Source organism: Vigna angularis, chromosome 2, assembly GCF_016808095.1.
Source record: "Vigna angularis cultivar LongXiaoDou No.4 chromosome 2, ASM1680809v1, whole genome shotgun sequence".
Lineage (NCBI taxonomy): Eukaryota > Viridiplantae > Streptophyta > Magnoliopsida > Fabales > Fabaceae > Vigna > Vigna angularis.
The window spans coordinates 22,887,965-22,944,075 of record NC_068971.1 but is presented as its reverse complement, the minus strand read 5'-3'; the positions used below and the strand labels follow the sequence as shown (position 1 = coordinate 22,944,075).

The window sequence follows — 56,111 nt, the reverse complement described above, 5'->3', positions numbered from 1 at the left end:
TATATATATAAAAAAACTAAATACTTTTAATTTTGTTGAGTAGCTTGGTTTACAGTTCAACGCAAGCGTTAGGCCCATTGGGTGAAAAGCCCAACCCACACTCTCCGGCAACAAAAAACCCTAATCCAGTAATCCCTCTGCGCCTCCCTCTTATACTCAAAACCTTAGCAGAGACACACAGCAGAATAGACCAAAGAACCAACCTTCAGTGTTGTGTGGGAGAGAGAAAGAGAGAGAGAAAAAAATGGTTTCAGGGTCAGGGATCTGCGCGAAGAGGGTGGTGGTGGACGCTCGCCACCACATGCTTGGAAGGTTGGCCTCGATCGTGGCCAAGGAACTTCTCAATGGGCAGAAGGTGGTGGTGGTCAGGTGCGAGGAGATTTGCATCTCCGGCGGGCTCGTGAGGCAGAAGATGAAGTACATGCGCTTTCTACGCAAGCGCATGAACACCAAACCCTCTCACGGCCCCATTCACTTCCGGGCTCCCGCTAAGATCTTCTGGCGCACCGTTCGCGGGTTAGTGTTAATGCCCTTTTGTCCCCTTTGAAAAAATTCATTAGCCGACACTTCTTTAATGTTTGCAATTGGTATGATTGTGTATAATCTAAAGTTCGAATTCTGAAAGTAAGTTTTTTTTTCAACGAAATTATTAAGGTCTTCGTTAATTGACGTGGATTGATGTTTGCAAATGAAAATTTATGTTTTCAGAATGAATGTAGTGTTTGAATTTTAATTTTGTTTAATGGGGTTAAGTGGTCCATGTATTCAACCTTTATTAGATGGATAATGTTTGGTGTTTATGGGATTAATGTGTAATTTTTGCAATGATAGATATGTTTCAATGAAGGATAGTGGGATAGGGTTTTGATGTTTTGGGATTACTGTGTAATTTTTGCAATATTAGGGTTTGCGATGAAGGATATTGATGTTGTCAATTCGTGGGAAGTTTTTTCTGAAATGGGTGTTTGTTTGCAGGATGATTCCTCATAAGACTAAGCGTGGGGAAGCTGCTCTTGATCGATTGAAGGTTTATGAGGGTATTCCTCCTCCATACGACAAGACTAAGAGGATGGTTGTCCCTGATGCTCTCAAGTGAGTTTTATTTAGTTTTTTAGAGATTTTCTGTCTTGATGTTATTGTTGTTGTTATTGTGAATGCTGAGCTGGGGAATGGATTTGCTTAGGGTGTTGAGGCTTCAGAAGGGGCACAAATACTGTCTTCTAGGCAAATTGTCATCTGAGGTTGGATGGAACTATTATGATACCATCAGGGTGAGTTCTTACCTTCTGTTATTTTTGTACTTGTAATTTCCTTATTTCCTTGTGAATTGTCAAGAGAAATCACTGGGTGAATTATTTACGACAATTTTGGTCTCAGTGTAGCATCAAGGGAACTAGACTGAGGCTCTGCCACTTTTGGAAATTTTCTCTTATTCTGTGGTTTCTAATTGCTATGTTGCTAACAGGAACTGGAAAAGAAGAGGAAGGAGAGGGCACAGTTGTCTTATGAGAGGAAGAAGCAGCTTGCCAAATTGAGGGTGAAAGCTGAAAAGGTTGCAGAGGAGAAGCTCGGTTCCCAAATTGAAATCCTTGCTCCCGTTAAGTACTGAGTAGGTGTATGCTAGTTAGTGTTTTGAAGTTTTGGTTTGAGGTGTATACCCAATTGAACTCCATTTCAATTTTGCTGGTCATCTTGGACTCTAGATATGACAATCTTGGAAGTTGTTTTACTTTGTTTGCTTTAGAATTTTTATGTCATCCGATTAAGTTCTATTACATAATTGTTTTTTTTGTGTTGTCTCTATGGTGTGATATATTGTGGCATTTTAATCTTACCTCCTGCATGAAGATGGACTAAATAAAATATTTTACCTTCAGTTTTATGCTCAACAAGATACATCGTTTTCTAGTATTTGTAATTGTGTAATTTGATAGAGATCAAGTGGGAATCTGAAATGATGTAATATGATATCAAAGGGGGACACAGACACCACCAACTTGGTGTCATTCGACATGTAAACAGGTTCGATCTCAAAGGTATTATATCCAAAGAAAAGCTACAAATGAACATGTGATATAAAAAATGTATGAAATTTCTATAAACAATATTTTTAACATAACATGTAATAGTATCTGCAAATGTTGTCTTCGTTAACTTGTTAATGCCTATTGCTGGGTTGTAAAAAAAATTGTGAAATTCGTGTAATTTTAAGTCATTATAAAGTCATTAAGTTATGTTCTTTTTGAACAATAAGGCAAAATATAAGTGGCATAGATCATAGAGTAACACTATCATGCTATGTTACGCTTTAACAGAGTGATAGTTCCCTTAACTTATTTTTTTGATGATATGCCTTTGTGTTGAAGTAGTGTTTCTTTTAACACAATGTTGCACTATGATTTTGCAAATAGATTTACATTAGATAGTTAAATGCTTAATAAAATATATCAATATAAGAAATCATTCAATAAAATCCTCCTACAACCAATCAAATGAAAAAGGGACGGTGTTTTTTTCAGTAAAACTAATATAATTTCTCTTAATTATCATGTATTTAAGGATTAAATTTAATTTTCTAAAAAAGTATTAAAATAACCAGTTAATAAAAATTGAGTAAAGTTATGTGCTTTTTCTCGACACTTGGTCCGTCTCCAAATAAAAAATATATGACCATTAATGATCCCGTAGTTAATTTACCCGTGTGCAACTTTCCTATAAATTAAATTCTTATATAAATTGATCAGATTACAAAAATTAATCTTACACATTTAACTGTTACTATTAATGAGGAATATTTATTTAAATGTAAGAGGGAAGCAAAAGAACGATCAAGTAATTGAAAAAACAGCTAGAATCGTTTTTGTAGAGGATAATTCATGATATTTTTAGGTTCTAATTCCAAATTTCATATACATCATTATACATCAAATAAAAATAAGTCAATTGAAAATACCTATTCAATGAAAATGTGATAATGTAATTAATTCTTGGCCTTAGAAAGAGAAGGTGTGAAGAATAGTTATAAGTGATACAGAAATGTGACAAGATACCGCATTGCCAAGCAAAAACGCCGAAATGACATCCAAATAATTGTCGTTTGAGTATTGTATTAGGAATGAATAGATAGGAGAGTATGGATGATAAACTGCATTCTGTATTAGAACAAAAAACTTTGATAATAAACAAACTTTGTTCCTTCATCCATTGCTTTCTGTATGTGAGAGGGAAGAGCTATTGGAGGCATGTGACTCAGAATTCTTGTTGAAGATGAAACCTTTACTCCCAATGTTTTTGAAAAATGTCATAAAACTCTTAACACCGTCATCTAGACCACTCTGCAGCATCTGAGGGGAAAACAGTTCTGGGTTTTCTGAACCTTTTTTGACCGAGATTACTGCAAAATTTATCTACAAAACGAAATTTTGTAAGTCACAAGTTTGATGGATTACTAATATTTCAACACATTAACACTTTTGATTGATATCATAATAGTAATTACGCGAGGCTATACAAATTACAAAAAGGAAAATTAGATACACTAAGGCATTTTCACCAACTGTTTTCTGATCACATTGCCTTTGCTCCCTGCATCTGTTTAAATATTAAAAATAAAAATTTGTTGAAAAGTTAACGGTTCTTACTCCTGAGAAATACAAACAAACTATTTAATAAGTTGTCACTACTCATTTACCTCAATAATGAGGTTAATCTACACTGGAAACAAAATTTGATTTAACAAATACTAACATTTCCGTTGATCATATATGCCAAACAATTTCAAACTTACAATCGTTACACGATGATTTATCCTCTCAACTTCTAAAACCTATTCAACTATTCATCATAAACTACAAAATAGTAATGAATTTAAAACATCCTAATCCACGTCTTTCATAGTTTCTATGGGTAGGCTCTCCTCTTTTATATAAGGAAAAACGTTGATCACAAAGTTGTGGCATTCAAAACATATACATATGCGTTGTGGGTATTACAAAAGACACTTAGTTCGACGTTTCTTAGTTTCCACACTTTCAAAAGGTTTATATACAATGACTCTCCATATACCTTCAAAGTGGGTAGCAAAGGAGGTGAGTCTTGCCTGCATGAAATTGTGGGCCTCATTTGGGCTTTCTGTGCATGTTTCAATTCATTCCTAACTTATTCAGATTTCCTATTTTTTTGCCTAGTGAATGTTGGACCCTTGGCTTGCCGGAATTTTGGCTTCCACGTTACATGAACGTTGGCTTGCAGGTTCCGTGGCTTCCATGTTGCCTCCCCTTTCTCCACAACATTCATCCTTTTCTTTTGTAACCTAATGGGGATTGTGTGATTCTACTCTTTGGTGAATGCTTGCTAGTTTTGTAATTCTCGATATCACTCAAGAAGTTCTTATTGTATCCTGAGACTGATACAACATACAGTGCTCAGCCATATCTTAGGAAACCATTCATTATATTTGTGATCTCAGCCAACTTTTATTACAAATTATACATCAATTTGTAGATCACAGATCAAGGGTTACTGTATTTGTAGTAAAAGCTAGCTTAAAACATTAACAAAGTGGTTTCCTAAGGCGTGAATGAACATTGCTCTTAAAGACTTATCTGCAATATATTATTACACAAGCTTCCTAGGGTACAACAGGAACCTCATGGGTGGTATGCTAAGGATACAAAAACTAACAAGCACAAGACAGTAGAATCCAAGATAGAAGAGAAGAAAATGAGTGAAAGTGTGATTTCAAAGGAGAGGTGAGGAAAATATTTACAGGGGAAGAAAACATGACCTACACAGTCACACATTCCCACAATCCCACCACGTTAGGAAAGGGATGGATGAAGATTGCCGAATAGGAGGGGCCAACATTCACAAAGAACGTGCAATGGCCAATGTAGCCATTCAAGGTTCAATGGTGAGACGTGTAAGGCAAGGGCCAAAAAATAAGGAATCTAGATACGGTTTTAAAGATTAATATTAACCAAAGACAAAAAGAAAACAAATATATAAATCGAATGGTAAAAAGGACCTGGACCTCCTAATCACACACGATCAAGGGGGGAACCAACCACAAATTGAACTGAAACGATCACAAAAATTCCAAATGAGACCCACAACTTCAAGCACGCAAGCCCCACCCACAACCCTTGCTAACCACTTTGTAGGTATATGAAGAGTCTCGGTATATAAACACTTTGAAAGAGAGGAAACTAGGAAATATGGGATTTGGCACCTTTTGGAATAATCAAAATACAATAGTATTCCCATCAACTAATAGTCACTCTTGTAGTATGGTAACATCATAGTGCATTAGATATGATGCTTAAACAAATAGAAGTAAAGTAATTTAGTCGTTTATACATATGGCTAGTATTTTATCACGAGTCATGTCTCATGTTCAATGAATTTAACAGCCTATTTGATGGTCATGATCCTTGAATCTTGATCCTACATGCACATAATCAGTTACATTTTCAAAGTCATGCTTGCAGTGTCATTGAAAAAATCCACCAATTAAGAACATCAAAGACAATAACCGATAAAACTTACAATGAAGGAATAAAGACAAATATTGGAGCAAGGTATAAGAAGAATAAATCAACAATAGGCCAGCTAAACCGATACGATAATAAAATCAAGAAAACAAAAATTTATTAAAAGAAGTAAATAATGGGCACAAAACAAAGTGATGACAATAATAAAATCGTAGTCATACTGATTGTGAGGCCTTCTGCACCAAGGCTTTGGCAAGTGGCAGTATGCAAAACCTTCAGACAGATAAAGAAAGAAAAATAATTAGCTAGTAATCAAATATACAAAAGGTGTTTTCTTGCTTAGCTTATGTATAGAATTTCCTTTACTTTATGCACTCCATAAATTATAAAACTAAGCAGCAGATCGCACACACAGTGCTTATAAAGTACATCATTAAATTTTTGTGCATTCAGGAGCCACAACAAAAGGTTTAATAGAAAAGGGAAGTATCTTACATTCCTCTGCCTCCATCAAGTGCTTCCTCTGCTGGGTCTTTCCACTCATCGATTCTGTTTAGACAAACCAATATTTGAAAAATATAGTAGAGGACAACATTAATACATATGAAAGAGACAGAAAAGGACAGATTGGGGAGAGACATTACACCCATCCATAGCGGCGGTCAAACAGAAGCTGCTTAGAAGATTGTCTGGAATTTGAGACATTGACTCTTGAGCTTGTGGATTCCATCTTCCACACTTATTTGCTAGACAGAGAGAATAAGGAAGTATGTTTGAGTTGATAACTGGAAAAGAAGCTATAACAACAACGAATGTAGACAGTCAGAGATTCGTTTACGATCCAACATAGGAAATATTTTGTATAGATAATTTTAGTTTTATTTTGATCCAATCCCGAAACATATATCAACTTAGCTAAACTTTACTAGGGTTTATATACAATTTCATCGGAATATGATTATTGTTGCCACAAACAGCCACATTTGTCCCTAATTTCTCACAATTTCAAAGATTGTGATGAAACCTTCACCAGTGGGGTTGCTATATAACTATTAGACCAATCTAAGAATCACTGAGCATTCAAATTTGAAAACTTTTTAACACAAACGACTGTAGTGTACAAATTTTATACCCTCAAACAGAAGATAAACAAGGAGAATACGTAATCAGTGGCATTTCCAACCGTGAAACTAACCCAGAAGGTACCACAAGTAGAGGAAAACGAAAATTAGACAAGGAAATGAGTTACCTTAGGCTAAAAACTGAATCTTGGAAATGGTTATGGCTCAAAATAAGGATTATGTGGGTGGTGTGAAGAAAGAAATGAGTTTGTTCGAAGCTGCAGCAGAATAAAGAAAAGATAAAAAACTGCATGTGTTTTTTCCTTTTCTTTTTCTTTTGTTTTTCAAGAAAATAGATGTTTGGCAATCCTAAATCAGAATTAAACATAGATCTTACAGCGAATAAGTTTTTTACAAATTACTTTGTTATTTAATATTTTTCAAACAAAAATATATAATGTTGAACTAATATAAATGTAGTATTTTAAATTTACATATATAATTAAAATTTGAAACTAACAATAACCTTTTTTAAAAAATCTTATTAATTCGAGATTTAATGTTTAATGTTTGAGCTTAATATGAATAAATTATTATAATAATCAAATAATATATGAATAATATTAAAAATATAATATAATAATATTACAATGTTAAAATGTAAATTTTTAAATATATATTAGTAAGTTTTTAACTTTTAAAGAAAGTATGAAACGTATAAGAAATTATGTTATCATATTTAAATTAAATTTTAATAAAATTTATCAACATTTATTATTGATAATAAATATATATGGACAAAAAAAAAGATAAATATTTTAGTATTTTTAAGAAAAATATTTTAAAAAATTGATCATTAGATATTTTTAATTGAATTGACTTGTACCGATGTTGGATTATTTGAGCAGTTTTTTCTCAAGTTGGCTTATGATTTCTTTGAATCCATGATTATTTGATTTGCGAATGGTCAGATTTGATTTGAAATAGAAAGATCAAAATAAAATTTTGAATTTATGATATATATATATATATATATATATATATATATATATATATATAAAGGAACAAGCCAGTATATAAGAATTATTAGGGTAAACATATGTATACGTACATACTTAATATCTACAAATATATTAATAAGTGATGATATTATAATTTGAATAAATTAATATACGAAATAAATTTATATTTATCATAAACAAAGTATAATATTTATTTGGGTTAAATATGTTTTTCGTCTCTTAAGTATCACACGATTTTGGTTTTAGTCCCTACTCGAAACTTTGATGGTTTTTAGTCTTCATAGTTTTAAAACTCTTACTATTAGTCCTTAAAATTGGACGGCGTTAACTTTTAGTAGATGTGGTAAACGACAAGGTCACGTTTTATGTCAGCTTCCCTCTTCACTCTCTACTACGTTGGTTTTCTTTTTATTCATGAGATTAAGTGATTGCCACGTGTTGTTGATTGAAATCAGATTAACAATTAGGGTTCTTAATTGGGCAAAGTTTTTTTTTTTTTCAATTGGGGAAAAGTAGTTTTACTTGAAGCATTGTACTCCAAGCATTGTACTCGAAACCTTCCACTCGAAGCATTCTATCAAGGTGGTCTTTGCGGTGGTCATTGCGGTGCTCGTGAAAGAAACGGTGGGTGTGAAAGACAAGCGTAAAGGTAAGCTATTGTTTTTCTTTTTCGGTTATGGTTGTTCCAATTTGGGCGTAAAGTGTTGATGTCTGAATGTAGGTCTAGAAATGGTTTTCGACATTTGTTTGCATCACATGGGGAAGTTTATTACTAATAAGGGGCTACAGTATGTTGGAGGAGAGATACACGTGATCAAAGGACTTGATCTGGATCGTTGGTCGTATTTTGAAGCAGTTGGAATAGTTAAAGAATTTAAGTATGATGCAAACTTCAAACTATAGTGGAAGGGGTTGAAACAAAGGCTGATGAATAATTTGAGATTATTGAGTGATGACAGGCTGTACTTGGCTAACTATGCAGAGGAGAATAAGGAAGGGGTAGAAATCTAAGTTTAACATGTTCCTAGTGAGGTAGTGGAAGTTCACTTTCTTAGTTGTGGTGAAGTGGCAGATGAAGGAAACATAAACATGGAGGAAGTGGTTTCCAATTGGTTGCTAGCTATTCCAACTAAGTGTTGGTGTAAACATGCATTCAGTAGTTATCCTAGATGCGATGTCTTGATAAATCATTTGTCTGAGTCATTTAATAGTACAATTTTACTAGCTAGAGACAAACCTATCATAACTATGATGGAATGGATTAGAACTTACATTATGAGTAGGTTTGCAACACTTAGAGAAAAAACAAAGACATATACAGGAGTTGTGATGCCTAAACCACAAAAAAGGCTTGATAGGGAAGTAGAGAAGAGTGGAAATTGTATTCCAACTTGGGCAGGGGCTACAAAATTTGAAGTCACTCACGGGTTTATAATGGACAAGTTTGTAGTTGACCTAAGTAACCATTCATGTAGTTGTTACTTTTGGGATTTGGTAGGAATACCTTGCAGGCACGTTGTGGCTGCCATAAATTACAAAGTAGAAAACCCTGAAGACTATGTACATCCTTATTACAAGAAAGAGGCTTATGAAACTTGTTATGACCCTGAAATTTTTCCAATCAATGGACATCAACTGTGGTCTACTTCTGAATCTGGTGCACTACTCCCTCCAATTTATAAAACACCCCCTGGGAGGCCTAAAAAACTAAGAAGAAGGGAGGCTAATTAATATGTGAGTCATACAAAATTGTCAAAGAAGAATCTTGTTATGAAGTGTAGCAGCTGCAATAAATTTGGTCATAATGTAAGAACATGTAAAAGGGGAAAGAAAAAGGTACAAAATCACTCTTTTACAACTTCACTTATTTACACATTCATAATTATTTACACTATGATAATTGCAATGTCGCTTACTTCCATTTACAAAACACAAGGGGCACTTCAAGTGCAGGAGGATCTGGCAACACAAGGGCAACTTCCACTGCAGGAGGTTCTCAAGCACAACCAGCTCCATCAACGTCACAAGGTGGAGGAACATCAAGAAGGGGGACTTCTCAACTAGGACGACCTCAAACAACATCACAACCTGGAACAAGTGGCAGTGGAGCAGGACCTGCATCAAGTCATCAAGGTGGAAGAAGAACATCCTCATGACTACTAGCTGCACAACATCTAGGGTCCCAAGCTAATACCAATTGAAGATTTATTGTAGTCAAACGTTTATTTTAATGTATTTTGTAAGTCACAGTCACCCACTTAGGGAACAATAATAGTGGGTACAGTGGTTGCTTTTAACATCTACCATCATATGTAATTGTAAGGGACCACTTAACTTACTTTAGTACTGCTATTACAATATTTTTTGTCAGTGGTAAGGGACCACTTAACTTACTTATCTTATTTAATAGCATGGGACCACTTGATATTATATCCTGCTTCTTGTTGTATTCCAACTTTGCATTATGCCAAGTTAACTTTATTTATTCCAACTTTGGTGTCATGTATATGAGTTTTTATTGCCTATTGTCAAGTAGGATTCCAACGTCATAGGGTGCTTGAAATATAAGCAGGGGGTCATGTATCAGCAAGGGGTCACAACGTCAAAGGGTGCTTGAAATACATGTGTTTAAATCTCTGAATCACTATGAAAATCAGCAGGAAGTGGCTGCTTAGTCAAGCAGGATACTCTGCTTAGTCAATTTTAGCAGGCAAATTAGAGACCATAATTTGGAGAATTTAGTCAACCAGAATTTGGAGACAAACTCAAGTACCTCATTTTATTCAATCATAATTCTTAATTACAATTCATCTCCAACAAAAACATAATACATAAGAAAATTGTTAACGCCCATGACAAAACAAACAACAACAACATCATTTTCCCAACTTTCTTCTCTTGTTCTAATTTCCTTTTCAGCTTGTCGTTCTTCTTCCTTAGATCCAGTACAAGTTTTTCATTTTCCAAACACATTTCAAGTTCTTCACGTTTTCTTTCAAAGCTTCCTTCAATTTCAGAAACTCCTTCATCATGCCATTCAAAGTAATTACAACTTGAATTACTCTGCAATCAAAATAACACACGATTAATACAAAATTCAGCACATGAAAGAAAATATTTAATCACTTACTGCCCAATTTCTACATCTATAAAACAATCTTCCTTTGTTCTTCACAGTAGTTGCCTTCAAAAGCAACAATGTTTCACCACAACCACACAATTTAGATGGTAACGTGAAGATGATCCACAGCTTTGCGACTTTCCCGAACCAATTGACCTTCGCGTCCAATAATTTCCTCCATTGTCACCTTCCATTTCACTACAACAAAGAAATCCATTCATCAGCTTTCGTGTCCACCCAAACCCTATATCCCCAATCCTTATATTCACACGAAGAAGAACAAAACAAAACGTATCAACTTACTTCCTCAAGAAGATGAACTCCAACCTTCAGATGTACCTCCTCAATTTTCTTTGCCCCCAACTGCATTGACGAAAAAGAACCCAACTTCTTAAAATCTCATTTATAAGAGATGACGAAGTGCGCTTCAACCAAATGCACACTTAACATACTTAATCTCATTTCAAAACTTAAACAACCAACATGGCAGAGAGTGAAGAGGGAAGCTGGCATAAAACGTGACCTCGCCGTTTACCACATCTACTAAAAGTTAACGCCGTCCAAATTTAAAGACTAATAGTAAGAATTTCAAAACTTTGAGGACTAAAAATCATCAAAGTTTAGAGTAAGGACTAAAACCAAAATCGTGTGATACTTAAGGGACGAAAAACATATTTGACCCTATTTATTGGTATACACTAGTTTTTAATAGAAAATTATTAAACTATACACTTATAATTATTCATCAATTAATTTTTTAATGAAAGATGAAATAACTATTTATATTTTAAATGAGTTGATTTTTTTTTGTAATGTATAAAAATATTTATTTTTATTTTTATAATAAAGAAACTAATGTTTGGGTAAATGATAATTGTGGAAAAGTGAGATAAAAAAATACTTAAATTTAAAAAGATAACAATTAAAAATAAAATTGATAAGAGAATTATTTTAAATTATAAAATTTAGTTATTAAAAATTTAAATTAAAAAATATATATACACAAAAAGGATAAATTACTTTTATTTAATTATATAGTTATATAAGTTATTATTAAATAAGAAATATGAGGCTGGAAAAAAATATAAGATGTTATCTTCTTCTAATCAATTCAAAATAATACATTTTAGGTATGGTAAGGAAAACAATGGGAAAAAAAAAAGAATACAAACATCTTAGAAGAGGAAAATCAAAGTATTTTATAAACCATAAATAAAATTTACATGTTTTTTTTTTTCATTCTTCTTTGTATGAAAATAAAGTCTTTTAATCTCATTATAAACATGTAAAGTAACTAAACTATTAGACTTGATGGCTTTTTCTAGCATTATTATCCCATTTTAGAGATTTACTAACTTTGTCTTAATCTCTATAAAGGTTTGAACAAAATCTGATGACGTGTGTTTAACGTCATATATAGAAAAATTTAACTGAGTTGTAAAAAGTCACCCAAATATATATATATATATATATATATATATATATATATAATATTGTTATTTATTTTAAAGCATAGTTTAAGTTAAATAGTATATCATTATTTTCATTAGATAGCATATTTGAAATCTAAACACTTATTTCATCTTGGTATATAGTTATAATTAAAAGTAGATAACGTGATATTGTTATATTTAAATTGTAGGTATTTTATCATCCATAATTAAGACATAGATGAAGTTAAATTAACTTTTTGGTTGTTAAAAATATACTTTTTTAACAAAATGTATATAGGAAGTGTGTTTAATATTCTTATAAAATTACATATAAAAACAGTTTTGAAATACACATTAAAACACTAAAGGTGATTTGAATAATGTTTTCTAAAAAACATTTTTAAGAGCTATATGATGAAGATGAATTTTCCAAGGATTACTAAATAAAAATATTCTTTAGACAATGTCATAGAAAACTTATCAAAAGCTTTTAAAAGAAGAAAAACAACAAAACATAATTTTTATACTAGTTCACTTAATCTTGAGTTACTTCCAATTCTCCTTAAGAACTCTTAAAGGATTCCACAAATCTTTTCAAGATTACACGAGTTTAACTCACTCCTGTTTATAAGTATTATTATCACGCTTGGTTGTCAAGTATTCTCCGTCACTCCTAGCATCTCTGGATAATTGTCTAGTTAAGTATTCTTCACCACTCCTAGTATCCCTAGACAATTGTCTAGTTGAGTATTCTTCACCACTTCTTCTCTTCGGTTGATCTTCTTTATATATGTTATCTTGTAAGATGACTGTTGGACACTGAATTGATTTCAAGAGAGCAGGTAGCCTTTAGGTGGAAAGTCAGACTTTAGTCTTTTCTGTAGAGGTATAATGCTTTATCAGAGTTTATATTGAAGAACAACTGGTACGAGTTGTTAGAGCAGAAGTCTTCAAAGAAAAATTCCCAAAATGTTCTTCTTTTCTCTCATCATCTTTATCCAACGTGTGTAGATGTTATGATCAATTCTTTGTGTATTCCTATTCTGTACAGATAACAAGAACGAAATATACAAGCAAAATAACACTTTATAGTACAACATTAAATGGGTTAAATGTTTTGAACATTTATAAATGTTAATTTATATTGCTTATTCAAAATATTTTGTCACACGTCTTGTCAACAATTACTACATTGTTCAAGTATAATATTCAAGAATTGTTAGACGATGTATAACACATTGACATCAGACAATGTAAAGCGTTATACACTTATGAATGAAAAGTTGTTTTAGATGTAGAACATCAAACTCTAGTGTTTTTATGATTCTCGAGAATATTACGATTTCAATCAGAGAGCATGAGAACACATCTTATTGTTTTGCACATATCCCTTAGGGGTATCTTTGTAAAAAGCTTTTCTTTTAACACTTCATGAATAGAAATCCTTAATCATATTGTCACAACAGGTTCAAGTAGGCTTTTCTTATTGATCAGATGCTTCTTGTAAATAACATGTTAGACGATATAGAATTAAGGGAAATGAGGAGGGGGAGGGGGATTGGATTTAAACCATTTTCAAAAATCTTTTTCAAATCTTTAAAGAGTTCTTGAATCTTGAAATCAATAACCAAGGATTAAATGAATCAACTAAGTAAAGAAAGAAGAAAGACAGATAAAAAAACACAAAGATTTTCTAACAAGCCTACATATAGTCTTCTCCCAACAACCTGAGTTGAGAGACAATCCACTATATCAATTTTGACTTGAGAATACAACGAAACCCTCGTTTGTTATCCTTACTACCCTCAAATCAGATTACAACACAAATAGGAGAGGAAACACTCACTCTCACCCAATACAAGAGATGAAAACCATCAATCTCTAACTTGGCCTAACTCGCGCAGGTGCTACACAATGTAGAATCAAAGATAAACTAATTAGAACACACTCCTGTAGTGCAGATGTATAAGTCCTAGTGAAGTACAATTAATCTTGAATGAATTCTTGATTGCTTGATCACCAATTAAGCTTGAAATCCTCCAAGAAAGTCTATTAGAAAAGTGATACCTTGTATCTCAAACCAAGAGGGGGAAGGGCTGTGAATTCGATTTTGCTTTAAAAATTGTTCTTTTCAAAAGCTTTACAAAATCTTTGGTTTTCTTGAAATCAATAGAGCAAGTATGATGAATCAATAATAAAAGAGAAAGAATAGAGAAAGATTAACTCAAGCAATTTATACTGTTTCGACCAAGCCCAATCCAGTCTTCCTTCAACAACCTGAGTTGAAGGGATTCCACTATAATGATAAAGTTACAAGAATATAGAGATATCCCCTCTCAATATAATTCTCACCTTACTCAAAATCACTATAGTAACAAGATGTGAATACCCTCACAATCTTACCAAAAACAGAAAACACTCACAACTCTCTTTACACCTTGAGAGCAATCCCAACTCTCAATAAGAACAATCACAGCCCCAGGCACAACAGCACAAGAACACAATACTCAGATTGCAAATGTTGAAACTGATAGTCCAAGTACACTCTAGTAGTGCAGAATGAATCAATATTGTTCAACCTAGTTTCTTGATAGAATCTTGATTTATAAACCCAAATTTGATCCTTGATTCTTCAAGACTGTTCTTGGATGCTTCTGTAATCAATTCTCAATCAAAATGCTAGTTATGAAATTGGTAGCTCAAAAGATTAGTTTGAAACAGAGTGCAAGAGAATTATTTATAGGATTTTTGAATCCTGACGCAATTTAATCGATTACGAAATTAATCTAATCTTTTATGCTTTTCCTTCTGTTTAAACAATTTTTCCTCTGTTTAGATTTAACAGATTATACAACACATACAATCGATTAAACAATTCATACAAGCTAACAATAAATTCATATGACTGTTAAAAACAATTAAGGCTTTAAATGAAATTGATTTTGACAAGAGAAACATATTTAACCGATTATGAAACTTATGTAAACGGTTATGTTCAACACTTAAGCAAATTTTTAAATCAATTTTCATTCCAAACAGATCAATTAACTTATCAAACATATATTAGCATAGCCTCTTGTTTTAATCGATTATACAACTTATGTTATCGATTACTACACAACTGTTTGCCCTTGTTAAGCATACAATGATATATGGAGAAATCTAACAGATTATATACATTGCTTAACCAATTATTTCTACCAGAAATGAAACATTCAATATGTTTAACACATGAATCATGTACCAATAATGATTTCATACATCAAGCACAAACACAATAAAGATAAAGCAATTATTATGCCATTTGTTGTGCAAGAAACCATAAAATCATTCTTTTGTTCATTATCAAAAACATAGATATATAGGGTAGGTATAGCTCCCCCTATCAACAATCTCCCCCTTTCTTGATGATGCACAACAAGAACCATGTTTTCTAGTTACTCTTCTCCTTTGGGCATTAGCAAAAAATGACAAAACAAGTAACATGGAATAAATATGTGCTCAAGAACATCAAAAATACTTACAGACCATGTAAAATATGATGCTTCCCCTATTATAAAGAGATGCAACACTATACCAGAATATGCATCAGAGCTCAATTCATCAATTTGAGACAATATACCAAATGTATATGACAGATACATATAAGAGCATTTATATTGAATTCAAGTGAATATAATATATGATATAATGTGCAATTCTCAATACTCAAGATAATGTATGCAATTGTGATAAAGCACAAAGTATTATTATAGTAATGACATTAAGATATTAGCTATTATGCAGAAGAATATATATAAAATGTGTTAGCTCATCTGCAATAGAGTTATCATTTCATAATGATGCATATATGAAGGATTGCAAAACGAATTTGGCAATATGCAACATAAGATATATGTTTTATGCCAAACATGTATATAAGACTAGTTAAAAGTTGTTTAGCAACTCAAAACAATAGTTATAAGCGTGTAAAACTATATTCGATGACCTAATCAATTACATTAATAATGTAACAGATTAAGAAAGTTGTAGTTTGAATTTTTTAACAGATTATAAAACTGTTTAATTTGTTAAAATTTGCAGTAATGATCAAATTCATAATTTTTTATCTTTCAACTTGTTATGATTACATTGTAACCTGCAACCACAACTTTCTTAACAATGTAACATGTTAGTATCACAATAAACATGATAAAATCAGCAGTTGTGTATCAATGCATGATCAATGAATGATAATGAACAATTAATCAATTTCAGAATGATATTTCAAATTTCATCCATTCATGTCAAGATGGATATTACATTGTGAGCTATTTTCTTGACTACCCTATATCAAAGTGAAAAACCTTGGTAATCCACCTCCTAGTGAGTTTTAAAAGCTTAGGTGGTGTTGAGTGTCACCTCCTAGTTTTGAGCGGAGTTATTATAAAGAGCATTTGGAACATCCACCATCGAGTGCTCCCTACCGTCGTTGAGCGCCACAATTACAGAGAGCGTTTAGGGCAATCCTGAAGGCTGGCGTTGAACAACAAAGCCCTAGTGTGGGAGGTACCTATGCTGATGTGTCAAAATGAGCTTATTTATTGAAGTTCTATCGAAGGAACCGGATCTTTGGTGGCTTGGAGGCACAACTATGCTATTTAGAGCTCAATGAGGCTTCTTGGGGCTTATGGGAACATCCTCTTCTTCCTCCTTATGTCTCCTTTTCCTTTCATCTTCCATTTTGTAGCCATTGAACTCTCGTGTATCTTGTAAATGTTTTAATTATATATATGTCTCTTCCATTAAATGCTAATTTCTTGTTTCTTTGCTTAATGCTTGCGTGAAATGGGATATGGATAGCTTGATTTGTGGTTGCTTAGGTTTTCGAAAGAATCTAGTGAAATATAAATTGAAACAAGATATCTAATGGAACTTGTATCTAGGAATGAAACTTGAGCTATTAGCTATCTTAAACCGTAGATCTTAATGCGAGTTAGCTTATTAAGTGTCCAAGGGGTTGGTTCTCAGTGAAAAAACCTAGGTTTTTTCACCTAAGGGATTTCTCTGCAGTCTTCTTCCACTGTCGGCTAATAGTATCCAACTTGCAATGTCATTGCTTTAAGTGTTTGTCACCCGGTATGAAGACCGCAAACACCATTGTTCAACACACATAGTGCACCTCTTCCTCCGATAAACACTTAAACAAGGGGTGGAAAACCCTCTTTCATATAGGTCATCTCCTATGAAGACAAACCAAGCGATCCTTTTTGCATTAGCCGACTTGACAACTTCACCTTCATCTTATTTCTTTATTAGGGCTCTAATCTTCTCCTTCGGATCCTTCCACTGGGCCACTAAGGGGGTCATGCACTTAATGCTTGGCTTGATCTAAAGTGTTTATGGATCAATTCCTACTCTAGAACATCAAATTCATCAAGTTAGGGACTCAAATCACAATCTACCACTTTGAACATGTTTTAGACCATTTTGATGACTCAAACAAGTTACATTTGACTTACATAAACTGTCCCAACAGACCCAATGAGCTCTCAACTCCAATTTCTCATTTCCACTACCTCACTTCCTCTAAATTAACTATGAAATCAAAATAACTCACTTCAATTTACCAAGGTACAGCCCTATATCAGATTTATCACCATTCAAACATACAATTACAGATTTCCAATACTATAAACATCCAATAACAGAGCAATAATCACATCATACAGTTCAAAATCTCAGTTCATCATTCCATACTCAAAACAATCAAATTACATCATATTTATTTACCCTAAAACATGATTTCAGCTCAAACAATTTCACAATTATATTCTCAACAAGATACACAATTAAATATAATTTAAAGACGTTTCTAACTTCCCTTACCTAAGATATTTACTGTCCAGCTCACAGGATTATACCGATAGTGCCTTGCACCGCAAGGAAACTCTAGAAACACCTAAAGATCACCAATTGGTGATAGAAACAAATCTTAGAGATACAATTGAAACTAGAGATTTGGAGAAGGAAACTCCAAACACATGCAGGAGCAGAAATTCTGTGAAACCACATAATTATAGAAAACCGAGAAAAGGGGAACAAATCTTACCGGTTCAAAACGAGAAACTGATCGGTAGAGATTGTTGCCCTTGACACAAGGATTGTCTAGGCACTCCCTGATCGTTGAGCAAATAACTCTATAGTGAGAAAAGGTAGAGAGAAGTCAGAGAACTCAAGGAGAATAGAGTTCTAGAGAGATAGAGATGATTTTGATAATGAACCGAGCTTTAAAAATTTCTTTTTATATTATAAGATTATTTTAAAATAAAATGTTTGTCTCATTATTTTAATACACCTATCTACTCTAATACTCCATTTTCTAGGTCCTTACAATATATATATATATATATATATATATATATATATATATAATCTTTGATAAATAAATTATTTGTTATTTTTTTTTATAAAAAGTTGTTGAAATTTAATCTTACAATAAAGTTAGTTTTTTATAAGTAAAACAAACACGCACACATCTCATATTACCTAACTAAAGTGGAGGCGGTGTTGAAGTGAGAGTGTCCTACGTTGGTAACCAAAGTGAGAAGTTTTATTGGTTTGGAAAGTTATTATCGGAGGTTTGTCGAGGATAGAACATCAAAGGCCGGGTAGAATGTTGTAGCAGTTGGATATTTTCGAATGGAAGTGGGACAACATCTCGACGGACTTCATTACTCACTTACCGAGATCATCGAGGGGTCACGATTCCATTTGGGTGATAATTGATCGATTGACGAAGAGTGTTCACTTTTTGTCAATCAATTAGAAGATGTCAATGGAGAAGTTAACAGAGTTGTACATTAGAGAAATTGTAAGATTTCATGGTGTACCTGATAGTATTGTGTTGGAACAGGATCCAAGGTTTACCTTGAGGTTTTGGCAGAAGTTGCAGGAGGCGTTAGGTTCGAGGTTGAGAATGAGTTCAACGTATCACCCTCAAACAGACTGAGAGGACTATACAGTCTATTAGAAAAGAAATGTCTTGTTTCTCAACACCAAGAGGGAGAGTGAATTGGTAATTACTAAAAACGAATGTTTTTTAAATATTTTCACAAACTTTGAATGATCTTTATAACATAATAATTAATTCACATCCGGAAACAATCAATCTTAAATAACTCACCACAATTATAAATAAAGTCTTATCCTGAAACAACTCACTCTTAATTAATCTCTTTTTACTATTATTATTTGTGCAAGAATCTTGAAAACCCAACACGTCGGCCTCTGCTCTAAACTTTTCAATTAATAATCCAATAAAACACCTTTAATTAATAACGCAAGAAGACATCCACTTCCTTGAAGACCGAAATGCCAACATTTCATTTTAATCTTCTTGAATCCTAGAATTGAATCTTGGAATTCCACCCCCTTACCTAATACAACACCATTTCTTAAAGTTTAAATCATTTTATCTTACACCGTGGGACCCATCTAAAATTAAATAATCCCTTTTCTATTACTCCTCTCAATAAACAAGTAAAGCATTCTATAATAAACCTACGTCCCTGCACCCCTCTCTTATTCTCCTTCTTTCTTCTTAAATTTATTTTTCATTAACCCGCGGGTCCCACTAAAAGCTACTAACCATTCTAAATTCATAATTCCCGTCTTTATATGAAACCCCTCTTAGCAAAATTCATAATTCCCTTCTTTATAAAAAAAAACCAAAAACATATACTCACGCACATACACATATCATCCATTTATATTTTATTTTCTTTCTTTCTAGTTTTCTATCAATTAACGTATAAACCCGTGAATAAGGAAAAATACCTTTTTCTTTCTTTATTAAAATTTACGAAGCGCACTGGAAGTAGAAAAAAAACCATGCATGAACATTTCTACTTTCTAACCTTCACCTTCCCTCTTCAACTTCTGTAATCAAGGAAAATTTGCAACCTCTCTCTCCCATCTACTCTTTTACCACTACAACAAAACACTCACCCATATGTAATCCTCACTCTTCTGTCATTTCCATTAAGCACACTCATGCACACAACAACATTACCCTTCTACACAATCACGCATTTACGTAACCATAACCCGAGATCCTCATATATTCAGTGAGACACACCTTTCTCAACCACAAAAAAAAAATGCAAGAGAAACAAGAAGAGAATAATAATGCAATCCAAACACATATATATTCTAGTCACTCCCCTTACTTGTATCCAAAGATTGCCCGCGTTCTTGAATGCAACGTTTTCTGGTGCTTACGCACGCCCCTCCACAGTTGCTGGTGTAGTTCCTCCTAGTGACTCTGTAAGCTTTTCTTCCTTCCTCACATTCTCTCTCGGTCTGTTAGAGGATGAATACAACTAGGCTTTTTGTTTTCTCCCCTACTCCTTCTCTTCTAACCTAACTTTTATAACCCTCTAGAAATATCTCCTAACTTAGACCCACCTTTCCTTATTCCTTCTAGTTGAATCCGTTATAATATGTTAAAAAGAAACCACTTTCCTTTGCAACGTGCCAAAAAAAGCAGTTTTATATTTTCTCTCTCTTACTTCCCATAACACCATAACGACCTATCATTTTTTTTAAGGACCGCGTTATTCTAACAACGCTATATTGACACAATTTTGACAACGTCACGTGTCGAATTGTGATAGGTTGAAAATGAAAAATTTTATTTTTTAAAAACCGTGTTACTGGAAGGACGTGACTTATTATTAAGTGGGATTCCGAAAATACCCCTATCCGTTTTGGTTGGAACGAACGTTTAGGTGCGTCTTCTTCGTTTTCTTTCTCTGAAACCGTGTGTTGTTCGTGGTGTTGCCGGTGGCTCCCTACATTTCGTAAAGGTTGTATTTTTGGTTGATGTTATAGCGCGCAATGGAACGTTCCGGTGACCATTGTCCGACGACGAAGGTAAGTGCTTTGTCGTTCCCTTTCGTTACATGGTTATTTTGGTTTGGGTTTAGATTTCGGGTTGGTTTACTTTTGTTTTGGTTTTTGGGTTTAGTAGTTGTGCTTATTTTACTTTGGTTGATGCAGTTGACCGTTCGTCACTCTTTTTCGACAAAGTATATATGTACTTTGAACGAACGCTTGACAGAGGAGCATCGGTCATTGATTGCGAAGACTCCGTTTTCGTGGTTTTTAGATTTGAATGTAAATCTTAAACTAGGTAGAAATATATTGAGTGAGTTATTGGGTAAGTGGGACGACTCGAGTAGTGGTTTTTTTGTTGGAAATAAACTTGTGAATATAAATGAAAATGATTTTTATTTAGGGTTGGGATTGAGTACAGATGGTGTAAATATTAACTTGAAGGAGGAAATGGGAAACATTGAATGTGTGAAATACCTAGGGAAAGGAACAAAGGATTTGAATTCGATATACAAATTTCTAATGCGAAAACACAAGAAAAAAATCCCTTGTTCTCATTTTTGTAGCCTTTACTTATTGGTAGGAATATGTGAGATTTTATTTCCAAAACGTAGTGGAAAAGTGTTTCCCGTAATGTTTAATATTGTTGACAACTTAAGTGGTTTGGGTAGTTATTGTTGGGGTAGTCTAGTTTATCATTTTTTGTTACGTAGTTTGTGCAAAGCTTCAGATGGCTTGAAGAAAGGCAAAGGTACAACAAACGTTTACGTGGATGGTTGTGTTTACATGTTGCAGGTAATTATTCGTTGTTGATGTAATATGTATATAGTTTGTTTATTCTTTTGTGATTTAGAACAATCTAAGATGATTTACTTTTGTTAGGTATGGTTTTTTGAGCATTTTGTTCCACCCGAAGGTCCAATTGATAAATTTCCAAGAATATTGCATTGGATGAATAGAAGTGTTGGAGACAAATTCGTAAAACGTTGTATGGAAACAGGTTTAGTATGTCGTTTGTTATCTCAAGTTTTGTTATGTTTTTATATATTGAGTTAAGTTGTGTAGTGTGAAATATATGGTTAAATTTCAGGTTGTTGATGATGATGATGTTGATGTGGCTGCTTCAACCAAGGATAAGAAGGTATACAGACCAACACCAACAAGGAAGGATGGCCTAGCAAGACCAAATAAGATACAAAAAAGAAATCGAAGAGAAAGTTTTATGCGTGCCTTACAGGAACACGAATATCTAATTGAAGAACTTAAAAGGAGGGTTGTAGGTTTGGAGGCACAATTGGCTGAAGAGAAGGCAAAACGACAAAATAAAGATCAGGGTGGAGAAAGTGTGCCTCGTACAGAATCATCCATGAACACTGGATTTGTATCCCCAACTGACATTGACACAAATCAACAACCTTTGAAGACGTATGTTAGGGTTGGGTCGCGCAGGCGTTACAAGGGAAGAGCACTTAGGACTCCATACACCGGAACCGTAGTGCTTAGAATAAAAAATGAGTGATATTTGTATTCAGTTTATTAATGTAAACAAAGTGTAAGGATTGATATGTGTATTTGATGATTGTAAATACATTAAGAAAACAAAGTGTATTGTATGGATATAGTTCACTGAAACAAAAATTGATATTTTGGTTTGGTCACATATTTGTACTTTCAATACCATATATTGTTGTTTCAGTGATCTTACAGTGTAGTAGGTGATGTTAGGTGACCCCAAGCAGTGGGGAAGAACCCATTCTGAGTGGGGAAACAAGTTGGGGAAGGGTTGAGTGATGCTGCTCAAAATACATTGCTGTAATTGTTTACACCCCCCTTGTAAACGATTACGCGAGAGAAATTCCTGTTTTGTACAGAAAGTTCAACTGAGGTAGTCAGTGAGGATAACGTGGGTGACCAGTGAGCAAACCAATATTTTTCAGTGACTTCTGCACATGTGTCTATGAAGGTGGAGGTGTTTGAGTGTTGGTAGATGGTGGGGGGTGATGGTAGGTGACCCCAAGCAGTGTGGAAGAACCCAATCTGAGTGGGGGGAGCAATGTGTGCAAGGGCTGAGTGATGCTGCTCAAAATACACTGCTGTAATCGTTTACACCCCCTTTGTAAACGATTACCCGAGAGAAATTCCTGTTTTGTACAGAAACTTCAACTGAGGTACTCAGTGAGGATAACGTGGGTGACCAGTGAGCAAACCAGTATTTTTCAGTGACATCTGCACATGTGTCTGTGAAGGTGGAGGTGTTTGAGTGTTGGTAGATGGTGGAGGGTGATGTTAGGTGACCCCAAGATGTGGGGAAGAACCCAATCTGAGTGGGGGGAGCAATGTGTGCAAGGGCTGAGTGATGCTGCTCAAAATACACTGCTGTAATCGTTTACACCCCCTTGTAAACGATTACCCGAGAGAAATTCATGTTTTGTAAAGAAACTTCAACTGAGGTACTCAGTGAGGATAACGTGGGTGACCAGTGAGCAAACCAGTATTTTTTAGTGACCATTTCAGGCAGAAGTGCACCTGTATTTGGATGGGGAGGTATTATTTGGTAAGTGCTGTTGATGTTTTACTGACAATTTGTATATTTTATGATAAATTAAACATTACAAATTAAATGACGAAGATTGACAATAAGGAACTTCATTAAATTAAAGACTTCAAATTATGAAAATAGGTACTGTGATACATAGTTTTTTTCGAATGCAGAAAATATAGCCTAAACATCCAATTCTAAGTGTTAGGATTGTTTTGAGAAGCACTTTTGAACTGTTGCAGTTGTTCTTCAATGTTCCCAACGCGCGATTGCAATGCATCAAACCTTGTAGTGATGACGATGTCCATGTTTTGAAATCTGTTTTCAAAGGCATCGAATCGAGTTTCAAACGCATCAAATCTTGTACCAACGAAGGTCTGAAGTTGTTCTATGCGGTTGATGACATTATTTAGTGTTGTAGATGAACTGCCTTGTTCATCATCTGAGCCCTGTTGATGTTGACCTTGGTGTACGGGGGGATGGGGGGCGTTGGCTTTGGGAACCCATTCTCCATCATCATTTTGCACATAACCAAATGATGCTACAACTTCACTACCCATTTTTTGCTTGAACTTAACTTCTGAAATGGGATCAGTGTTAGTAGGCACTTCAAAGTGTTCCATGAAGATGGTTATCAAATGTGGATATGGCAACTTTGCGTTCTCCCTTAACGCTCTTTTCATCTTATATCTAATAAGATGTCCCCAATTAATTTGAATGGAATTTAAAAATGCCCATAGGAGCATAATATCCTCTTCGGATGCCTGACCAATATTGGTTGTACGAGGAATTAAAACTCGAGTCAGAACATAATGAAGTATCCTTGGTTGAACCTTCATGTGGCCAGCTAGTATTCTGGATTGTATGACTGCATCATCTCTACACACTAGTTGCCTTGCAGTAACAGAATCGTATTGTTCTTTCCACTCATCTACAAGTCTTCCTTCATAACAAACACCATCAGGGGGGAGATCAGTCAGTTGTTGAAAAAGATTAGGGCTAACCCTAATTTTGACACCTTTAACCTCGCTTCGAATAACCCCAGTATCTGATATTAACATGTTGCTGTAGAACACTCTCACTTATTCTGGGTGGTAATGTCTTCTTGAAGACAAATTTAGTTAGCCCAGCTTCGGCCAAGATGTCATAGAACTGAAAGTTTTTTCCTTCAAAGTAACCATCCTCTAGATACTTACTTTCCAAGATTTCACGATTGACGAAATGGGAGTCATATTTGTGCTTTTGCTCATCTGACGAGAAGAGGTCATTGGTAGGAGTTGAAGGTAATGACGATGGTGACGGGGTAGGACTGCAGCGGCGTCGACGTCCACCAAAGGAAGAAGATGCCTTTTGTTTCTTGGTTGCACGATCACCCATTGAATTGTGTTTAGGGTTTTGCAGTCACAGTATTGAGGATTTGTAACAGTATTGGAGGAAGGACGTGCTAGGGCGGTTATAATCACGATTTCAATTCACACACGTTCTGTATGTAGTGATGTAAATGGGTACTTATACTTATGTGTTATCACCAGGGTTATGTAATCGATTACGACTGCGTAGTAATCGATTACAGTACTGTATCTTGCTGTCTTTATATGTTTCCAAACATTGAACACTTGGATTTCATTCACCAGCATTATGAATTACAAAAACTTAATAAATTCACAAATAAACATTGAACAAGTTGTATTTATCAACTAATGTTATCGAAATTGTTATGTACAGCTAACAACAATGACATAAATCCTAAATGACCCATTTCGGTATCTTGTGATAGTTGGATAGAGTCCGCGTGAAATTGAACATGGTCATCACGTTCAGAAACATTACATGCCCTTGTCTCCTGCAAAAACAAAATTATTAATTAGAACTATATTCATACAACTTAAAGTATTTTATCAATATTTTGAACGTAATTAATGACTCACCATATGAAGGGTGGGTGGTGTTGAAGTCTTCCTGCCTGAAGCGGACTTTCTTCTTTGGGTTCTTTTCTCAACGGTGGACTTCAACCTGTTTGTGCGTGGACGTCCTTTTCGCTTAACAGTTGCAGGACTGTGAACAACCACATCAGATGTTCCAACTGGAGTATGTGGAATTGACGTGCATGCACCAGTATCGTATCTTAGTTGGCCTGCATGACTGATGATGTTATTTGTCATCGATGAACTGAAACCAAATTTTTGACCAAGACAATGAATTTCTTTTTCCAATTCAGAAGTAGCAACCTCAGACTCACACGCAACTTCTGCAATTTCATAAAAACGTTTGCACAACATCTTGTATCTTTGCATGCGTGGGTCATTACTAGAAGTACTATACGATGTTGTTATTAGTGTGTGTCTTCTTCGGATATTTTTGCTCCAACGCCGCAAAATGTATTCTGAGGGAACACTGTATACATCTTCTTGACCAAATACCAATAGGGAATGACGACATATAATTCCTCTAAACTGAAACAGTTGGCAAGAGCAAGTGGTTGACTGTGTGAGGGGATCAAATTGAACTTTGTAAAATTTATCAGGTAAAGGATTACCTTCCCACATTCGTTCCTCTTTTATAGTGTAAGTGTTCCACAAGTCGTCCTTTAAGGTGTCTTTGATGAAACAATTCATCCTTGAACGGAACTCTGTTTGGACCTCCTCAAACTTTGCATGTGTGTATTGAACTTGAAATTGTCTCTCAATCGGTGACTGAGAGCCACATGCAATAGTGGTGTTCATGGACGAGAAGTCCGCTTCTATTTCCTTTTGGGCCTTTACTCTAACAGCATTGTCGTATTGAACCACAAATTGTTGAAGAGTGGTTGTGGAATTAATAAATCCATCAAAAAAAGCATTTATTCCCTCACTTATCTGAGTGGTAGACATGCCTGCCCAAAATTTATTTTTCAAATAACACGGAACCCATTTATGTCTCTCTTGGTACAAATTACATAGCCATTCATTTTCCTGGATTCCATGTTTTGTAAGTAGTTCCTCCCAACCCTTTTTAAATTCTGTTGGACAACCACAATCATATATAAGCGCATGTAGTTCGCTTTTGATAGCGGCATTATTTCTATAGTCGTGGAATTTTTCAGGAAACTTCTTCAGGATGTGCCATAAACACCACCTATGCCTCGTATTAGGAAACACTTGTTCAATAGCGTTGGCCATTGCCCTGCATTGATCAGTTATAATGCCTTCAGGACTCTTATTACGCATGCATCTAAGCCAACATTGGAACAACCATACAAATGAGTCAGTGTCTTCCGAAGACAACAATCCACAACCAAGTAAAATGGAGTGTCCATGATGGTTAACTCCCACAAAAGGTGCAAATGGCATGTCGTACTTATTTGTTAAGTAAGTTGTGTCAAACGAAACAACATCACCAAATTCTTCACATGCAGCACGACTTCTTGCATCAGCCCAAAACACACTACATATTTTATTCCCTTCATCGAGTGTAATGTCATAGAAGAACTCGTTATTTGTATCTTTCATTGAAGAAAAGTATCGTAGGAGTGTCTGACCATCACCATCCTTACATAAAGATCTTCTGTGTTGGACAATGTAGTTTCTCGCGTCCCGCTCGACGAAGTCCATGTTTTCATAGCCCCCGGCATCGTTGACAATGCTAAGGAAACTCTTATTTAACCTAACTCCAGCATCATGGTTCACCTCCAACGTGTGTTTTTCTTGCATGCTTAACTTTCTATTCGCTGCAAAAAGGTTGGAGTTATTCGGGCAAAGATCATGGTTGTGGTCCAGAACAACGGTTCTTATAAAACACTTGTCGTCCTTCTTTGCAATGGTTATCTCAGCAGGACATTGGTTAGTTTGACTTGGAAGTGTTTTGACCACAGGTTTGACGGAAGACACATATTTCCCTTCCCTTGAACAAACTAATCTCAAGTAGTACACGTTGTTGTCTTTATCTTTTTTAGAAGTTCTAGTCCGCACGACAAACCCACATCTAATGGCGTAGTTTGTGTAAAAGGTTCTAGCTTCAATCATTGATTCAAAACACATTTGCACTGTTGGGTCCATATCCAATAAACTTTCATTACGGTCATCAACATTGTCAGTACAGTCATTGGCTTCATCCACATTCATTGTGTGCTTGGACATTACACCCAGCTTTAAAGATGAAGCACATCGTTTTCAGTCATAAAACTTACGAAATTTACCACTGTCTAGTGAAAAATAAAATGTACATAAACCCATTTGGAAAAACTTAAGTAATATGTACCGTGTTGGAATGGTGGTGCCCTTTAATGAAGGTCAAATGTTCCTAACCAACATCCTCTTCAACATTTACGTCCACCATAAATGAACTTCTGTGGTTCTCACCAAACTTCCCAAGCTGCCTCTATCCGTTGTCTTTAATGAAGAAGAAAGTAAGTTTTGTGGAGGTGGTTGGTTAATGTAGGGAAAAGTTAACTTTGGACGTTGATGTACGTCTTTGGTACGCGAAAGTTGATGGTTGGGCAGCTGAAGCACTAATTTGGTAACCCACGCAAACCATGCATTCAATGTTTGTCAGCATAAAGTTTCTCTCTCTCTTAACCCACAATCAATGCTTTTCACTTTTAAAGATTTCCTATCAAATCAGACATATCTCCACATTTAATGCTACTTCATTTCATCAAGTTACTTTGAAGTAACATCTCATCATACATCTTGCCTTCTTAACGTGGTCTTTCTATTTGGACTGAAAATTTCAGCTTAATCATGGATGCATGGCAAGACCTTGTTTATGATGATGATGTCCTTGAATCGTTTTTGAAAAAATGCGATGCGTCGGCATTGCTTATACCTGGTCCTGCAGGTAACATCCAAGTAGCTTTCTTGAATAGAACGGGAACAGAACAACCCAAATCCACACAAGAATTTGCTGCTGATGTTGCTCAGGCTACTTATGAACGAGATTTCAACTCCAATGCTTGGAAATGGGCACAGATGTTTATTGAACATCACGGTATGGTACAGTCAATGAAATACACGGTTCAAACATAATTATTACTTTCACCAGTTCTAATCTGTTTTCATTCATTTTTTGTTATTGGAGGTTTGGTCACGGATGGCAAATTCGAAAACGTCAACTCCCTCCAAGACGCAAAATCACTAGAGGTCCTTCCATTTGTTGCTTGCATATTGAAAGAGTGCAAGCCAAATGGGTTGGGAGATATGCAGTTGACTGTTAAGGTATTATTGCCTTTCCTGTATTGTACAACAGTACATGTTATGGTAGATTCATAACTTATTATATGTTTGAAGGACCCAACTGCCACGATGAAGGCTTCGTTGCACAAGAAAGTTCTTGAAGATCCTCAATTTGCAGACAATATCGGAGTTGGTTCTGTTATGCTACTGAATCTTGTAACCCTTCCATTTTGTACTTAAATTGCATAATTATCTTGTTTGTCTTTCAATGTTCCTATCACTAATTTGGTGTGTACATTTAGGTCCACCCTTTCGCTACATGTCCGCAAAACTACTACCTCAATATTACGTATCGCTCTATAGTGAAGGTTTTTCCAGCTAATGTTTGTCCTCCAACAATTGACCTCGTTAAGGACACCCCAAAACCTGTCATTCGACTCCCTATGTGGGCAGAGAAGAAACTCAATGTGGATGACATCCTCCGCAAATTTGTACCTCCAACTGACCAACCATCAACGTCCAAACAACCAGACAACTAGTAGTGGGATTTGGATAACTGTCATATTAATATTTGAAGACGATTATAACTATGTAATGGATAACTGTAATATTCAAAACCTGCAATGTATTATTGTTGTGAATCATGTGTACGTTAACAACTATTAATCTTGTTTTATGATGTGGTTGATTGTGTTATACAAATGTTTTGAAGTTAATTCTGTTATAAAATGCTTGGGGGTCACCCATGTTATCCTGACTGACTACCTGAGTTGACCTTTGTGTACAAATATGGATTTTCTCTCGCGTAATCGTTTACAAGTGGGGTGTAAACGGTTACACCAGTGTATTTTGAGCAGCATCAATCAGCCCTTCCCCAACTTGTTTCCCCACTCAGAATGGGTTCTTCCCCACTGCTTGGTGTCACCTAACATCACCCACCATCATCTCCCAACACTCATAGACCTCCACCTTCACACACACATGTGCAGATGTCACTGAAAAATACTGGTTTGCTCACTGGTCACCCACGTTATCCTCACTGAGTACCTCAGTTGAACTTTCAGTACAAATATGGATTTTCTCTCGCGTAATCGTTTACAAGGGGGGTGTAAACGATTACACCAGTGTATTTTGAGCAGCATCACTCAGCCCTTGCACACATTGCTCCCCCTACTCAGATTGGGTTCTTCCACACTGCTTGGGGTCACCTAACATCACCCCTCACCATCTACCAACACTCATAGACCTCCACCTTCACAGACACATGTGCAGATGTCACTGAAAAATACTGCTTTGGTCACTAGTCACCCACGTTATCCTGACTGGCTACCTCAGTTGAAGTTTCTGTACAAAACAGGAATTTCTCTCGGGTAATCGTTTACAAGGGGGGTGTAAACGATTACAGCAGTGTATTTTGAGCAGCATCACTCAGCCCTTGCACACATTGCTCCTCCCACTCAGATTGGGTTCTTCCACACTGCTTGGGGTCACCATACATCACCCCCCACCATCTACCAACACTCAAACACCTCCACATTCACAGACACATGTGTAGATGTCACTGAAAAATACTGGTTTGCTCACTGGTCACCCACGTTATCCTCACTGACTACCTCAGTTGAACTTTCTGTACAAATATGGATTTTCTCTCGCGTAATCGTTTACAAGGGTGAGGTAAACGATTATAGCAGTGTATTTTGAGCAGCATCACTCAGCCCTTGCATACATTGCTCCCCCAACTCAGATTGGGTTATACCACACTGCTTGGGGTCACCATACATCACCCCCCACCATCTACCAACACTCAAACACCTGCACCTTCACAGACACATGCGCAGATGTCACTGAAAAATACTGCTTTGGTCAATGGTCACCCACGTTATCCTCACTGGCTACCTCAATTGAAGTTTCTGTACAAATATGGAATTTCTCTCGCGTAATCGTTTACAAGGGGGGTGTAAACGATTACAGTAGTGTATTTTGAGCAGCATCACTCAGCCCTTGCACACATTGCTCCCCCCACTCAGATTGGGTTCTTCCACACTGCTTGGGGTCACCTAACATCACCCCCGACCATCTACCAACACTCAAACACCTCCACCTTCACAGACACATGTGCAGATGTCACTGAAAAATACTGCTTTGGTCACTGGTCACCCACGTTATCCTGACTGGCTACCTCAGTTGAAGTTTATGTACAAAACAGGAATTTCTCTCGGGTAATCGTTTACAAGGGGGGTGTAAACGATTACAGCAGTGTATTTTGAGCAGCATCACTCAACCCTTGCACACATTGCTCCCCCCACTCAGATTGGGTTCTTCCACACTGCTTGGGGTCACCTAACATCACCCCCGACCATCTACCAACACTCAAGCACCTCCACCTTCACAGACACATGTGCAGATGTCACTGAAAAATACTACTTTGGTCACTGGTCACCCACGTTATCCTGACTGACTACCTCAGGTGAACTTTCTGTACAAAACAGGATTTTCTCTCGCGTAATCGTTTACAAGGGGGGTGTAAACGATTACATCATCCTCTTTTGTGTACAAAACACACAGTATTGTCCCGTAACTCTTTACTAACCCACTGTAAACGATTATAATTTCCTTTTTGCACCACCCGAACTCAGAACTTCGTCAACTCCCTTGCAATAACCACACTTAATTTCACTTATTAAACCTTCGCTTACTATTCGAATACTTATTACAAAGGTGCCTGATTTTTTCAATAAAACATTTATTCATTAAAACAAACACAACGTCAAAAAAATTGAATTCAAATTCCAACCAATAATCTTATTACATAAACAATGTCTACATTATCAACTTCCATTATGTACATATATAAACATGTTGTGTTACAAGAACAAATTTTTCATGGGTAACCAATCCTAAAAAATGTCATATAGCTCTATGGCTTCCATTCGTCTTATGTTCTCGTTGTCCAGGATCCAGTCACATACATACTTCTTTCTGATCCCAAGCAGGTCCTCCTGAAACCAACAATTTCCCCATTACAAACCAACACATGTGATAATCTTAACAAACACAATTGCTACTTACGGTTGTATATTGAGGCATGCTTTTTCCGTTGTATTTGTCATCTCCATCCCAAATTTCCATTGCTTTCAACATTATCACTCCACAATCATGCCTTAAATAATATAGCCACCACATTAAATTAATGATAAACATTTATTGAACACAACACAATATAGTACAGCAGTACAATTCAAAAAACTTACAGGTTTGGTTGGGATGAGATATTTGCTTGTTTAACAGTCAAAGGAGCAATACTACCTTCCGGTCTATTCATCAATAGGCAAAAAAACCGTGCCATATTTTCAGCCTAGAAGTAAACAATTACAAAAAAAGCTTCAACAATACAGTGTAATCTAACAATCACAGGGTCATCAACAATAAAAAGTGTAGAATCTTACAACAGCTGTGTCTATCCTTTTCCGGTCTCTGATCCCCTTACCCAATGAGTCAATCACAAATATCTCTAATGAACTCAATTTCACTGAATAACACCACCAGTGATCATCGTGGACAAATGGCATAAACAACTACAAACAGTCAAAAAAATATCAATAACACATTTCCGACCCAAAACTACATAAATATTGCACATTAAAGGTTACTCACAAAGTCAGCTGTGCCAAAGTCTCCAAGTCCAAAATGATCGCAACGCAGATAACTGATAGTTATGAAGCGTGAATACATGACGATTTTGGGGACGTTTCCTATAATCTGTAAGAATATTGTGCTGTGGACAATTTCAAAATCATCAATCCAAAATCAATCAAAAAAACTTTATTCATCTTAATCAAAAATACAATATCAAATTTTATTTACCGAGTATAATGGACTAAAATGAATCCTCTTAACAACACCGCACAACCTTTTCTCAAAGTACATAAACATGGTACAAGCAAATAACACCACCTACACAATAAAAAAATTCCACTTTACTAACATAAACTACAACATCAAACACAAAGAAATGTAAGAATACTAACCATGTTATCAACGTATTTCATCGGGGCCAAAGTGTAAAATGAAGTCGTGCTCAAGGTTTGCCCAATTATCTCGCTTACAACCCTAAACATATAAATATTAGTCAATCACATTGAAAACAGATTGGCCAACCATAGCTACAGTTCACACCAAATACTTGTATATAGTGATCTCTCTGATGCTTACTGCTCTATACAATTGGTCTACATCAACAGTGGTCCTTGGATCCCCAGCAAAATTGCGCAATGGGGGGATAACCAATGGGACGACCTCAGGTTGGACTTCATCACCATCATCGTCGATTTCAATAAAAACAATTTTTTCATCACTTCTTGAAACTATCTCATCTTCATATGAGGTTTTATCCTCCCCTCTTGCTTCCGTATCTGCACCTAGAGGGTCATCAACTGAATTACCATCACCACCAACTTCAGGCTCTTGGTCACCCCCAACTTCAGGTGCTTCATCAACTCCGCCACCAACTTCTTCATCACTACCACATGCATCTTTTACGGTAAAGATTGGAGTTTCACAAATCTCAATTAACTCCCTAGTAAGAACTCCAATCTTGGCATTCAATGCTCTGAGTCCTTCATTGTTTTTCCTCAATCTCTCCTCGGCACCTACTTCCCATGTGCCGTCATCAGAGCTTTCGTCATCATCTTCCTCAAGCTTGGGTCCTTTAGTGCTGGATCCTTCACTCATCCCTCCCTCATCCATGTGGAAAGCTGCACGGATTTCCGGCCGATGACGATCCTCCTTACTTACATACCACTCCAGATTTAACTACACCATTATCACACAACATATTTTCACAAATAAGACAATCAATTTTTACATAAATAATCACAAAAGTCAAAGCACTTACATCTCCGGTCTTAAATATATGTTCAATTTTTTCAGTGCTTGCTTTATATGGGAACCATCGCATTATGCGCGGGAAAAACCTGTGTGAAGCATGACCATGCAAAGAAAGTCTTTCAACCGCCCAAGCCTACAATATCATAATATTATTTCATCAAACCTAATTGACAATGTTCTTCACTACATCAAAATAATCAACTATAAATCATGTTACCTGTAACACTGCCACATTGCCACTAAGAGTGAGTGAATGCGCGATATCTCTTGTCATAATTTTCTTCTTACATTTATTTAAATTTTGTACAATATGATTATGTACACCGGTGCACCAATCGTATAGACACAAACTGTCTAAGTCATCTAACACTACAAAAGGCATGTTACAAACACGCCTTGATTTCCTAGGAAAATAAAAAACAACCAAACAAACTAATATATATAACCTACATACTACATCAACATCAATGTCATTATCATGCACAATTACATTAAACATGTCCGTCAAATCCTTCAAACTGATACTTTTTTATTTGAACATTTCACCAACCATTCCAACAACTACTTCATCAAACGGAATCTCTAAACCACCTCTTTCTAAACATAGGCTCATTAACACATCAATAACTGAAAAGGGCACCAATTGTTGACTCACTCTAAAACTATTATCATGTCCGGCCCACCTACAAACCATAACCTTCACTAATTTCAAATTCACCTCCACAGGGTTATTAATATTCAAACACCACATAAATGGAGTCATCCTAATGCGCTCCACATGACACTTTTGTAGTAAACGATTCATTTCAATAATGATCGATGAGTCCATCGAGATAAGAAGCCGCCACTACAAAAAAATGATTATAACTTGATTAAAAACTACAATTCATACGATAATAAATAATCTATAATAAATTAATTGTAATTTTTCTTACACTTCGGTTTTTCCCTTCCATTGAAACTTCCCTAACAAAATAACAATCCACACTCGTTATATCATTAAGGTTAATGAAACAGCAAAAACGATATGTAAAACAGAATGTGAGGGCTCGGCCAGTTTAACTTACCACAGCAACGACAATGGTCCACGGCCGGCACACAAAAGTAACCACACACAGCAGTAACCACACACAAAACTGCACCCGCCTTCCAACCACAAAGCGAGAGAATAAGAAAGGGTCAAGATGGAGGACGGAGCCGAGTACGAAGACATAGAAAACAACGAACTTTTAAGATGGAGGAGAGAGCGAGGACAGAGACACAGACGAGAACGAACGTTTAAGATGGAGGAGAGAGGAGAAGAAGGAATGGTGCGAACGTTATGCCAAAATTAAACCGCCAAACGCATTTCTCAAAATTTACAAATCTTCTTCCAAAAATACCCCTCCGCCTCATACCCTCTTCCTCATTTTCTTTCACTTTAGTCAGCCAATAGGAAGACGACACCTGGCGTTGTTAGATTGTTGTCAAAATTCCGTTGTCAAGATAACATTTTCCTTTTTTTAACCATAACATATATTACTGTATAAGGTTTTCTGAAAATTTAATAATAAAACTAAATTCAAATAGATCCCTATTGATCTCTACCACAATTTCATCAACCACTAACACACCGAGTTAAATCACGTAATAGTATAAATCACACTAATAAATAAAATACTAAAAATCAATAAATATTTTATTTATTACGGGTCTTACACATACAACCGGTTCTTCTTTGCTTTTACCTGGGTTGTTAGACGACCATGCTTATCCTTTAAATACATTACCTGATTTTTCATAAAAATTGAATTACCTTTTTCAATTATCTGACTCATGCTTAAAATATTGCTCTTCAGCTCCGGAACATAGTAAACATCCCTAATCTCTCCAACCCGTCCATTCTTCTGCATATGTCGGATTGTTCCACGCCCTTTCACGGCCACCTTGGAGTCATCTCCAAAAGACATAAATTTGGCCTCCACCTTGGTGAGTTTATAAAAGAAGTTCTTGTTTCCACACATATGATTGCTTGCCCAAGTATCTAGATACCATACCGAGTTGGTAGAAATCTCATCAGCCTTCATCTCTTCTTCATCTTCTTCTTCCCTATTTTTATCTGGTTCAAGAACACTAGATGTTTTCTCTTCCTTTCAAGAGTCGCCTTCTTCAGCTTCTCAAGCTCAACCCCTGTTTATTCATAATTTCATTAGCTTCATCTAGAAGCCTCCCTATCCGTTGAATCTCTTCATTTTTTTGTTTGAGTTCTTTCTCCAAGTTTTCCTTCTCCACAATTGTTGCATCCTTTACTAAGATCACTTCACCCATTGTTGGGATTGGGCTCTCTATGTCCATTGCATCCGAGCTCTTTGCCATCAACAAGATTCAGAAACAAGATTTGTCTCCCCCTTTGTCTCGGTCTTGCAATACTTTGCAATATGACCAACCTTGCCACAGTTGTAGCACTTGCTTGATTTACACTCGTTTGCATAGTGGCCATACTTGCCACACTTAAAACACTCAACTCCTAACAGATCTCCTCAGCCTTTTCCTTGTCCTCGGTCACACCAATTCTGTTGACCGGTTTGCTCTTCATTATCATTCCGAAAATTACCTCGGCCACGTCCACCTCGTCCCCGTTCTCCTCGCCATCTACCGCCAGGACCTCAGCTCTGAGTAATCCGAGATTTATTCGACTCAAACTGTACCTATAGTGCTTGATCATCGGGTTTCCTCTTTTTCTTTTTCTTCCTCAATTTGTGGGCTTTTAATGACCCAGCTAACTCCTCCACAGTGAGAGTTGACAAATCCTTTGTATGTTCAATAGTGACCACGATACTTTCAAAATCATCCGTCAAATTTCTCAAGATCTTTTCCGCAACCCGGTTAGGAGGAACCTCTTCTCCGTTTATTTCGAGTTGGTTGGACATCTTTTGCACTCGAGTTATAAACTCGACAACTCCCTCATTTTCATCAATCTCCATATGTTCAAACTCTCTTCTGAGAGCTTTTACTCGAACCTGCTTCACGCGGGTATCTCCTTTGTATGCCACCTTCAGAATTTCCCATGCTTCTTTTGCTAACTTTGCATTAGCTATTTTCTCGAATCCAGATTCATCCATTGCATTATACAGAAAGTACAAATTCGATCTGTCTTTCACTTGTGTCTTTTTCAATGCAGCAATCTGGTTCACTATCTGATGCTCATCATCTGCGGGTTCATTGTACCCGTCCTCCATTATGTCCCATACATCTTGGGATCCAAGAAGAACCTTCATTTGCAAAGACCAATTATCGTAATTGGTATTTTCTGACAATTGTGGCACACTCATCCCATTGACTACCTTTGTCATTTCTCTCACAAAAAAAAATTCAAGCACTCACTTTTTCTCTCACGGTGTTTGACTCTCTCCTCTCTCTCTCTTTCTCTCTCGGTACTCAAAGCATAAAGCTCTGATACCACTGATAGGAAAATCTCACAATATACGCACTTTGTTATTTTCCTGAAATTGAGTCTTGCTATTCATTGATAATTGAAAGGCTTTAAATAGCCGTAACACTTACAATATTACGGGGAATAAAAATAAAATATCAACTATCTTAAAAGTAAAATATGTTTAATCTATCATAAAATAATATTGTACCTAGATAAACCGAAAATCATAACTACGTATCCCTATTTTATCTCTATCAAATCAAACTAAATATTACTATACCCAAAGACTTATAAAATAAGATTTAAACAAAATTATTAATAAAACCCTAAAATTTAACTTTATCCCAACAACCTCCACCTCGCTGAACGCACCAGGGAGCCCTTCCTCACCATTATCACCTCCTCACGCTAACATCAACGAACCATGAAGCCTTCACCACCCACCAAATCGTCGTTCCACTAGGATTGAACTCCAATGAAGCCTCCCTACCCACCACGTCGTGATTGAACGAGAATGTAGACAACCCAAAACCACATCGGCAGTCGCGACAAGGATGACTGCAAAGCACTCCTCCAACGGTTTCGAGCTCAGGATTGATGCAAAGGACAAGGGTTTCATGGGGAAAGGGTTTCGTGCAAAGGAGGAAGGGCATTTTCGTGGACAACTTAGAGACGAGAGAAAGATTTTCTTTGGTGCAAAATGAATTTGAGATTGAAAATATCTTAATTTTGGTCTTAATTCATCGAAGACATTATCGACGACCACGAGTTATCGGTAATTTATTTTACCAATGTATTACCAACGAACCCAAGGTTGTCGATAATATTCCACCGATAATACACCTCTTTGTAGTGGAAAAAAGTTTATACTGAAACTTAGGAAAGACATGAGTAAGAAATGAAGATGTTAGTTATCCAAATAGGTTCATGTGAATTCCCAAACATTTCGTTGCGAAATTGTCACTGTAGTGTCCTCCTTTTTATGTGATTACAACAAGCTTGGAAAAACCTAGCAATTGCATGTAGACTTTTGAAACTCTACGTGGAAAAAATAATTAACTTGAAGAACATGTGTGGTGATGAAGTTTGTGCAGAGTTTGGCATCTTTGGTTCTGTTGAAGTGTGGAGGAGCAAACAACACTATGATATGCTTGTAGGGTGTTTGTCGGATGGTCCTTACCCTTTGCTTCTTTCCAAATACTCTTTTCATAACCTATTCCTTTGCTTGTAGAACGAGGCAAGTCTTCCAAGTATGCTTTTTGCTGATAAACAAAATTAATTTGCCAATTTAATTGGGATGTTAGAGTTTCATATGGCAAAAATTAAAAAATAAAAATAAAACAAAACTTTTGAGAGGGGAAAGGAGTGTAATATACGTTTTTAATTATTATTTTAAGCAAAATATTTTAACCATATTAAAATCCTTGCTTAATATAAAATCATAAATTAACTCTTGTTCCAAAAATACGCTTCGATTCCATCACCAACATGCCCATTTGAAGATAATAAATTTACTTAAATATACAAACAAGATTAATTTGTACTTTTAATTCTGATTTAATTTTTTATTCACGATTTTTTTTCCATTTTGTAAAGATTTAGTTTCTGGATTTTATAAAGTTTATAGTTTTGATCAAGTTTTTTTATTTATTTCGAATATGTTTACTGTATTCTATATTACTGCATTTTGAATGCATAGATAACACTTTTTTTTTAAATACCACCAAGTTTAGTTACTTTAAATGTAAAAATAAAATTGATAAATCTATGTAAAATTGAATATTTGATAAAACAAATTCAAACTTTTAAAATAGTTAAAAAAAAGATGACGAAAAATTAAATAAAACTAAAACTAAAATTTAACATATTAAAAAATATGAAAGAGTTGAATTTAGATAATAAATTCCTCACCTGTCTTTGAAGCAACCTCTGGAAGATCATTATGCAGGAACAAATCGGAATCCTCCAATGATGTTTGAATCGACAAAATTCTTAAGGCACATTTAGGACTCTTTCAGCTAAAGTTTTCAGATTGGGGCAATCAATTACAGTTGCGTTTCTTAAACATGAAAATTGCAGAGTGACATTCCCCGATAAAAAGCTTTGTAGTCGAGGTAAGGAATACAACCTTAATGTTGTGAGTTTTCCAAATATGATCTTGTCACAACCATCTTCATCTTCTATATTTGCTATTTCTTTTATTGATTCACAATTTTTTATAATTAGGGTTTCAAGTTGCACCAAACATTTTGCAGTTGAAAATGTGAACAAATATTCCATTCGATCACAGTCCTTCACATACAACTCTTTCAGATTGAAGAAAGACATTGCATGACACCCTAATTTTTGCAACAGAGGACAATTGACAACCCTTAATATTTGAAGCTTTTCAGAGTATGGACTTACCCATGGGTGCTCAAACCCTATTGACTCAAGCTCATTTAGTTCAAACAGGGTTAATCCATTCAATGAAGCAGGAATTCCATCATGAACTTGCAATTTCTGAGAGGGAAATATCTCCTTGACACCAAAGCATCTCTGCACTCGAAGATGTTCTAAATTGAGTACCTTGTTCATGAATTCAAAAGGCAAAGTATCTTTCTCATTTTTATCATCCTCAAAGCATAGTCGGAGAAGATTTAATTTGGTAAGGTTGACTTCTGGTACATGTTCATTGCTCAACAACATCATGTTTTTCTCATTGAGTGTCAAACCCCTAAGTTTGGGAACAACCTAGATTCAAGCCAAACCAATTCAAAAGAAAGCGCACGGTGGAAGTTAGAAGGAACAAACAAACACAAATATTGGGAAATATACAATGAAAAGGAGGAATATAGTTAATGTTGTCACCTTTTCAACCATGAATAGAGGTTGTTGTAGCCAGTTTATTGGAGCCTCAACAGCAGTTTCTTTGTGACTATCATGAATTTTTGATGTGAACAGATTCAACTTGGGACAGTAAGCCACATGCAAGATTTCTAACTGGGGACATTCTAGATGGTGTTTTCCAGGATAAAAACAACTCAGATGTGTTAGGTTATAAAGAGTCAGTGAAGACAAACACGGGAACTCAAACACTAATGTTTCAGTTGTTGCATCTTCATTGCCAACAATTTCTACCAACTTGTCAGATTTCTGCATTTCAAGTGTCTGAAGCTTCCTCGCAAACAATGTTACCAAACTTCCACAACCATCAACGAACAGTTCTTGCAAATTGGGAAAGCTGACACTTCCTTGGAGATTTTTGTTCAATATACATTTCAAATTTGACAAGTCTTTTAAACTGAGTTTTTTCAAGTGAAAGACTGTTTCTTTACTCTTGGCCCTGCTATTATGATCCATACCAAATATTACCTGCACCTCATCAGAGCTATGCACATTCAATTCTTCCAAGCTCTTCAGGTGAGAAAGTACATTAGATGGAATAACAGTATCTCCTTTACTTGCTCCATCAACTTCTAATTTCTTTAAACTGCCAAAAAATTTGCGTGGAAAAACATCTTTCACAGGTCCAAATCCCCTCATCTCAAGATAATCCAATAGAATCATTTGCTTTGAATATTCGAAAAAACCCTTAAACAAAAAGTGAATGTCAGAATTGACAAGCCTCATGCATAATTAATTTACATATATACAATAATTTCGTGCTAAAATTCATTTTACTATTGTTTTTTAATTAAACTGTGAGCTTACTTTTAATCTATATATATTGTAAAATAAAAATTTTGTTTGTATTAGTGAAAAATTATGAATAATATACCCATTTTTTTAATAATAATAATAATTAAAAGAACTTTTTAGAATGCGATCAATTAACAGAAATTGAAGAAAAAAAAGGATAGGAATAATGACACAATAATTTCCTTACCTGCTCGTGGAACAAGCTTTCAACTGTCATGTTGAGATCTGAATGGAAGGTTAAATCAGAATCAGATGAAGATTTAATTCCATAAAACATTGGCGCATTTGTGTTTCCTTGTGAGAAACTTTTCATATTGGGACATTTAAATAGTCTCATTATTTGCAAAGATGAGAATTGCAAAATGTCATTTCCTGAATAAAAGCTTACTAGTCTTGGTAGGGAATATAACCATAGTTTTGTGAGCCGTCCAAATATGATTTCATCATAACCATTTTCATCTTCTTTTTCTATTATCTCTTTCATTGACTCACAATTCTCTATACGTAAAGTCTCAAGCTTCCCCAAACTTTTGGCTGTTGAAAATGTGAATAGATACATCATTCTTTTACAGTTTTTCACAATCAGCTGCTTCAAATTGATGAAAGATGTAACACAATTTACTAATCTTTCTAAACGAGGGCACTTAATAACTGCTAATCCTTGAAGTTTTTCAGTGTAAGGCTTTACCCAAGGGTGATCTAACCCTATAGATTCCAACTCAAGAAGTTTATTTAGGCTTAATTTATTCAATCCAGCTAGTAATATTCCATCATGATCACCATCTAGTTTTTTTGAGGGAAATATCTCCTTCAGACCAAAACATTGCCTCACAACAAGATATTCTAAATTGGGTACCTTTTGAAGGAAATCAAAAGGTAAACTATCTTTCTTATTTCCATAATCTTCAGAAACTAGATCAAGATAATTTAGTTTGTGAAGGAGGTCTCGTGAATGTCCATCTTTCAACAAGGTAATGTTTTTCTCATTGAGTATCACTTCCTTCAGTTTGGGAACAACCTAGCAAGATAAAGTGATTTCAATTAGAAAGAGAAAAATTATGAAAAAAAAGGAAATGAAAACATTAATTACTAATGCTCTGTCACCTCTTCAATCAGGAACATGGGATGTGGTAGACTATGATGAGGTTGTGATGTGAATAGCTTCAACTTACGACAGTATGCCACATGCAACCTTTCTAATATAGGGCATTTGAGAAGGTGTTGTCTGGGATAAAAGCAAATAAGCATTGGCAAATTACAAAGAAACAACTTCGACAAACAAGGAAATTCAAAAATTTCGGTTATTTCATCTTCCATTTCCTCTTTCTTTTCAACAATTTCTACCAACTTGCTACAGTTATGTATTGTAAGTGCCTTAAGCTTACTGAGATTTCTGGCAAGGGTGGATGGGAACAATGTTACCAAGGTTCCACAACTACTTACAAACACTTCTTCCAAATTGGGAAAACTGACTATTCCTTCAGGGTTTTTGTTCCATATCCATTTCATATTTGGTAAGTCTTTTAAAGTAAGCTTTTTTAAACGAAAGACTGTTTCCTTGATCTGACAGTCATCCATGTCAAATATTACTCGTGCTGATTTACAGCTCTCTATATTCAGTTCTTCTAAGTTCTTCAAGTAAGGAAGCACATAAGATGGAAGTACAATCTCTCTTTTACTTGCTGCATCAAATTCCAATTTTCTTAAACTGCCAAAGAAATTATCTTGAAAAACAGGTTTTCCTTGACAAACTTCTTTCATCTCTGGATAATCCTTCAACTTCATGTGCTTTGAATACTCAAAAGACACCTTAGAAGCCAAAACAACTCATCATTACAAGTGTATGTATGTACAAGAAAAATTAATGAAGAAATCAACTTATGACATTTATATTGTACAAAGGCTTTGCTTCAAATTATATTACACAAATGCTACAGCGTGCAATTTATATATGTTTTCTAACTATGACAGTTATATTGTAGAATACTTTGTTGCCAAAGTTTTAAATGAAATGAAAAATATTGATGGTTTAGGAATCATAAATAAATATTATGATTCGTACCTGATGTGTGAAATGTTTCTTCAGAGTTGCATTTAAATCACCTTCCCAATACCATTTGTCTTTTTCTGTGGCTACAACTTGTACTTTTTGTAGATTTGGAGCACTTTGAACTTTGGAGAATTTCGTCATTTTAGGACATTCACTCACTACTAAATTTTCCATTACAGGAAATTTTAAGTCACACTTATCAACATTCATGAAACTTGTGAGATTTTGTAGAGAAACCAATTCTAAGGATCTCAATAGTTTAAACTCAATTTCCTGTATTTCTTCCCCTTCATTTTCTGAAATGATTTCCACAATCATTGGACAATAACTTACTTTCATCGTTTTGAGTTGAACCAAGGTTTTAGCAGTTGAGCATGTCATCAAATTCCTCAACATACAATTTTCCACTTCTAAATATGTTAAGTAACTAAAAGATACTGAGGATGACGCCAAAATTTTCAATTTGGTACAGCATTGAATGATTAAGCGTTCTACCCTTTGAAGAAGCACCTCATGCTCAAAGCCAATCTCCTCCAGAGGCCAAATGTTTTTTAGTTCCAACGCTTGAAGTTGCATAACAACTCCAATTTTTTCACGTGAAATAAGACTTGCAGGGGCCCAAATCCTTTTCAAGTGACAGAACCCCAATGTTAACCTTTTCAAATTGGGAAGTCTATGCAAAAGCCAGAAGAGAACTTCAACGTTCTTCAACCCATGCAACACAACTGATTGTAGATTTTGCATTCTGTGAACATTGATAATGTAATTCTGCAACCACTCTACTTCCCTGAAGCTCATTGCCATAAATTCCAAATTGTATATCACCTAACAAACATATAATACAAATATTATCATTATCAAAGCATATTTGGAACCAAATTTTCGTGAATAAATTATTTTTTACAATACATAAAAGACCTATATATATATATATATATATATATATATATATATATATATATATATATATATATATATATATATATATATATATATATATATTCTCACATCCTTTAGTGAGAGGTTTTTAATTCATCTTTTCTATTACCTTTTCTGTAGCCAAACCAATTGGTTTCACTTGTGAGTTTGAGATATCTGTATTGATTCCTTCAAGCTTACCACATCTTAGTATCAACAATTTCTTCAATGATGGCCATTCCAAAGTATGAGCTCTCCCGTAAAAACTCATAAGTTCAAATAATGATTGTAATGATACATAGTTTAGACGAGGAAACTTAAAGGTGATAACATTTTCATTTGTACCTTTGTCCCAACCAACAATCTCTTTCATCGCCCTACAGTTCCTTACATCAAGAGATTCCAAATTTTCTAGGTCCTTGGTAATCGAAACTGGAAAGAGATAATTTAAATTTGGACTCCCAGCAACTGTTATGCTTTGCAGATTATTATATTTAAGTATTTGACAAGTGTCATCCTTCCATATGCTCACTAAATTTGACAGATTTTGTAGAACTATTTTATGCAATTGTGTTTCATTTATATCACTAGTTTGTGGAATCATTTCAAAATCAAATATGTTTTCCACTAACTTGCAATTTGTAATGGTCAAGCTTTGAAGACTCTGAAATTTTTGCCCCATAAAACTAGGAAAAATCTTTACAAGTTTGTGACACTCTCTTATTATCAAAGAGTCTAAACTGTTGAAGGAATGAAGACCGATATGGGGTTGCCAAATGCTATTGAGTTTCTCCATGCAGGTGATCTCCATTTTCTTTAACTTAGGAAAAACATAATCAATATTCCCCTACAATAAAAATTACTAGTTAGATAAGCAACTAAAAGACCTCAACAATTAATGCAATTAATTCTACAACAAATGATAATATGAATCAAACTAAATACTGAATAAATCCACACACCTCATCATCTTTTGGACGAAATATATCCTCCATCATTTCACATTCACTTACAGAAAGGCTTTGGAGATTCTCCAAACTTACAGCCATGGAGAATGACAATAAATATTTCAAATTACCACAATCTGTCACATTTAACGTCAGCAAATTTTGAAAACAATGCTGAGATTTGTCACTCCATATCTTTTGGATGTTGACCGAGGATAACTCCAACGATTCTAGTTTTGGAATCAAAATCTGTAAGAATAATTAATTTCTAAACAATAAGATTATGAAGAATAACATGCAAATTTAATTAAAGATTGTAAAGGATTCTAGAGGATATACATATTTTTGATAATGCTTTATATTACCTTTTCATTGAAGAGTGAAAGGCAAGAATTGGTGCCATCTTGCTCAACTTCAACAATAATATCTCTGTTCCTGTTTCTCCCTTTTTCTTCCAGTGATCGTGCACTACAAGGAATCTTATCATTGGTATACAAAGAAGTAAATGCTGGTAAGGATTTTAATGTCAAAGTTCGTAACTGAGGAAACTCGATATTGTCATCACTGTCAGTATGGGGTTGTCTTTCAATGGAAACTATGTCTTTCAAATAATCGCAATCACACACTTCAATATTTTCAAGCATGGTAAGGAGTCCAACCATGAAAAATGTGAAAAGGCTTTCCAATTTGTCACATGATTTAATCTTGATGGTTTTTAATCTGCAGAAAGAGGCCTCTAGAAGCTGATTGTTACATAGTTTCTCCAAATTATACAATTTGTAAAGATACAACGACTCCAATTTGGGAAAAGCTAATAAAGGGTGGAGTCGTTCCACTGAGTTAATAATATATTGAAGGCCAATATTGTTTACAATGGATAAATGTTTCAACTTTTGAAATCTTCAACATTTAACTCATAGAAAACATCATGAACATCAATGAGTTCTCCCAACAATAAATATTCAACATTTTTGAACAACATTTTAACCCATGTTTCAGAATGAATGTCAATACCTTCTTTTAGGTTCAATACCAGAAGTTTCACCACTTCATACTTGTCAGGGATTTTGAATTCTCCCTCTATGAGCATGTTGAATTCACCAATGATAATCTTGTAGCTATCCAACTTATCAAAAAACAAGTTTTGTGGAACATGAGCAACATTCTGAATGTGTAAGTCTAGGTTTCGCAACTGATTCAAGTGCCTCAACTCAGAAAGACTAGCATTTTTATTTTGGATCATCTCCTTGGCCTCCCATAGAATCAAGGTGTCTCTCATATAAAATTCTTCCAAAATGTTCATCCTTGATATGACGTTGGAAGGTATGACACTTAATTTTGAGCAATTGCTTAAGTCAAGAAGTTGAAGTTTATCTAGTTGCCCAAACTCAAAGGGCAAACTTTCAATGTTAGACCCCGAAAGAGTAAGAATTCGTAGTTTTTTTAACTCTCCAATAATTGACAAGTTCTGTCCCAGAGTGCACTTTTCCAAACTAAGCATTCTTAGTTTTGATAAGCATATAATTGAAGAAGGTAAACATGGAAAATTAAAACCAGTCAATATCAAGACTCTGAGTTCAATCATGTCTTTGAAAAAGTCATCTGGTATTTTCAAAAACTGATCTTTATTGTCAATATGTAGGACTTCAAGTCTAGGACAATATATACTCCCAGGAAGATCATCATTGATATAACAATAGTGTAAAAAGATAGCAGTGTACTGTTACCAATGAAGAAGCATTGGTAAATTTGAAGATAAATAGTTTTGATGATGCTGAAAGATGTAGATTGTTATAGTTGTTTTAAAAGCAATTTGTAGATCATAAATGTATTAGGAAAAGCTTTAAACATGTAATACTTAGAAAAATTCGTATTCTTAGAACTGCTACGCATTTAATCGATTATTAGAAGCAATAATCGATTATCCTGAGCCATTCTAAAAAACCTCGTTGCACTGGAATAATCGATTATTACTCCAAATAATCGATTATCACAGTTCTGATGAGAACTGCCAAAGTCACTGAAATAATCAATTATTCCTCAGGATAATCGATTATCACTTTTTTGAAAACCCTCTAACGGACTTGAATAATCGATTAGCACTAACAATAATCGATTATCTGCGGCAGTTATAATTCATCTTTGCGAAATTAGATTAGTGGGCTATATAGGTGAGTTCCAAAACTCCTAGAATTTTTACTGAGCTTGTGAGAATACAGTGTTATCTGAGGAAGTTCCATAAGCTAGTTCATTGCACTGTCAAGTCTCGTGAAAAGGAGAAGCTCTCGCTTTGTGAGTCAAAGGTCGGAGTTATTCTCTTCGAGTTGGCATCCGGTTCGTTGGTCGAAGGAAGAACTGTTCTGCACTGTTCTGGATTAGAAGGAAAGTGTAGATTGCTTGCTTCCATTTCGTTGGTCGAAGGAAGGTTTTATATTTATGCTTTTTATTCACTCTTAATTGTACTTTGTTGAAACTGATTTTAGTGAAATCGTTAATCACTTTTTATAGTGATTAACAACTGGACGTAGATTCTTTTGAATCGAACCAGGATAAAAATTCAGTGTGTCAATTTTTCTATTCCTTACACTCATTACTGTTTTACGCACATCAAGTGTTTGTTAAATTTTCTCTAAGAAAATTGATTTTCTAAAACAGACCATCATAACTTAATTTGTGACCGTAACACGCTTTCTAAATATTTTATTCCGCTGTGCAACTCTATACCGGTACCGATTGTTCCGACATGTACCTCTCAAGTTGATCTTTGTGAGGCCACTCATCGATTATGCCATTTTTCATAAAGAACATTTGTTTTTCTTTGGATGATATTGAAAGAGCAACATCACGCACAATGTCGTGCATGTTAAAGCGGTTGCTAGAGTAACTTTCCAACAGCAAACTTGATTCTTTTAGCTCTTCTATCAACATATTTACTTTGTTTCTCGCTTCTCCAATTGTGTGGACTCCTTGTATCAAACCCAAACCAATACAAAACTTCACCAAGTCCATAACCAAAGCATCATTTCCCATTCTTGCACAATGTAAAAAAATACACTTAAGCTGCTCATTTTTTAGATGATCATAACTAAGCTTTATAGAGAACTCAATAGGTTCTTGCCCTTCCATAAAACTTTTCTTTTTCATTTGTTGATAGACATCCTCCCATACAAAGGAACTTTTATTCTTTAGTTTCCTCTCTATGGAAACCAATGCAATAGGCAACCCATCACACATTCTTGCAATTTCAATGGCTTTCTCATCATACACTAAATTTTGGATGTGTATTCCAGCCAATCTCTTAAGCAAAGTCTTTCCCTCAGTTTCATTAAGGACTCCAACAGAGAAAGTTGATCTCTCCTTCACATCCATTTGATTACACAATACTTGTTTTCTTCTAGATGTTAGAAGAATTTTGCATCTTTTGTGATCTTCAGATAAATTTTCTTCTGTCATGTTATTGAAATCGGAAGATAACTCTTCTTTTTCCATCTTATCGTAACTAGAATCAGATATATCATTGACATCTTGTTCGCTTCCATCATTTTCATCACTGATTGGAATCCCCAATCTATTCAAGTCCAACCCATCCCATAAATCATCTAAAATTATAAGGGTGTTCTCCTTTTCTTTCTTTAATCTCTTTCGAATGCGATCTGCTCGTACAATCTCACTTTCCTCTTCCAATCTCATTCCTAACATCTCAGCTATTTGTCCTTGAATTTTTATGATGTTAGGATTTCTTGTTATATTTTCCATAACCACCACATTGAACAACTTCTTTTCTTGAGCTTTCTTAGCAACTTCTTTGACTAAAGTGGTCTTACCCACACCACCAACACCATAAAGGCCAATCATATTAATTGTAGAGTCTTCTAGTGCTTGCATACACACATTGATAGTTTTTTCTCTTGATGCAAAGCTTTCATAACTAGTGTTTGTCAAAGCAGAATTAATGGACGGGAGTACTCGATAGGAAACTTCATCAAACTTTTTATTCCAAAGTTCTTCTGCTTCCATTTCCTCTACCATTTTTGTAGCATTTCTGCCCAATCGATACCTCAACGACAAGTTATTTGGAAAGAAACCAATGGAACATCTTGTCTTTGAATGATATTCATCGTGAATAAATTGTTTATACTTTTCAATCTTCTTATCCAATTGTTTTAAGCAATGTTGAACATCATCTTCAATTTCTTCTGCATTCATTTCTGCATTATTAACTTGATGTATCCTTTTCCTAGTATTATCCAACCTCTCAATGTTAGATTTGACCTCTTCAAATTTGTCATTGTAATTAAAAAAGTAGCTAAACTGTCGTTTCACTACACGTACTGCAATTTGCATTGCATTTTCAGTCGCCGTAGAGACAACTACTTCCATACTCCCTTGACAATTGAGACCTTCTCCTTTGCTTTATTGGTTTCTACTAGGGATACTTTTTTTTCTGATGCAAATGCAAAATTTCAAAGTTTATGACTTATAAGCGAATCAATATATAAACATTAAGTAAACATAATTGATAAAAGTTGATGCAAACATCTAGAAAGCTCATGTAAGAAAATCTTAGAAATAATACGACACTATAGTCACTTGAAAGTTGTAAATGTCACTAGTGTAGAAAAGTCATTTTATATCATGTTTTTATATCGGTTATAATTTACTAGGTATAGAAATTGGCAAGGTTTTGTAAATATGAAAAGTTTTTCTATACCCAAAACCAATATAGAAAGTAGCATGGTGATAAAACTATAATAAATTACAAAGTTTTTTCTACAACGATTGAACGCATAATCAGTATAGAAAGTGATACAGTGACAAAACTGTAATAAATTACAAAGTTTTTCTATATTGTTGGACTCGGAACCCGTATAGAAAGTAATGTGGTGGCACTTTTGTAATATTGGATAAGACTTTCTATACTTATTAGTCACTATAACTGGTATAGAATGTTTAATACTCCTCTTCCCAGCCCTTTCATGCTTTACTATTATTTGTGCTTCTCATATCGTCTTTTTTCTTCTCTACCCTACACCTCTATTTGCATCCCGCACTTCCCATGCCAGTTATTTCGTTTGTCGCTAACCTTCATCGTTGCTCGCGGTTCCCTTGTCGTCGGTTGCTCTCGTGCTACAATGGCGTTGCTCGTGTTGTGGTCACGTTGTTGGGTTTATGGCTGGAGAATTCTCATCTTCCTCTCGCGTTTGAATATATGTGTTTCTACTTTTTTTTAATCAAGTTTGAATATATTTAATAAGTTATTCTAACATTATTCATTTTTGATATTTAAGATATTTACATCATATATGCATTAATTGGAAGAATGATCACATATATGGATTTATTGACACTGTGACCATTCAAAAAGTTGGGATAAAGGTGAAGAGGTGAAAAAATACCTATTAGAGGACTTTGAAAATGGAAAAGAAAAGTCTACTTAGCACCTTATGTACAATAGTAAGTATGTTTTTTTTATAAATTATATTATATTCATGTAAATGTTAATTGTACCTAATGTTGTTAGAATCTTTAGGGGTCATTGACATTTGCTAGTAATTACTCCTCAACATTTTCTTGTGTTTCTCTTATGTTCATTACACAAGAAACCTAACACTTTGGCAATTAAAAGTACACTAATAGCATAAGTTTTTTTATAATTTATTTTTGTGTTATATAATTTAATATTACTACTAGACACAAATTTCAATGTACAATTAACTTTTAGAGAGTGATTTAACCTTATTCAAGGCTGTAAGAAACACATATCACCTTTAGAAATAAGTTACAGTTCATTAAGCCAATTGTAAGTAGTTAATCTTTCATACTATAGAAATACGATTATAAAGTTTATAATATTCTATGAATTTAACTTGTGCTCATGTTAACCGAAAAGTTTTAAGTGTGGATATTTTGTGATGAGACACATGTAGAAAATCATATCCACAAACATCGTTGACTCATGGGATTTGGTAATATGTACAATTTATAACTAACATTTCAAATATTTATCACTATAAATTGACTCAAACTGTTCAATGTGTAGATTTTCAGTGACACGCCTCCATTGGAGCAAGATGTCCTAAAGGAAGTTTGTGAATAGTGGGTTTGGTTCCTTTTAAGTATCTATAATATATGATATTAGGTGATTTTATGAGGTTGAGATTGTATTAGCTTTGATGTAATTATTACAACATTGAATGAATATATATATCTTGGTTGGGTGTTTTGGAGGTTATAAATTTGACTATTCTAGACTATATTAATTATATGCATGTTTGTATGTGGTAGGGAACAGATACAACCTGTCATTTAAAAATAATTTGTAATTTTTTATATTGATTCGTCTCCAAATAGGTATAGAAAGTGGATTTTTTTAAACAGGTTAAAGTGTCAACCAATTTAAAAACTCAGAGTCATATAAATAATGCATTTTTTAAATCAGTTAAAGCCTTCCAGTAGTTTAAAAAGTATGGGTCATTTATATAAAAAGTTCACTTTTCTAACCGGTTTAAATAGTCTGGGTCATATATATATATATATATATAATTTTGATTCCCAAAACAATTTTTTAAACCAGTTTCAAAACTAAGTATTAAAAGTAGACATTTTAAATCGATTTAAAAAAGTTGAATATTTTTCATACCCTTATTTCTATAGTTTCAAAAATCAGTTTAAAGTTTCTTTAACTTGTTTAAAAAGATTTTTGTGCAGTATTGTGTCTTAAGAAATCGTATAATAGTTTGACATTTTGTAGTAAGTGGAGTGATGTTTTACGTCATGAAAAATGTATTAAGTAAGGAATCAACAAATTGATATCAACTCCCAACTACTCACATTATTCATCTGGGCCAGCATCTGGGCGCATGATGGGTACAAACCCAATAAAAATACAAAAACTAGAGAAGCAATTTCAGTGAAAAAAGAATAGATGGAATGGTTGATTTTTGTTCTTTGTTAGTGAATGATGGTCATCAATGCATGCTTATCTCTGTTTGCTCTTTGCCATATTACTAATATTTACTTCAACTTCTCTCACTGTCAAACTCCACTATTTCAACATTTTATACTTTCTATTATTTCCAGTTCTGTAAATAAAGGCTTGCTGCTCATAACTGTAATTTTTCTTTGTTCACACACATATTATTTATTGAACATGCCATTTTATTTAAAAATAAAATAAATTAATAATATATAAATAAATACAAATTTTATTTTACAAATGAATTTCATCAAATTGAATAAAATTTAAATTTTACATAAGAGAGTTAACCAAAATCTGTAAGAAAAATTTATTTATTAGAATTATGATGCGGTCTCTGTTGAAGTTGATTCATTAATGTCTTATATTAAATAAATGAGGGTAAAATTTATCTTAAAAATTAATTTTATAAAATAAAATTAGATTTAAAATTTATATTGTAAGACTATTATTTTGTTTTCAATAAAAATTTTGTATGAAAATGAAACATTGCCTAAAAATGGTGGTTGAGAGATATATTTAATAGAAAGAGTAGAAAGAAACATTGAGTAAGGTATTTACCTGTGGATCACCGCTGCACTGCACAGAGAAGAGGTGAAGCATGGAGATCATAGCATCTTGAGTGTGAAAAGTGAAAGAGAGCATAGAAGAGAAGGGGTTGGTTATGTAGGTTTGGTGAAGCATAAGAAGAGGAGCAAAGTGTGTGCAGAAACGATGAGTTTGAGATGAATCTGAGATTGTGGAGTGTTGTTATGGATCTGAAATTCAAAAGAGAGAGGAGAAGAAATCCATTAAAATAAACCTCTCTTCTTTAAACTAAACTAAACATATTCATTCTTATTCATTTAACTCTATACTTGCCAACAGCTGTCACACACAATTATTGAATCCGTATCATTTTCCATATCGTCTTCTCACGTTGCCCATCTCTACTTATTATCACCATACCTAGTCCTCACGTCTATGCACAAATAATTTTACAAAAACCCAACAACAAAAACTGGGTCATATCTAACCCTTTACATTTCCACCACTTTTTTTTATTATACTTTTTTTTTTCGAAAGTTTATTTGACTTTGATTATTAGTAAATATCTTTTTTGCTTTGATTAGAGAGGTAACTAAAGTTTAATATTGTTTTTTTAATAATTTTTTATTAGAATATTTGGTTTCAACTTGAACCAAAACTAAATATTTATTTCTGTTTCAATTTGGTTATAATTAAAGTTTAATGTTTTTATTTTAAATACTTTTTTAAAGAGTATTTAGCTTTGGTTATGATAGGAATCAAAATCGAATATCCATATTTGCTTTAATTTTGGTTGTGAAACTTAATATCACTAGTAAAAAGAGAGGTTTTTAAACTCGTACATTACGCTTCGGATTTTTGAAATCGAAGCGTATCAAAATAAGGTGGCAATTTTGTAATTTTTGCAAAACTATATGTCTCGGTTCAATTGGAACCGATGCCTAAATGGTATACTGTCTCGGTTTTCTGACCAACCGAGGCAACAAACTCTACTTTCCTTCTACAAATTAGCTTTTTCACCTGCCAACTTTTTCAAAATAGGCTTACTGCCTCGGTTCTGTGCAGAACCGAGGTAGTATGTCCTGCCAAAAGCTAACAACCTCTAAATCTAAACGTTTCAAATCAATTTTGTTAGCCTTTACTGTCTCGGTTCCATTTGAACCGATGTCATAAGGCCTTAATGCCTCGGTTTAACCGCGAATCGATGCCTATAGTTTTTTTTTGCCATTTATAATTTTTTTTTTAATTTTTTATGATAGGTTTAGGCATCGGTTGTCTTTAGAACCGAAGCAGTAGAGTCTTATTACCTTGGTTGTCTACTTAACCGAGGTAATAGCTTCTTCGATTTTAAAATTTCAGACCTTTCATTCTCCCCTTTCATTCTCCCCTTCCACAACCTTCTCACCACCACCATCCTTAACTCCCACCAAACAAACTTAACCTCAGATTCACCATCCTCAACTCGCTCCGTCGCCGCTGCCTCCACCATCAGTCGTCGCAGCTGCCTCCACCATCGGTTGTCGTCGTTGCCTCCACCATTGGTTGTCACTGTTGCCTCCACCGTTGGTCGTTGCCGCTGCCTCCACCATTGGTCGTCGTCACTGCCTCCACCACCGATCGTCGCCACTGTCTCTACTTCTCTCACGCGAACTACGTTGTTCGTTGTCGCCTTTGGTTGTACGTCGTCGGCACTGGCTGTTCGTCACCGTCTTCGGCCGTTTATCATCGCCTTTAGCCGTTTGTCGTCGCCTTTGGCCGTTCGTTGCCGCCTTTGGTTGTTTCGTCGCCGCCTCCATTGTCCCAAATAAAAAAGAAAAAGAAAATATTTTGAAAAGAAAAAGTCCCCATTTTCTGAAAAAAAAAATAAAATAAAAAAAAGGCATCTACCACCTCGGCTCGAAACCAACCGAGGCAAAAAACTCACACATATTGCCTCGATTCAGAACCGAGGCAAAAAGGTTACCCCTTTTTGCCTCGCCTGTATATACCTCGGTTCAGGAACCGCAGTCATAAACCCAAAACAACCGAAGCAATAGCCCTTCGTTGCACTAGTGTATTAACATTTTTTTTTAATTTTGTTTTTGTTTTTTGTTTCATTCTACTTATTAAACTTGTACAAAATCCCGCAAAGAAATCCAAAATAGAAACAAAAATAAGTTAGAATTTAGATAGTTATAAATGTGTTAAACGCTTACTAAATCTTATAAATTATCATATCTTTATAAAAATTAAATATGATTCTACGTTTCTATTAAATATTTTGCATATGTTTTTTTAAATATTGAATGAAATTATTGAGAATTGGTGTAGGATTCTTGAATTTTTGCACAAAAGATATCAATTAATATATAAAAATCCAAAGTTATAAAGTATTTGACTGAATGCAATTATTACCATTTTTCAGCTACTTGTAATATGAACATGAATAATGGTTGTCATTCAATATATTACATAGTAACTCCACTTATATGAGTCGGTTAATCTATTACACTACACTATACCAACATAATTGTAAACAGTTGAAGAAGATCACTGGAATAAAAAAATTATATATCAAAATACCAAACCTTGAGAGACAATCATGTAAGTTTTTAGCCTTAACAGTTGATTTCCCCGACAACATATGTCATGCAATTGAATTATGAAAAATGACATGTTTTAGGATACACTTATATAACAACGAAAGTTCTTAAAATTGAGATAACATTGAGGTTCTTACTAATATATTACTTGTTTGAGATGGTTGGGGAAGACTAAGTACGGACAAAAACCACATAGTAATATTGTTCGTTAAGAAATCACAACTAGCCGTCAATGATGCCTGACATAGTGTAATATACGAGGACCAAATAAATAATCTTACCAACCTCCCTTGGTGTCAAAGCTTCTTGGATCTTCATTTTAACCAAATCCAAACGAGTATTTACTTCATCTTTTTTGTTTTCCTGAATGTTTAGTAGTATACCAATCAAGCTATCACACACATTCTTCTCTACGTGCATTACATCTATGCAATGTCTAACCTCTAACTTTGACCAATATAGAATATCAAAGAATATTGATTTTTTTTCTTCCAAAAGCTCGTTGCAGAAGACTTCTTGGATGTTTTCCCAAATACGTTATGTATTTTATTAACTTTTTCATGAATTTAAAGGCTAATCAGTACAATTGATGCATTGTCATTCTCTTGATGTCCATTTTATGTGTTTTTTAACCTTCGATATGATGATTAGATTGCAAAAATCCTCGATACACTAGTAAAAAGGACTTATTACCGCGCCTATTATGCTTCGGTTCAGTAGAAACCGAAGCATAATATGACACGGTGGCATTTTTGAAATTTTTGGGATAGTATAGGCCTCAGTTGTCTTAGAACCGAAGCAATATAGACCCTATGGCCTCGGTTGTATGCAGAACCGAAGCCAAAAATCTCTGCAAAACATTAACAATCCAGTCAGCTGTCTGATGGAAATCTCTGTACAGGGTTTTCTTCCTCAGTTCCCCGTAGAACCGAGGCCATAACCCTTGACAGAAAGATGACAGTTGAAATGGTCAAATGTTTTGCTAATGTATGCAGGAGATTTGGCCTCGGTTGCCCTTACAACTGATGTCGTAGGTCACTACAAAACTCTAACAACCAACATTTGCAGTCTGATCAATAGAAAAAGTAAGTGAGATGGTTAGACATTTGGCCTCGGTTCCCCTTACAACCTAGGCCATATCCCCCTACAAATTCTAACATTGCCATATCTGTAGTCTTACAATAAAAGCGGAAGTCAAAGGGTCAGACATTTGGCCTTGGTTCTACCAGAACCAATGTCATAGAGTCTGATATGACCTCCTTTGACTTATTTTAAATATTTAATATATATTTTTGGGATTTTGGCCTTGGTTTGGCGCGAAACCGAGGCAAAATGTTTGATCGAATATTGCAAAATTGTCATTTTGAATTTAATTTGAATTTGTTTTAAATGACTTTTGGCCTCGGTTAGGTGGACAACTGAGGCCATAACC

General features: G+C 34.8%; 5 protein-coding genes and 1 pseudogene across 7 annotated transcripts; 1 reads left to right on the top strand and 5 right to left on the bottom strand.

Annotated features, from left to right (window-relative positions):
- Nucleotides 1-102: 102 nt before the first annotated feature.
- On the top strand, nucleotides 103-1,799 carry LOC108327741 (60S ribosomal protein L13a-4). Its single transcript, XM_017561434.2, has 4 exons — nucleotides 103-516; nucleotides 976-1,092; nucleotides 1,184-1,271; nucleotides 1,466-1,799. The coding sequence occupies exons 1-4, from the start codon at nucleotides 245-247 to the stop codon at nucleotides 1,607-1,609; spliced, it is 621 nt and encodes a 206-aa protein (XP_017416923.1). The 5' UTR covers nucleotides 103-244; the 3' UTR covers nucleotides 1,610-1,799.
- Nucleotides 1,800-2,956: 1,157 nt separating this feature from the next.
- LOC108327116 (uncharacterized) lies at nucleotides 2,957-6,885 on the bottom strand. 3 transcript variants are annotated; one of them, XM_017560846.2, is made up of 5 exons: nucleotides 6,742-6,885; nucleotides 6,137-6,289; nucleotides 5,988-6,041; nucleotides 5,714-5,765; nucleotides 2,957-3,407 (listed from the first exon to the last, which is right to left on the bottom strand). In XM_017560846.2, exons 2-5 carry the CDS (start codon nucleotides 6,220-6,222, stop codon nucleotides 3,198-3,200), a joined length of 402 nt encoding a protein of 133 aa, XP_017416335.1. In that variant the 5' UTR covers nucleotides 6,223-6,289; nucleotides 6,742-6,885; the 3' UTR covers nucleotides 2,957-3,197. The 3 variants fall into 3 exon arrangements, with proteins under 3 accessions (XP_017416335.1, XP_017416336.1, XP_052729813.1); XM_017560847.2 differs by having other exon boundaries at nucleotides 6,137-6,238; XM_052873853.1 differs by lacking the exon at nucleotides 6,742-6,885 and adding an exon at nucleotides 6,625-6,735 and having other exon boundaries at nucleotides 6,137-6,238.
- An 18,353-nt stretch (nucleotides 6,886-25,238) lies between these two features.
- LOC108327402 (protein FAR-RED IMPAIRED RESPONSE 1-like) lies at nucleotides 25,239-27,645 on the bottom strand. Its single transcript, XM_017561110.1, has 2 exons — nucleotides 25,474-27,645; nucleotides 25,239-25,388 (listed from the first exon to the last, which is right to left on the bottom strand). The coding sequence occupies exons 1-2, from the start codon at nucleotides 27,643-27,645 to the stop codon at nucleotides 25,239-25,241; spliced, it is 2,322 nt and encodes a 773-aa protein (XP_017416599.1).
- Nucleotides 27,646-32,352: 4,707 nt separating this feature from the next.
- LOC128195603 (uncharacterized) lies at nucleotides 32,353-33,590 on the bottom strand. The gene is made up of 3 exons (XM_052873739.1): nucleotides 32,724-33,590; nucleotides 32,560-32,649; nucleotides 32,353-32,470 (listed from the first exon to the last, which is right to left on the bottom strand). The coding sequence occupies exon 1, from the start codon at nucleotides 33,439-33,441 to the stop codon at nucleotides 32,866-32,868; it is 576 nt and encodes a 191-aa protein (XP_052729699.1). The 5' UTR covers nucleotides 33,442-33,590; the 3' UTR covers nucleotides 32,353-32,470; nucleotides 32,560-32,649; nucleotides 32,724-32,865.
- Nucleotides 33,591-34,513: 923 nt separating this feature from the next.
- On the bottom strand, nucleotides 34,514-36,914 carry LOC128195311 (uncharacterized). Its single transcript, XM_052872565.1, has 5 exons — nucleotides 36,337-36,914; nucleotides 36,094-36,233; nucleotides 35,352-35,680; nucleotides 34,650-34,728; nucleotides 34,514-34,548 (listed from the first exon to the last, which is right to left on the bottom strand). The coding sequence occupies exons 1-5, from the start codon at nucleotides 36,912-36,914 to the stop codon at nucleotides 34,514-34,516; spliced, it is 1,161 nt and encodes a 386-aa protein (XP_052728525.1).
- A 1,007-nt stretch (nucleotides 36,915-37,921) lies between these two features.
- On the bottom strand, nucleotides 37,922-52,383 carry LOC108329123 (uncharacterized; annotated as a pseudogene).
- Nucleotides 52,384-56,111: the final 3,728 nt, after the last annotated feature.

Excerpts from the sequence above, each read along its gene's own strand:
- LOC128195603 (XM_052873739.1), bottom strand. The coding sequence starts at position 33,441 with ATGGATGAGGGAGGGATGAGTGAAGGATCCAGCACTAAAGGACCCAAG.
- LOC108327116 (XM_017560846.2), bottom strand. The coding sequence starts at position 6,222 with ATGGAATCCACAAGCTCAAGAGTCAATGTCTCAAATTCCAGACAATCT. Across the intron at positions 5,766-5,987 it reads CTTGATGGAGGCAGAGGAAT|GTTTTGCATACTGCCACTTG; the intron begins GTAAGATACTTC and ends ATCTGTCTGAAG. Across the intron at positions 3,408-5,713 it reads TGCAGAAGGCCTCACAATCA|ATAAATTTTGCAGTAATCTC; the intron begins GTATGACTACGA and ends TTCGTTTTGTAG.
- LOC128195311 (XM_052872565.1), bottom strand. The coding sequence starts at position 36,914 with ATGACAAAGGTAGTCAATGGGATGAGTGTGCCACAATTGTCAGAAAAT. Across the intron at positions 36,234-36,336 it reads ACTGTGGAGGAGTTAGCTGG|AGCTGAGGTCCTGGCGGTAG; the intron begins GTCATTAAAAGC and ends CGGATTACTCAG. Across the intron at positions 34,729-35,351 it reads CAATTTTTATGAAAAATCAG|GCGGGTGCAGTTTTGTGTGT; the intron begins GTAATGTATTTA and ends TGTGGTTGGAAG.
- LOC108327741 (XM_017561434.2), top strand. The coding sequence starts at position 245 with ATGGTTTCAGGGTCAGGGATCTGCGCGAAGAGGGTGGTGGTGGACGCT. Across the intron at positions 517-975 it reads TTCTGGCGCACCGTTCGCGG|GATGATTCCTCATAAGACTA; the intron begins GTTAGTGTTAAT and ends GTTTGTTTGCAG. Across the intron at positions 1,272-1,465 it reads ACTATTATGATACCATCAGG|GAACTGGAAAAGAAGAGGAA; the intron begins GTGAGTTCTTAC and ends TGTTGCTAACAG.
- LOC108327402 (XM_017561110.1), bottom strand. The coding sequence starts at position 27,645 with ATGAATGTGGATGAAGCCAATGACTGTACTGACAATGTTGATGACCGT. Across the intron at positions 25,389-25,473 it reads CACCACCCACCCTTCATATG|GAGACAAGGGCATGTAATGT; the intron begins GTGAGTCATTAA and ends TTGTTTTTGCAG.